This window comes from Anolis sagrei, chromosome Y (assembly GCF_037176765.1).
Source record: "Anolis sagrei isolate rAnoSag1 chromosome Y, rAnoSag1.mat, whole genome shotgun sequence".
Taxonomy (NCBI): domain Eukaryota; kingdom Metazoa; phylum Chordata; class Lepidosauria; order Squamata; family Dactyloidae; genus Anolis; species Anolis sagrei.
In genome coordinates this window covers 72,268,730-72,339,104 of record NC_090035.1, presented here as the reverse complement: position 1 = coordinate 72,339,104, position 70,375 = coordinate 72,268,730, and the positions used below count along the sequence as shown (strand labels likewise).

The 70,375-nt window shown below is 41.4% G+C and overlaps 5 protein-coding genes across 7 annotated transcripts; all 5 read left to right on the top strand.

Moving 5' to 3' along the window:
• Window positions 1–286: 286 nt before the first annotated feature.
• Window positions 287–7,615, top strand: LOC132780561 (cytochrome P450 2G1-like). Its single transcript, XM_067461925.1, has 9 exons — window positions 287–480; window positions 1,333–1,495; window positions 1,573–1,722; window positions 1,904–2,064; window positions 2,334–2,510; window positions 2,599–2,740; window positions 4,062–4,249; window positions 5,760–5,901; window positions 7,260–7,615. The coding sequence occupies exons 1-9, from the start codon at window positions 301–303 to the stop codon at window positions 7,439–7,441; spliced, it is 1,485 nt and encodes a 494-aa protein (XP_067318026.1). The 5' UTR covers window positions 287–300; the 3' UTR covers window positions 7,442–7,615.
• Window positions 7,616–14,036: 6,421 nt separating this feature from the next.
• Window positions 14,037–25,318, top strand: LOC132780076 (cytochrome P450 2G1-like). 3 transcript variants are annotated; one of them, XM_067462199.1, is made up of 9 exons: window positions 14,037–14,216; window positions 15,365–15,527; window positions 15,611–15,760; window positions 15,942–16,102; window positions 17,189–17,365; window positions 17,487–17,628; window positions 18,684–18,871; window positions 21,136–21,277; window positions 24,948–25,318. In XM_067462199.1, exons 1-9 carry the CDS (start codon window positions 14,037–14,039, stop codon window positions 25,127–25,129), a joined length of 1,485 nt encoding a protein of 494 aa, XP_067318300.1. In that variant the 3' UTR covers window positions 25,130–25,318. The 3 variants fall into 3 exon arrangements, with proteins under 3 accessions (XP_067318300.1, XP_067318299.1, XP_067318301.1); XM_067462198.1 differs by having other exon boundaries at window positions 14,037–14,218; window positions 15,298–15,527; XM_067462200.1 differs by lacking the exon at window positions 15,365–15,527 and having other exon boundaries at window positions 14,037–14,220; window positions 15,605–15,760.
• A 2,857-nt stretch (window positions 25,319–28,175) lies between these two features.
• LOC132780072 (cytochrome P450 2G1-like) lies at window positions 28,176–40,054 on the top strand. Its single transcript, XM_060783603.2, has 9 exons — window positions 28,176–28,461; window positions 30,367–30,529; window positions 30,610–30,759; window positions 30,950–31,110; window positions 32,458–32,631; window positions 34,689–34,830; window positions 36,780–36,967; window positions 37,188–37,329; window positions 38,453–40,054. The coding sequence occupies exons 1-9, from the start codon at window positions 28,282–28,284 to the stop codon at window positions 38,632–38,634; spliced, it is 1,482 nt and encodes a 493-aa protein (XP_060639586.2). The 5' UTR covers window positions 28,176–28,281; the 3' UTR covers window positions 38,635–40,054.
• Window positions 40,055–43,679: 3,625 nt separating this feature from the next.
• LOC132780562 (cytochrome P450 2G1-like) lies at window positions 43,680–49,454 on the top strand. The gene is made up of 9 exons (XM_060784287.2): window positions 43,680–43,859; window positions 44,816–44,978; window positions 45,062–45,211; window positions 45,397–45,557; window positions 45,842–46,018; window positions 46,131–46,272; window positions 47,094–47,281; window positions 47,999–48,140; window positions 49,222–49,454. Exons 1-9 carry the CDS (start codon window positions 43,680–43,682, stop codon window positions 49,401–49,403), a joined length of 1,485 nt encoding a protein of 494 aa, XP_060640270.2. The 3' UTR covers window positions 49,404–49,454.
• Window positions 49,455–52,112: 2,658 nt separating this feature from the next.
• Window positions 52,113–69,934, top strand: LOC132780078 (cytochrome P450 2G1-like). The gene is made up of 9 exons (XM_067461221.1): window positions 52,113–52,295; window positions 55,829–55,991; window positions 56,073–56,222; window positions 56,413–56,573; window positions 58,358–58,531; window positions 58,689–58,830; window positions 66,017–66,204; window positions 68,657–68,798; window positions 69,683–69,934. The coding sequence occupies exons 1-9, from the start codon at window positions 52,113–52,115 to the stop codon at window positions 69,862–69,864; spliced, it is 1,485 nt and encodes a 494-aa protein (XP_067317322.1). The 3' UTR covers window positions 69,865–69,934.
• The last annotated feature ends 441 nt before the right edge of the window (window positions 69,935–70,375 follow it).

The following is a 70,375-nucleotide window of genomic DNA, read 5'->3' as shown; positions in this document are numbered from 1 at the left end:
GTTAAGACATATAAGATCTCTTAGACTGTCTGTAGGAACATATCCACAGCACACATTCTTCCAGAAAGAAACTATTATAGAAGCATAGAATTGGAAAACAGCACATGAGCCATGCATCTAATCTGGTTATACAATATCGTTTCCCAGTGTCATGAACTAAGATGCAACAATTTTCTCTGTGCAGTTATGCAGCCCAGAAGGCAGTGTCCAACCAGTCCCTATAAAAGGCCATGGAGCCCCAGCCAGAAGAGACTAGTTCTACACTCTGCCGAAAGAGAAGGACAGTTGACAATCTGCACCATGGAATGGGCTGGTGTGGTCACCCTCCTCCTTGTTATCTGTGTTTCTTGCCATTTACTTATATCTTCTAAGAGGAAACGACTGCAGAAGGGAAAGCTTCCTCCAGGACCCACTCCCCTGCCCCTGATCGGGAATTTCCTGCAGATCAAGTCAGGAGAAACCTTAAAATATCTTCTAAAGGTATAGACACTTTTGACGATTGAGAACTATGCTTTTTCTTTTTTTTAATTGTTTACTTTTTTTTTTGCCTTTTTTGTTCTTTGCATTATTATTATTTTTTGTAAAGAAATCTCTTCCCAAGGTAGGTGATTTTTCCCTGGAATTCAATTTGGGGATTTTGGATGTAGTAGAAAAACTAAGAAAATGAATAAGATTCACTGAGACATTTATCTATCTATCTATCTATCTATCTATCTATCTATCTATATCTATCGTGTTAGAAGCAAATTGAGAATACAGTTATAATGTATAGAAAAACTGCAAACAAAACTAAAAACTTGGCGTTATACTAAATGCCCTTTGACCAGAAGCTGTCCACTAGGAGTGACTCTGGTGTTGCTGTGAGAAGGTCCTACATTGTGCATGTGGCAGGGCTCAGGGTGCATTTTAGTAAGTTCAATGGTTTGCTCTTCACACTCGCATGTCGTGAACACAACTTTATAGTCCCATTACTTAAGGTTAGATGTGCATTGTGTGGTGCCAGAGTACAGTCTGTTGAGCACTTTCCAAGTCACCCAGACTTCTGTGTGCCCAGGGTGAAGTTTCTCATCTGGCATTCATCACTGATTGAGGCTCCAGGTTTTAAGCTGCCTTTTTTGGACTCTCGCTTGCTGAAGTGTTCCTGCAAGTGTCTCTGTAGATGTCAGGAAACTGTTTCTTGATTTAATTCATTGGCATGCTGGCTGATATCCAAACAGAAGATGGGTCGGAGATGTGAGTACATGAAATGTACTAATTGACCCCAAATTCATCCACTTCAAATGGCTAAACACAAAGATAGTGCCAGAGGTGAAACATTTATTTCTCCTACAGCTTTACGAAAAATATGGCCCTGTTTTCACGGTCTATTTGGGAACACGTCCAGTGCTGGTCTTGTGTGGACACCAAGCTGTGAAGGAGGCTCTAATAGACAAGGCAGAAGAGTTCAGTGGAAGGAGTACCAAGCCTACATTTGAGATGGCTGTTGAAGGATATGGTGAGGCACGAATGCAAGAATGGTTAAATCTCTTTCTTCTGCTTGTCCTATGATTTCTTTATTCTTTCTTTTCTCAGGGGTGGGTTTTTCCAATGGAGAACGCTGGAAGCAACTACGCCGATTTTCCATCACCGTTTTGAAGAATTTTGGAATGGGGAAAAAGTCTATTGAGAAACGAATCCAAGAGGAGGCCCAATTCCTGCTGGAGGAATTTCGTAAAATGAAGGGTAAGTGAGTTGCCAGGCAGGTTGACTCCATTCTCTTGAGTGAAAGTAGCTAAATCCTGAAAGGAGGAATACTGCTCCCTACATCTGACATTTAATGGATGTAGTGTACATCTTGGAACCAAAAGTACCTTCTGTAGACTGGATCTCTGTTATTTGTTTTTCTTTTGCTGCTGTGTTGCAGGAAAACCTTTAGACCCCACCGACCCTCTCAGGAATGCCGTCTCTAATATCATTTCCTCTATTGTATTTGGGGACCGTTTTGACTACGAGGATGAGGAATTCCAGGCCCTTATGAGGCTAATAAACGATTTCTACTGGGAAGCGAGCTCAACCTGGTCCCAGGTACCTGAATGTTACTCACTTCGTGATAATGTTCAGCTGGTTAAAAATCTTTTGGTCTTGAATCCTATCCTGATGTTCTTCACTTTTCATCTACTAGGCATTCATATCCAGTCCTGGAACCAGGTGCTCCTTTGATTTTTTTCTGATGTTTGATGCCCTCTTTGTTTCTAACTCCAGAATTTCTTCCAAAGGAAACTAAAGAAATACAACTGGTACTAGGATGAAATTTGGCAGGAAACCCACTAAACATGATTTCTCTTCTCATGCAGCTCTATGACATGTTTCCCACTTTTCTGAAGTACTTCCCAGGGCCCCACAACAGGGTCAATGACATTATGTCACATTTGTCTTGCTTCATTGCCAAGAGAGTGAAGAAGAACCAAGAGACCCTTGACTCTAACTTCCCACGTGACTTTATTGATTGCTACCTCATCCAGATGGAAAAGGTACCTTGCTGGTGCGTGAAGGTGGTGTGGACCTGCCAGTATTTTATCTTGGAATCATCACATGATTTCTTCATCTTCCTCCTTTCAGGAAAAAGGCAATCCACTTAGTGAATTTACTAATAAGAATTTGGAGGTGAGCATCTTTACTCTGTTTTTTGCTGGAACAGAGACCGTCAGTTCAACCCTGAGATATGGCTTCCTGTTTTTGATGAAATATCCCGAAGTGCAAGGTATTGTTGTTATTGTTGTACACAGGCCCGTAGCCACGATTTTGTTTCGGGGGGAGCTGAGTTTGATTCGGGGGGGGGAGGGGGCTGAGTCTGAGTGAAAGAGGGTCTGCCCTAGCAAACCTTTTGTATCGTTACCCCAATACCCCCATGCATATGTGATATCTTGAGCATGGTGATCAGATCATATGAATAAACATAACAGTTTAAATAATGTACCAGTAAGACCTTCTCGTGGACTACCATGAGAATTTCGGGGGGGGAGGGGGGCTGAAGCCCCACGAGCCCCCCCCCCCCCCCAGCTACATGCCTGGTTGTACAGTATCACCTCATTTGGCCTACACTGGCAGGTTTAATCTTTTATGGACTTGATTATCGTCCATAAATAATGGTTTATGGACCATTATTGGTTCTCTCTATGAATCTTTAGTTTCTCCAGGGCAACCTCAGATTTAAATTCTTCTGGAAATCTAATGCAGAATCATACTAGAAGACATTGAGATTCTTACAGAGAATGATTATTTGGGATTTTCTACATCCTCCAGAATAATTTGATGGTCAACTTCATGGTTAAATTTCACCCTATCTTCCACTTCTTCACACACATTTGAGTACAGTCAGCCCTCTGTCTCCACGTGTTGTGCATCTGGGAAGGGGGAAGCAAATTTTGGTTTGGCCACCTATGGAGTACTATAAGGATATATGAGCAAACAATGCTATAGCCTCCCCTCTCCTCAACATTTATTTGCCCACTTATAGTTGAGACACTATTTCATTACGTCATTGTCTATAGCAGTGATTCTCAACCTGAGGGTCCCCAGATGTTTTGGCCTTCAACTCTCAGAAATCCTAACAGCTGGTAAACTGGCTAGGATTCCTGGGAGTTTGAACCCAAAACACCTGGGGACCCACAGGTTGAGAACCACTGGTCTATAGTGAAACTTCAGTATCCACAGATGTTGATATCCATGCGGTATCTTGGAAATAAACCCCACAAGATACAGAGGGCCTACTAGACTTGAAAATGTTTAGCAGCCACAAGGAGGCATGCCAATAGTATGCTTGATCATTTCAGAAATAACAGGAAAATTTTAAAATGATGGAAGAGTGTATGAGGAATGAGGAAAACTAGCTCATGGTGTCTTCTCAAGCAGAAGAAACCACAATCAGGCCTTCCAGGCTGTTGCTTGTGATGTGGTGTTGGTCTTCCTACAATGAATATGCAGAGATTTCATGCCTCTCTTTAGCCTTGTTCATAGTAAAATCTCATTTCCCTTTGAGAGTCAGAAACCCAAGGAGTTAATGTTATTCATATACTTAACAGCAAAAGTGCACGAGGAAATAGATCGAGTGATTGGCCATAATCGCATCCCAAACAATGAAGACCAGAGGCAGATGCCATATACAGATGCTGTCATCCATGAAATACAGAGATTCTGCGATCTCGTACCTATGAATGTGGCCCACATGGTTACTTGTGACACTGAATTCAGAGGATACTTCATTCCTAAGGTACAGTAGTGGAGTACCCAGGAAAGATAAAGGGAGATTGGTTAACTTGAAACTGAGAGCGATAGTCAACTTCACACCTTCCAATGTTTTACGGGAGAAAAATGGGATACATGCAGCCCAAGCAACATCAGAGTGTGGCCAAGATGGCCAAATATGATTTGAGTTTGCAGCAATTGAAGTAAGCTGAGTGGGAGGACAATAGTGGAACTGGGGGATTTCAAAAGGAGAAAATGTGTAGATGACAGTGCCTTTGAAAAAAAGGGGGGAGATGTATAGCTCAGGTGCAGCAAGCCGTTTATCTGGTACACAGCTGGAGGAGATATCATTTATCATCCAGTCAAATATCAACTTGACTTGTCCATGGGCGAAACTTATAGATTAGCATATGGGTTAGCACAGGATGAGTACTTGTTTTTGAACCTGATCATCTGAAACTCAACTGTCACTAGGAAGAGCAATTGGGTTACTGGAAGTCAGAAACAGGAAATCCAACTGTCCAGTACATCTTGCAAAAAGGGGCATGACCGGCCATTGAGTATCTTACACAGTTTGTGGTTAATGTGTTTTGCTGAACCTTGAAGTAAGAGAGAGAAGGCAAGAATCCTTGCTCTCAGTGGAATATCCATTCCACTTTGGTTTAAGCCACCTTCAGGAATACCTGCTAATATTGTTTATTGTCCTATAGATTATTTAGGATGTTATATTAATGGTGTGCAATTTGCCAAAACCCTGTCCGGTTTTTGGCTGGCCCATTTATTGGGAAATTCCCGAAACTGGGAAGGGGGGGGGGGATACATCCGGCCCATTGGCAGCAATGGGGTAACTGGCAGGGCTCTTCTTTCCATTATCTTAATACTATCATAAAAATGTTGTTTATAAAATTTTTGAAAATTCCACAGAAATCCGTGGATAAGTAAAATGTTCTGAAATTTGGTGGTCTGAGAGTGGAAAATGTAGTGAGTTTCACCCCAATAGCTGTAAAAATGAGGGAGAGAGGAGCCCTTGAAGTTTCCTCAATTATAGTAATTATGTGCATGCACAATTACTACAACAAAATAGTAACAAAATTTCGTCACTCATGTTATAGTAATGAATTTTTCACTAACCAGACTTTAAATGCACTTTAGAAATGAAACACCATCACCCCCCAGTTTTGTAATGACTTTTGAACCGTTTTTTAATGGATCGCACATCCCTACAAGGTAGTCTGAAATGTTCCGTCATTTTCTCGTGGGCTACCTGAATAAGAGCATGCAGAGGTTGCCACGACCACAGTTGAAGCTTCTGCTGCGACTATCTTTGAATCTTTGTAGTTCAGATGCTCATGCTTTTTTTTGTAGGACTTAGGTTGTTTCCTTATCTATTCTAGTCATTTTAAAGTCTTTACATAGAACAACTAAATTGATCTTGTGGACTATGAGTGGATGAAAACATGCAATTTACGATGCGCTCTTCTAGGACTGAATTTTTGCTATTCCGAGCTCATAAATCTTTCTTTTCCCTTTCTCAGGGAATGGAAGTTTGCCCCGTGCTCAGCACTGTTTTACATGATCCCACAATGTTTAAAAACCCCAATTCTTTCAACCCAGAGAACTTCTTGGATGAGAACGGATGCTTCAAGAAGAATGATGCCTTTGTGCCTTTCTCCTCAGGTAGAGCTTTCTTAAACACACTAATGAGGAGAAGGATTGTATTCTTGCTTGTTAGCTGGTTTGTTCAATATATGTATAAGGGTTAGAGTTCTTATATTAGCATTTCAAGATTTTAAAGCATTAGTTACCCATTTCATCTGCCTCCTTGGGCAATCTCTACCTGAGCAATCCACACTGATTGCAGTAGGCCCATGCAATATTTTATTTATTTATTTATTTACTGTATTTGTATACTACCTTTCTCAGCCCATAGGCAACTCAAGGCGGTTAACAGGGTAAAATTCAATGTTTACAATATTATAAATAAAAGTAAACCATAACATTTAATAAAAACTAAACAAATCAATAAATATAAATTCATAGTGTCTCTGTGTTAAAAACGTTGTCCGGTCTCATTGTCGTCATTCCATTTTCCTATGTCTGTTACTCTGCATTTGGACACGGTTGTTCAAAAAGCCACGTCTTGACTTTTTTCCGGAATGTTAAAAGGGAGGTGGCTGATCTAATATCTATAGATATTATAGATACCGAGAAGGCTCTGTCTCTCGTCTCCACCAAACGTACTTGTGACGAAGGCGGCAATGAGAACTGGGCTTCCCCAGATGATCTTAGTGTCCTAGATGGTTCATAAGGGGAGATGCATTCGGATATGGAATTTGGGTGTTTAGGGTTTTATTGGCTAAAGCCAGCACTTTGAATTGTGCCCGGTAGCAAACCGGCAGCCAACGGAGCTGGTGCAACATAGGAGTTGTATGCTCCATGAGCGTCGCTCCTGTTAGCAATCTGGCTGCCGTTCATTGGACCATTTGAAGCTTCCGGATAATCTCCAAAGGCAATCCCACGTAGAGCATGTTGCAGTAGTCTATACGGGATGTAACCAGAGTGTGGATTACTGTTGTCAAGTCAGATTTCCCATAGTATGGGCGCAGCTGGCCCATACGTGTGATCCATTCCAGGATCTTCTTGTAATATGATTTTTTGAGGGTTTTATTTTGGAATTCTGATTGGCTTTCATGAAACGAATAATGTTCAGGACTTCTGGCTGAAGGGGTGGCTGGCAGCTTGGGGAACATTAGTGCTTTCCCTTTTTATGCAGAATGATCTCTCTATAAGTCATATAAAAATCCGTCATTCTGGCCTCCAAACTTGACATTGACTTATACATGAGGATGACTTGTACATGAGTGTATTTGATAGAAACAGGACAATGAGATGACTGGTTGGAAAGGAAAGTTCATAAAAAGCAGTAGACGCTAAGTACAAGGTAAAGGGAAGGGGTTGCATCTCATGAGTCATCTGATCAGAGAATTTGGGTGCATCTATCCTCACGTCCTGACAAATCCTTCCTTTTCTTTCAGGGAAACGGATTTGTCTGGGTGAATCAATGGCCCGCATGGAGCTTTTCCTCTTCTTCACCACCATCCTGCAGAATTTCCAGTTGAAGCCCCTTGTGCCCCCAGAAGACCTTGACCCAACCCCGCTGGAGACTGGCTTTATCAGTGTCCCACCCATTTATCAACTCTCCTTCATCCCACGCTGACTCCAAGATACCTTTTTTCTTCAGCTTGGGGCTGTTGTATCATCTGCATTCTCAAACTCTTTGGGAGATGGAAGGGCAATTAATCTGATCACTGACTCTACCACAGAGGGGAGCCAGCAAGAATGGTTTCCATATTTCAATCCAATATTAGCTCTTGTTGTATTGGGGTTCTACTGAAATTGCAGCTGGATAACAGGGATACTTTTACCCATTCCTACATTTTCTATCTCCTGAAAAATCCTAAGAGAGTGAGGTCTCTTGAATATGTATGTTGTTGTTCATTCGTTCAGTCGTCTCTGACTCTTCGTGACCTCATGGACCAGCCCACGCCAGAGCTCCCTGTCAGCCGTCACCACCCCCAGCTCCTTCAAGGTCAGTCCAGTCACTTCAAGGATGCCATCCATCCATCTTGCCCTTGGTCGGCCCCTCTTCCTTTTGCCTTCCACTTTCCCCAGCATAATTATCTTCTCTAGGCTTTGCTATCTCCTCATGATGTGGCCAAAGTACTTCAACTTTGTCTCTAGTATCCTTCCCTCCAATGAGCAGTCGGGCTTTATTTCCTGGAGGATGGACTGGTTGGATCTTCTCGCAGTCCAAGGCACTCTCAGCACTTTCCTCCAACACCACAGTTCGAAAGCATCTATCTTCCTTCTCTCAGCCTTCCCTAAGGTCCAGCTCTCACATCCGTAGGTTACTACAGGGAATACCATGGCTTTGACTAGGTGGATCTTTGTTGCCAGTGTGATGTCTCTACTCTTTACTATTTTATTGAGACTGGACATTGCTCTCCTCCCAAGAAGTAAGTGTCTTCTGATTTCCTGGCCACAGTCTGCATCTGCGGTAATCTTTGAACCTAGAAATACAAAGTCTGTCATGGCCTCCACATTTTCTCCCTCTATTTTCCAGTTGTCAATCATTCTTGTTGCCATAATCTTGGTTTTTTTTATGTTTAGCTGCAACCCAGCTTTTGCGCTTTCTTCTTTCACCTTGATTAGAAGGCTCCTCAGCTCCTCCTTGCTTTTGGCCATCAGAGTGGTGTCATCTGCATATCTGAGGTTGTTAATGTTTCTTCCAGCAATTTTCACCCCAGCTTTGCATTCATCAAGCCTCGCACATCGCATGATGTGTTCTACATACAAGTTAAAAAGGTTGGGTGAGAGTATGCAGCCTTGAATATGTATAGTTAAGTGATTATGAAGTACTGAGTATGCCTTGAAATTATCTAGTGGGGAACCATCTTAATTCCACATCTATGTAGCAGTTGGTCCTCCTTATCTAGGGTTTCAACTACCCATAGCTTGAAAATATTCAAAAATTTTAAAAATACCAAAAGTAAATATTGATCTTGTCATTTTACATATAAGGGACATCATTTTACTACCCCATTGAGTATACTGGCACTTGGGCACGTACCAATTTTATATGCACGGGAGATCTTGTAGCCAAATTCCAGCAGATACCAAGGGTCCAGTGGCTCAACTCCACATTTATGTGTCAGTAATTGATTAATAGTTTCACATTCATCTTTTTTCTGATCAATAGAGGAACAGATCTTTGTCAACCAGAATGAATGTTGCCTCATAAGTGGAGATTGGAATCAGGAACAGAGAGGGATTTTGAATATGAATCAGCAATAAATGCGTAATTCTAGATTAACTGTATTAGTGAATTCTGGCCAATGTGATCACCTTTTGGTCTGAGCTTTGACTTCATCATAAACCAGCAGGCTATTTGGTCTAAGGATCGCTGTGATACTAAAATGCAAATAAGCTTCTACGGTAATAGCATCAGGAGGATTCTAATTTGATCTAGCAATAAATCGTCATGTGACATATTCCAAAAGGATCATGTCATGGTATTTCAGGTCTCCAACTTCTCTCAACTTCATCTTGAATTATGCTTTGTAAGGTATGAACTGATGATATATTCATACAAGCACTTCGTGAGAGTGGCATTTGTTTTCCTATCAATCTGGAAGATAACTGTTTTCAAAGGATTTGGGTGCTCATTTGCATTAAGAGTGAGCCCTCAGCCTCAAATTGTCAGCACTAGGCATGGATAGAGTTGCTTGGATAACTTGTTGCTCATAATAATTTTGTTAAAATTACCTTGTTGAAGTGATTTCGAAGCTTTTTTATAAACTGGAAGTCCCTTTGCCCTTCCAAAGTTTTTTCCGCCATTTTTGTTACGACTGAAGAAGTGAGTCGGGAATGATTCAGCTTTCCCCTGCTTCTGGTCCCAGACCAAGGCTCAAGCCAGAGAAGCCAGTTTTAAACCAGAGAAGGAAGGAATTTCCTGGCCTCAGCTTAAGCCAGAGAACCAGTTTTAAAGCCAAAGAAGCCAGTTTTAAACCAAAGAAGGAAAGAATTTCCTAGCCTCAGCTCAAGCCAGAGAATTCTGTTTTAAAGCCAGAGAAGCCAGTTTTAAGGCTAGAGAAGCCAGTTTTAAATCCAAAGAAGCCAGTTTTAAACCAGAGAAGGAAGGAATTTCCTAGCCTCAGCTCAAGCCAGAGAATTATGTTTTAAAGCCAGAGAAGCCAGTTTTAAAGCTAGAGAAGCCAGTTTTAAACCAGAAAAGGAAGGAATTTCCTCCACTTGCTTTTCCCCGCTTCTAGAGTAAAACAATTATTTTCACAGTAAAGACCACCCAATGAAAGAGGAAATAACACTTTCAAACCATTAACGAAAGGATTCGGAAGTCTTGGAAGTTTAGAAAAGATTTGAAAAAAATGTTCTGTGAAAATCAGAATTAACTTTAGAATCAACACACCAGCGCCCCCACATCCGAAATGAGTTTTGAACCATTTTTTTGATTAACCAAGCCTAGCTAACACATTACAAATTGCCATTTGTTTGCAATACCATGCCACCATTATATAAGGTATCATCCTTATGCCTGGGATAAATTTGTTATGGGTGTGACAGCTAATGCAAGAAATTACTTGTTGCTGATATTCGTCTTTGGTTATTGACCTTGGAATCCATATTAGATCCTGCATATGAAATAAGTAAGTAAGTAAATAAGTAAGTAAACTTGTTCTACGTAGTTCTACCCTTGAAAAGCATGTGCCAACTGTGCCTGTTCCTGGAGACGTTGGACCTTACTACAGTGGTACATCCATTGGTTACATCCAGATTGGACCATTGCAAATCGCTGTGTGTAGGTCTGCCCTTAAAAAGTGTCCAGAAATTACAGTACATTTAAAGAGCTGTTGCCAGACTTCTAACGGGAGACAACTTCAAGGAGTGCAGCATGCCTATCCTGAAATGCATCATTGGTTGTGCGTTCGTTTCCGGGCGCCATTCAGGCAAAACAATACACTAAAACACCTATAAAGCCATTTACGGTTTTGGTTCAGAAGCCCTTCTTTCAACCCCACACCTTCCCGCCAGGAAGGTGTACAAGTCAAGCCCAAATACAAATCAAGGGGGGCTTTTTCAGCCTAAAAAAGGACTGAAAAACTAGGCTTACACTTGAATATATACAGTAAATTGGTGCCTGTTATATAAAATGGTGAAGAATATGGAACCTAGGAAAGAAAGAATATGGAACAGCTTGACAATGTCTTTGAAAAATGAGCTAATAGGAAGTTACAGGTGTTTAATGCTTTTAATGCTTTTTACAGGGTTTTTATAATGTGTGTTAATTGTTTTCAATTTTGTTTTAATTTTGTTTGTTTATTGTGGCATTGAATTGTGCCAGCATAAGCTGCCTTGAATAATCTTCGGGCTGAGAAAGGTGGCATAGAAATACAGTAAATAAATAAATAAATAAATAAATAAATGAACTCAATCAAATGCCAATATTGCCAAAATAAAGGTTTGCTTTTTGAAACTCCAGTGGTTGGTTGAATCCATGGACACAGATCCTGCGGCTATGGGTGGCACTACTCAGAGGTGAGAAAAGTGGTATATAACTACTGTAAATCTATATAAATAAAAATGTAATGTTCATTTGTAGGATTAACATAACTAAAAAAACCACTGGATGAATTGACAACAAATTTGGACACAAGACTAACCCAAGGAGTGACCATCACTCAAAGAAAATTGATTTTGTCATTTGGGAGTTGTTGTTGTTGTTCATTCGTTCAGTCGTCTCCGACTCTTCGTGACCTCATGGACCAGCCCACGCCAGAGCTCCCTGTCGGCCGTTACCACCCCCAGCTCCCTCAAGGTCAGTCCAGTCACTTCAAGGATGCCATCCATCCATCTTGCCCTTGGTCGGCCCCTCTTCCTTTTGCCTTCCACTTTCCCCAGCATAATTGTCTTCTCTAGGCTTTCCTGTCTCCTCATGATGTGGCCAAAGTACTTCAACTTTGTCTCTAGTATCTTTCCCTCCAGTGAGCAGTCAGGCTTTATTTCCTGGAGGATGGACTGGTTGGATCTTCTCGCAGTCCAAGGCACTCTCAGCACTTTCCTCCAACACCACAGCTCAAAAGCATCGATCTTCCTTCGCTCAGCCTTCCCTAAGGTCCAGCTCTCACATCCGTAGGTGACTACAGGGAATACCATGGCTTTGACTAGGCGGATCTTTGTTGCCAGTCTGATGTCTCTACTCTTCACTATTTTATCGAGACTGGACATTGCTCTCCTCCCAAGAAGTAAGCGTCTTCTGATTTCCTGGCCACAGTCTGCATCTGCAGTAATCTTTGCACCTAGAAATACAAAGTCTGTCACAGCCTCCACGGTTTCTCCCTCTATTTTCCAGTTGTCAATCATTCTTGTTGCCATAATCTTGGTTTTTTTGACGTTTAGCTGCAACCCGGCTTTTGCGCTTTCTTCTTTCACCTTGATTAGAAGGCTCCTCAGCTCCTCCTCGCTTTCGGCCATCAGGGTGGTGTCATCTGCATATCTGAGGTTGTTAATGTTTCTTCCAGCAATTTTCACCCCAGCTTTGCATTCATCAAGCCCCGCACATCGCATGATGTGTTCTGCATACAAGTTAAAAAGGTTGGGTGAGAGTATGCAGCCTTGCCGTACGCCTTTCCCAATCTTGAACCAGTCTGTTGTTCCGTGGTCAGTTCTGACTGTTGCTACTTGGTCCTTGTACAGATTCCTCAGGAGAGAGACAAGGTGGCTTGGTATGCCCATCCCACCAAGAACTTGCCACAGTTTATTATGATCCACACAGTCAAAGGCTTTAGAATAGTCAATGAAGCAGAAGTAGATGTTTCTCTGAAACTCCCTGCCTTTCTCCATTATCCAGCGGATATTGGCAATCTGGTCTCTCGTTCCTCTGCCTTTTCTAAACCCAGTTGCTGGGATTTATAATTCACCTACAATCAAAGAGCATTCTGAACTCCACCAATGATGGAATTGAACCAAACGTGGCATACAGGCCTCCCATGACCAACAGAAAACACCAAAAGGGTTTGGTGGGCATTGACCTTGAGTTTGGGAGTTGTAGTTCACCTACATCCAGAGAGCACTGTGGACCAAACTGGGCACAAATATTCCATATGCCCAAATATGAACACAGATGGAGTTTGGGGGAAATAGACCTTGACATTTGGGAGTTGTAATAACCGGGATTTATTGTTCACCTACAATAAAAAGAGCATTCTAAATCCCATGAACGACAGAATTGGGGCAAACTTCCCACACAGAACCTTGATGACCAACAGAAAATACTTAAGGCTATATAGTCTAACTCCCTTTACCAGGGCAAGAAAACATAATAAAAGCCCTCCTGACAAAGAGCCATCCAGCCATAGATATAGATAGATATATATGATTCACACACACAGATGTAGTATCATAGATTTGAAGGGGACCCCTAAAGAAGGACAATTATATGGTGCATGTTCCAGAGTAGGCAAACCAGACAATCTCCACATCAACACTGGCAAAGAAACAGCAAGAAATACTGTTTACCCACAAGCAGAAAGAAATTACATATATTAGAAACCAACACTTTCTAATTACTTCATTTTCCAGATCACCAGACTGGGCCACAGCAACGTGTGGCAGGGGAAGGCTAGTAAATACATAAATAAATAATACCCAAATTGTATTGCAGCTGAAAAAAAGGTTAAGACAGGAAAATAACCTACAGTAGAGTAAATGGGCCGGCCGAAAGTTGGATAAGCAAAAATGTTGGATAATAATAAGAGATTAAGGAAAAGCCTTTTAAATGTCAAATTATGTTACGATTTTACAAATTAAGCACCAAAACATCATGTTTTACAACAAATTGACATAGAAAGCAGTTCAATACGTGGTTCCGATATCTAGTAATTACTGTATTTACGAATTTAGCACCAAAACATCACAATGTATTGAAACAGTTGTGCATCCAGGCAGGAGGCAGACTGGGTTCGATAATACAGAATGTTGGATGAGCGAAGGTTGGATAAGTGAGACTCTACTGTATTTCAGAATCATAGAGTTGGAAGACACCCCAGGAGCCTTGCATCTAACCTGAATAAACAGTATTGTTTCCCAATGTCATGGATTAAGATGCAACATTTTTGCTCTGTGCAGTTATGAAATCCAGAAGGCAGTGTCCAACCAGTCCCTATAAAAGTCCATGGAGCCAGATGGGACTGGTTCCACAATCTGCTGAAAGAGAAGGACAGCGGACTATCTGCACCATGGAATGGGCTGGTGTAGTCACCCTCCTCCTTGTTATTTGTGTTTCTTGCCATTTGCTCATATCATCTAAGAGGAAACGATTGCACAAGGGAAGGCTTCCTCCAGGACCAACTCCCCTGCCCCTGATTGGGAATTTCCTGCAGATCAAGTCAGGAGAAACCTTAAAATCTCTTCTCAAGGTATGGACACTTTTTTGAACTCTTATATTTTATGACAAAAAAGACCTTGTAACTTGTTTAATGGTCAGAAAGGACGGTTTGTAGAAAGAAGTAAAGTCATGAAAACTGTTAGAGAGAGAGAGGTAAGAACACATACACACACACATCTATGTACATGGGTCTGCTGAAAGGAAGATTGGAAGCCATCCCTTTTCTTTTAAAAATAATTTTCTTTACATTCTTTGCTTTATTTTCTTTATATTTATTTTTTATAAAGAAATCTCTTATCACGATTTGTGGTTGTCCCTTGAAATTCAACTTGGGCATTTTGTAATAGAAAAATTGAGGAGATTAAGATTCACTGTGGCATTGAGTCATCTCATTAGTTTCCTTCCATTGCCATATATCCCTTGCATTAGCCATAGATTTTTATCTTTGCAATTTCCCCCAATTATGCTTGCAAAAACAGAAAGGATTGCCATTTTGTTCTGTAGTCTGTCTGTGGTTTTGAGAATTTCTCTTGCCTTACCAGAGATTTCTTATTACAAAGGGAGAGATATGATCATCAGTGCAAAGTACCTTCCTTTTAGACATACTTGTGACAGAATGTAAAATAAACCATGTGTAGTTCACATTTGATCAGCCTACACACACTGCCTTGCCAGAGAAAGAAAATATGCCATGCAGATTATCAATAAAGAACAAGTAGTTTACTCTTCTTAATTCAGAACAACATATGTACAATATGATCAGTTGTATCAACCCACTAAATGTCCTTTTAAGAGAGATTTAAAATGGTCCTTTCTGTGTCCATACGAGAGAACTTCTTTCAGCTGTCAAGAAGCAAATCAATCTGTCTCTCTCTGCTTCTCTCTCTCTCTGACTGTCTGCACCTGCATAGCTCGAGCCTGAACAAAAATGCAACAATATCCAAAGGTTACAGGCTCAGCCATCACACCATGCATTGCCCAACCAATCAGCTTATTTTGCAGTTGACATACACATACTCACTGATTGCTTGCATTCTCCAACAATACTTCTAAGATCTGTTGTAATGCAATATGAAATGTGCTCCTTGACTTCAAATTCCAAGTCAAATGACAACATTCCAAAATGTCTGCCTAAACACAAAGATAGTGCCAGAAGTGAAACGTTTATTTCTCTTACAGCTGCATGAAAAATATGGCCCCGTTTTCACGGTCTATTTGGGAACACGTCCAGTTCTGGTCTTGTGTGGACACCAAGCTGTGAAGGAGGGTCTAATAGATAAAGCAGAGGAGTTCAGTGGAAGGACTACCAAGCCTACATTGGAGAGGGTTGTCGAAGGACATGGTGAGGCGTTCCAATTGTCTTTGCAAGATTGGTTAAAACTCTTTCTTCTGCTTGTCCTATGATTTCTTTCCTTTTCCCCTCAGGGGTGTGCTTTTCCAATGGAGAACGCTGGAAGCAACTGCGCCGATTCTCCGTCACCGTCTTGAAGAGTTTTGGGATGGGGAAAAAGTCTATTGAGGAGCGGATCCAAGAGGAGGCCCAATTCCTGCTGGAGGAATTTCGTAAAACGAAGGGTAAGTGAGTTGCCAGGCAGGTTGAATTCATTCTGTTGAGTTAAAGTAGCTTAATCCTGAAAGAGGGAATATTACTCCCTACATCTGATATTTAATGGATATACTGTGCATCTTGGAACCAAAAGTACTTTCTGTTGACTGGTTCTCTGTTATTTGTTTTCATTTTGCTGTTTTGTTGCAGGAAAACCTTTAGAGCCCACCTACGTTCTCGGCCGTGCAGTCTCCAATATCATTTGCTCCATTGTGTTTGGGGAGCGCTTTGACTATGAGAATGAGGAATTCCAGGCCCTTATGAGGCTAGTACACAATTTCTTCTGGGAGATGAGCACAACCTGGTCCCAGGTACCTGTTGTGGGCTGCTTTTCTGATTCTGAGGGAGAAGAAGGACAGGTGGTGGAAGAAGCAGCACTTTGGGGATTTGGGGGTTGAGTGGTGAGGAGGAAGAAGAAGGAGGAGAAGCGGCAGATATATCAGAAATCCCTACGTTTCTGGAGGGTTGAAGGGAAAAAGAGGGCAGAAGAAGATCAGTTAGGTTAGCAGAGAAAAGACTGAGCAGTCAGACCATTCCCTAGGGATAGCCGTGCTGGGAAGTTCAGGGTTTGAAATTAGCAACAAAGTCAGGGGCTTGGTGCTTGCCGCAACAAGCGGCGGCTCAACCCATTACGCAAAGTAAGCATTTGCAGTACAGTGGATTTTGCCCAGGGGCGCTCTTGAGGTGCTCTTGGGGGAAAATAGACCTTGACATATGTGAGTTGTAGTTACTGGGATGTATAGTTCACCTAAAATCAAAGAGCATTCTGAGCTCCACCAATGATGGAATTGAACCAAATATGGCACACAGAACTCCCATGATGAACAGAAAATATATATCAATGACTGGTTGGGGGGGGGGGGGGGCAAAATACTGTTTGCTTACCATTGAAAATTACCTAGGGCCACCTCTGGCTGCAACTGACCTTTTTTCGAGGGAGTTCCTGTTACCAGCACTGTATTGTTGTTCCAGCATCGTATCTCTGAAGGCTCTTGTCATTTGCAACTTGTAAGGCTGTTTACCAAAAACTTTATTTTGCTGTCTGATATGAAGACTTCTGTCTTATGCTACTTGAAGAGCATGTATTATCTTTATTTTGGCTAAGTAAAGCCTTTTTTATTTGCTTTCACTTATGTCTACGGCTATTTCTGGCATAAAACCGAACAGTACCCAAATATTACTCACTTTGTGACAATGTTCAGCTGCTAAGGAAACGACTGGACTTCAATACTATCCTGTTTTTCACTTTTCCTTTACTAGATGTTCATATCCAGTCCTGAAACCCAGTGCTCTTTTGATTTATCCTAATCAGAACAAAACCGAGAACTTGGATGCAACTGTTACTAGAGTGAAATTTGGCAGGAACCCCACTAAACATTGTTTCTCTCCTCATGCAGCTCTATGACATGTTTCCCACTTTTCTGAAGTACTTCCCAGGGCCCCACACCAGGGTCTATGACATTGTGTCAGATGCATTGCGCTTCATTGCCAAGAGAGTGCAGAAGAACCAAGAGACCCTTGACTCTAACTTCCCACGTGACTTCATTGATTGCTTCCTCATCCAGATGGAAAAGGTAACTTGTTGGTGTGTGAAGGCGGCGGTGGTGCTGGTGGTGCTGGTGGGGTGGGGTGGGGGGTCAGCCAGTAGTTCACCTTGGAATCATCATGTGATTACTTCATCTTTCCTACTTCCAGGAAAAAGGCAATCCACTTAGTGAATTTAATTTTAAGAATTTGGAGATGACCATCTTTACTCTGTTCTTTGCTGGAACAGAGACGGTTAGTTCGACCCTGAGATTTGGCTTCCTGTTTTTGATGAAATATCCCGAAGTGCAAGGTATTTTTGTTATTGTTGTTATCATTTGGCTCACATTGGAAGGTTTAACCTTTATGGACTGAACTATTGGTTCTCTCTATGAAACTTAATTTGTCCTGGGCAACTTCATGATTTGCCAAAAATTGAACATAGAATCATACTGGAGATTCCTACAGAGAATGCTTCCATGGGAATGTCTAGGTCAGGGGTCCTCAAACTAAGGCCCAGGGGCCGGATGCGGCCCTCCAAGGTCATTTACCCAGCCCTCTCTCAGGGTCAACCTAAGTCTGAAATGACTTGAAAGCACAATCCTATCTCATCAGCCAAAAGTAGACCCACATTCCCATTGAAATACTAATCATTTTATATCTGTTGAAATTGTTCTTCATTTTAAGTGTCTTTTGCACTACAAATAAGATATGTGCAGTGTGCATAGGAATTAATTCATTTTTTTTCCAAATTATAATCCGGCCCTCCAACAGTTTGAGGGACTGTGACCTGGCCCTCTGTTTAAAAGGTTTGTGGACCCCTGGTCTAGGTCCTCAAGGATATTTTGAAGGTCAACTTCCAGCAACTTCATGGTTAAATTTCATCTTACCTTCCACTTCTTCACACACATTTAAGTACAGTCAACTCTCTGTTCCCATGTATTCTGCATCTGTGAATTTAGCCAACCATAGCTTTGAAGTATTGGCAGGGGGAGCAAACTTTGATTTGGCCACCTATGGACTACTGTGAGGATGTATAAACAAACAATGACCTCACAGATAACTCACTCTCCTCAACATTTGCTTGCCCACTTATATTTGAAAATGTTTAGTGACCACAAGGAGGCATGCCAATAGCATGCTTCGTCATTTCAGAAATAACTGGAAAGTTCGAAAATGATTGAAAAGGTGCAAGGTATGAGGAAAACTAGATCATGGTGCCTTCTCAACCAGAGGATGTTGTGTTGGTCTTCCTACAATGAATGTCCAGAGATTTCATGCCTCTCTTTAGTCATCTTTGTAGTAAAATGTCACTTCCCTTTGAGAGTCAGAAACCCAAGGAATTAATTCTATGCATATACTTAACAGCAAGAGTGCATGAGGAAATTGATCGAGTGATTGGCCATAATCGCATCCCAAACAGTGAAGACCGGAGGCAGATGCCATATACGGATGCTGTCATCCATGAAATACAGAGATTTGGCGATCTCGCACCTATGGGTTTGGCCCACATGGTTACTTCTGACACTGAATTCAGGGGATACTTCATCCCTAAGGTACAGTCGTGGATTAACCAGGAAAGATAAAAAGAGACCAGTTAACTTGAAACTGAGAGCAATAGTCAACATCACACCTTCCAATGTTTTATGGGAGGAAAATGGGATACGTGCAGCCCAAGCATTTGAGTTTGCAGCAACTGAAGTAAGCTGAGTGGGAGGATAATAGTGGAACTTGGGGGTTTCAAAAGCAGAAAATGTGTAGATGACAGACTTGTCCACGAGCGAAACTTATAGTTTAGCACAGGATTAGTACTTGTTTTTGAACCTGATTACCTGAAACTCAACTGTCACCAGGAAGAGCAAGATTTGAAATTGGGTTACTGGAATGCAGAAAGAGGAAGTCCAACTGTCCAGTACATCTTGCAAAATGCCACGTGGCTAGCCATTGAGTATCTTACAGAGTTTGTGGTTAATGTGTTTTGCTGAGCCATGAAATTAGAGAGAGAAGTCAAGAATCATGGCTCTCAGTGGGATATCCATTCCACTTTGGTTTAAACCACCTACAGGAATACCTAATATTGGTTATTGTCCTATAGATGATTTAGGACAGTATATTAGAGGTATGAGATTTGTCAAAAACCCATCCTGTTTTTGGTCCCATTTTCAGTTGGCTCTCCATTTTGTTTACTGGGAAATTCCTGAAATCTAGAGAGGGGGCGGGGGGGATAAAATTCCATGATCAGTATCTGGTAACTCTGTTTTTGCACCAAAATGATTTGACCCATTGGCAGCAATGGAGGAACTATTGAGGGTCCTCTTTCCATCATTTCAATACTATAACAAAGAAAATGGCAGCACTTGGAGGACACATGCATGACTACAAGTCCTCCAAGTTTCAGAATGTTGATGTCATCCACTGCAGGATGCAGCTGCCATGTGCCCCATTATTGCCAGGGCTCCCTCCCCACTCTGACCTGGGATGTTGCTTGGGCTGCACGTATCCCATCCCCCCCCCCCCCCCCCCGTAAAACATTGAAAATTGTATTGTGCACACCCTTATAGTATATACTGGTCTAGAACACTACTATCCACTTCCAAAGGTGGGAATTCTGTTCCATGACGGTAATGGTGGTGTCAAACTGCAGTGATTATATATTGCAGATGCACTCATTATGGGAACATGAATGTTAGTGAAGTTAGCCTAGGTCTTGATATAATGCTGTTAGCCTTAAATCCAAAAATAAGTGAAGAGGCAATCAAACCAAGATAGTCTGAAATGTTTTGTCATTTTCTCATGGGCTACTTGAATGAGACTTTTGAGCATGCAGAGGTTGCCACAGAGTTTAAGGTTCTGCTGCTCCCATTGTTGAATCTTTGTAGTTCTGACCCTCATCCTTTTTTCTGTAGGACAGTTAGGTTGCTCACTTATCTATTCCTGTTTTTTTAATGGCTCCTGTTCTGGTACAGCTGTACCAGGAGCTCCAACTTTATTTGCTTTGTATTAAATGTTTGATTGCAGTCCTAGGTTTCAGGGACTCTGCAGATAGGTGGCTTCTTTTGGTTGCAGTCATAGGGCAAGTCACCTGTCCATCATCGTTAAGTTTTTGTCCCGCCCCTTGCTCAGGGAAATTGGGAAGGGAAGGGAGCCATTTTTAGTTAGTCTCAGCAAGGAAAGCTAATGTATAGGACGTGTGCAAGCTTCCCCTGTACAAAAGCTTCAACTTTTAAGAATTTCCAGGAAAACAGCCCTAAAGACCAAAGCACTCCAGCTGGAGAACATCTAAGCCTTTACTGGTAGGTCCACTCGGCGTTCGAGAACCAGTTTGACCCAGTAGCGGACCCCACATCAGTAAGGGTTAGATTACAGTCAGCCTGGGAGAAGTTAGAAAGGGGATTTTCCTTTAAAGAAGAAGTTATTGAAGACAGTTGCCTGTCCTTTGTGGGCAAGATTAGGAATTCATCAGTTGCCTAAAAGCTTGGAATCATTTGCTTAACTTTATTGAAGACAAGAGAAGTTTCTATTTGATTGTTAATTAATAAAATACTTTGTTGTACTTCACAAGCCATCTAAAGATCATTTGTGGTGGAAAACCTCTGAGAACTTCTCTTTAGACCTCCTGGCTTCCCGCTGGGCAAAGGTTGCATGTACTATTCCAAAGGAAATTCTTTACAGGCCCAGCGAGCGACAGAACAGAGTGAACAGAGATAAACCCAAATGTTTTAAAGTGTTTACATAGTACAACTAAATGGCTCTCATGCTCTCTTCTGGGACTGCATTTTTGCCATTCTGAGCTCATAAATCTTTTCCCTCCCTTTCTCAGGGAATGGAGGTTTGCCCTGTGCTCAGCTCTGTTTTGCATGATCCCACAATGTTTAAAAACCCCAATGCTTTCAACCCAGAGAACTTCCTGGATGAGAACGGATGCTTCAAGAAGAATGATGCCTTTGTGCCTTTCTCCTCAGGTAGAACTTTCTTAAGCACACTAATGAGGAGAAGGATTGTATTCTTGCTTGTTAGCTGGTTTGTTCAATATATGTATAAGGGTTAGAGTTCTTATATTAGCATTTCAAGATTTTAAAGCATTAGTTACCCATTTCATCTGCCTCCTTGGGCAATCTCTACCTGAGCAATTCACACTGATTGCAGTAGGCCCATGTAATATTTATTTTATTTATTTATTTACTGTATTTATATACTACCTTTCTCAGCCCGTAGGTGACTCAAGGCGGTTAACAGGGTAAAGTCAATATTTACAATATCATAAATATAATTAAAAACATAACATATAATAAAAACTAAACAAATCATAAATATAAATTCATAGTGTCTCTGTGTTAAAAACGTTGTCCGGTCTCATTGTCGTCATTCCATTTTCCTATGTCTGTTACTCTGCATTTGAACACGGTTGTTCAAAAAGCCACGTCTTGACTTTTTTCCAGAATGTTAAAAGGGAGGTGGCTGATATTTTCATTGTTACAAATTGAACATAATTAAAGCATAGTGATTAACCACCCAAACCATATGTTTTGGGGGTATGGACAACGGATGATGGGATTTGCAGTACCTTCAACTGATTCAGCTTTGACTTCCACAGACCACTGGGACCCCTACAAATAACCGATGTGGACCAAACTTGGCACACAGAACCTCCATAACCAACAGAAAATACTGGAGAGGTTTGGGAGGAATTGACACTGTTTTAATCATAATAGGATCCTAGAGTTGGAAGAGACCTCCGAGGGCCATCCAGTCCAACCCCCTTCTTCTGCCTTAGTGCATAAATAAAGCAAATAAATAAAGAGGGCTTTATTTATTTATTTATTGAAAACATTTATTTATTGAAAACACCCCACCTCTCTACGTGGGGTTTGCCTTTGAAGACTGCTCGGAAGCTTCAAATGGTCCAGCGCTTGGCAGCCGGGTTGCTAACAGGAGCGGCACTCAAGGAGCAACAACTCCTCTGTTGCGCCAGCTCCACTGGCTGCCAGTTTGCTACCAGGCACAATTCAAAGTGCTGGCGTTAGCCTATAAAGCCCTAAATGGTTCTGGCTCTACTTACCTCTCCAAACGCATCTCCTCCTATGAACTGACTAGGACAGGGGTCGGGAACCTTCGGCCCTCCAGGTGTGGTGGACTTCAACTCCCACAATTCCTTGAGGCTCGGCATTCGCCCCAAAGGCTTACCTTGGCCCAACGAGGTTTGTTTGGCTCTTTTTCATGGAGGACGGGCAGCAAAGGGGGAGAGACGAGCGTAACGTAGCTGTGCAGATGGCGAGGAAGGATGCGGAGCCCACAGACTGGCCTCGGAGGGAGAGAGCGGGCGGAAACCCCTGCGGGCAACGCGCCTCCTCCTCGTCACTCAGCTGGCGTCGTTGCTAGGGAGGGGGTCCATGCGGGGCGGTTGCTAAGGGCCGAAGCGGCGAGGAGGCGCATTGCCCGCAGGGGTTTCCGCCCGCTCTCTCCCTCCGAGGCCAGTCTGTGGGCTCCGCATCCTTCCTCGCCATCTGCACAGCTATGTTACGCTCGTCTCTCCCCCTTTGCTGCCCGTCCTCCATGAAAAAGAGCCAAACAAACCTCGTTGGGCCAAGGTAAGCCTTTGGGGCGAATGCCGAGCCTCAAGGAATTGTGGGAGCTGAAGTCCACCACACCTGGAGGGCCGAAGGTTCCCCATGCCTGGACTAGGACACTAAGATCATCTGGGGAGGCCCTGCTCTCTGTCCCGCCTGCATCACAGGCGCGCTTGGCGGGGACAAGAGACAGGGCCTTCTCAGTGGTGGCCCCTCGGCTGTGGAATGCCCTGCCTGCAGATATCAGATTGGCCCCCTCCCTGCTGGCGTTTTGGAGGAAAGTGAAGACCTGGCTGTTCGAACAAGCATTTGATTAAACAGTGTAATTGAACATAGGAATACGGAATAATGGATGACGAGACTGGATTCTGATTTTACTGTTGAGGTGCTAATGATTGTTATACTGATGTTAATGAGTTATGTGATAATTGTTTTTAATTGCCCTATACTGGTTTTGTGATGTTTTGTATTGATGTTGTTCACCACTTTGAGTCGCCTGAGGGCTGAGAAAAGCGGTATAGAAATAAAGTAAGTAAATAAATAAATAAATTTATATTCTGTCCTTCTTACCCCAAAGGGGACTCAAATGTCCAAGAAGGGTGGAAGGAAGGAAGGGCTCTACTCTGGCAGCACCTCCTATCCTACTTTCCTTGAATTTCAGTTGGAAGGAGGAGGTTGGCAGTTTGCGGGGCTTTGTTTCTCCAGTGAAGTGGTGAGGGCAAAGGGCAAGGGTGGCTTCAGGACATGAGGACATAGGCAGCCCCATGAGCCGGTTTGCAGACAGCCTCCTCAGCCCCAGGCCCCAGGCCAGAAGCTGCAGTGGAAGCAGGAGCAACGCTTCATGGAGACTGGTCTGGAGGCACAGGCTGCTTCGTTCCCATAAGGGAGCTCTTAGTGAGGGAAGTGCCAGTCAGCTTTCTCTCTCTCTCTTCTTCCCTCAACCCACCAGCCTCCAGCATGAGGAGGAGGGGAGACACCCACTTCATCCACTGGCCAATCTACTCCAATGGCTTCCTCTCCACAGCTGGCAGCCATGCTGTGGAGGTGGAGTAAGCGGGGCCAAAGGAGGTGGTGCTGCAACCCCTCCCAAATTACTCATTGATCCCTCAAGGCGTCACAACCCCCAGGTTGAGAACTGCTGCAGTAAACACATGAATGAGAAGGATTATAATTTTGCTTAATATTAGCTGGTTTGTTTAGTATGTGTGTAAGGGTTATGGTCCTTCTCATGTATTCTGTGGATTGCATTCCAAGATTTTAAAGCATTAGTTGCCCATTTCATCTGCCTTCCTGGGCAATGTCTAATCTCTGTTCTGTGTATTTTAATATGTATTTATAATACATTTTAATATGTATCTTTGATTAAAATACATTTTAATATGTGTATCTATAGAAATTTTACTATGTTTATGTTTTTAATTATGCTGTAATCCCACCTCGACTCACAAGAAAAGGAGGCTAAAAATCTTCATCTTCCTCCTCCTCCTCCTCCTCCTCGTCCTCCTCCTCCTCCTCCTCCTCCTCCTCCTCCTCCTCCTGCTCCTCCTTACTTGAGCAATCCACATTGTTTGCAATAGGCCCATGTATCATGCGGGTTCCATTCCAGGATCTTCATGTAATGTAATTTTTTTTGGTGTAATATGGTTTTCTTACATGAAATGAATAATGTCTCAGACTTCTGGCTGAAGCACATAATGACTTCTGGACTTCTTGATGCCTGGGTAGGGAAAAGGTTATGGTCGCCAGGGCTGGCTGGCCTCCTGGGAAACATTAGTATATTCCCTCGCTATACAGAATGACTGTTGACTAATGCAGGGGTCATATAAAAATCCATAATTTGTGCCTCCAAACTTCACATTGACTTATACAAGAGGTTGACTTGTACATTAGTGTGTATGGTAGATATGATGACAATGAGGTGATTGGTTGGAGAGTACATAAAAGACCAAAGACACTATGAACAAGGTAAGGGGACATGGAAGAGGTTGCATCTCATGAGTCATCTGATCAGAAAAGTTGGGTGCATCTTTTCTCATGTCCTGACAAATTCTTCTTTTTCTTTCAGGGAAACGGATTTGTCTGGGTGAATCACTGGCCCGCGTGGAGCTTTTCCTCTTCTTCACCACCATCCTGCAGAGTTTCCAATTGAAGCCCCTTGTGCCCCCAGAAGACCTTGACCCAACTCCACTGGAGAATGGCTTTATCAACGTCCCACCTATTTATCATCTCTCTGTCATCCCACGTTGACCCCAAGATCTCTTTCTTCTTCATCTTGGGGCTGTTGTATAATCTGAATTCTCAAATTTCAAGGGGAGATAGAAGGGCAGTTATTCTGATCACTGACTCCGCCACACAGAGGAGATTTAAAATTAATGACAGAAACATTATCAACAACAATGGTTTCCATATTCCAATCCCAGATGAGGTCTTGTTGTACTGGGGTACTAGTGAAATCCCAGCTGGGTAACAGCGATACCTTTGACCCATTCCAACATTTTGTATCTCCTGAAAAATCCTAAGAGAGTGAAGTCTCTTGAATATGTATAGTTTAGTGATTATCAAGTACTGAGGATGCCTTGAAATTATCTAGTGTGGAACCATCTTAATTCCACAGCTACGTAGTAGTTGGTTCCCCTTATCTTGTGTTTCAACAACCCATAGCTTGAAAATATTCTAAAATTTTAAAAATCCCAAAAGTAAATCTTGGTCTTGTCATTTTACTTATAAGGGACATTATATTACTACCCAATTGAGTACAATGGCATTTGAGCGTCTATCACAGTGGTTCTCCACCTTCTTAATGCCGTGACCCCTTAATACAGTTCCTCCTATTGTGGTGACCCCCAACCATAACATTATTTTCGTTGCTGCTTCATAACTGTAATTTTGCTACTGCTATGAATCGTCATGTAAATATCTGATATGCAGGATGTATTTTCATTCACTGGACCAAATTTGGCACAAATACCTGATACTCCCAAATTGGAATACTGGTGGGGTTGGGGGTGGGGGGTGATTTTGTCATTTGGAAGTTGTAGTTGCTGGGATTTATAGTTCACCTACAATCAAAGAGCATTCTGAACTCCACCAACAATTGAACTCAACCAAAGTTGGCACACAGAACTCCCATGACCAGAAAATACTGGAAGGGTTTGGTGTTGACCTTGAGTTTGGGAGTTGTAGTTCACCTACATCCAGAGAGCACTGTGGATTCCAAAAATGATGGATCTGGACCAAACTTGGCAGGAATACTTAATATGCCCAAATGTGAACACTGGTGGAGTTTGGGGGAAAATAGACCTTGACATTTGGGAGTTGTAGTTGCTGGGATGTATAGTTCACCTACAATCAAAGAGCATTCTGAACCCCACCAACGATAGAATTGAACCAATCTTCCCACACAGAACCCTCATGACCAACAGAAAACACTGTATTTTCTGATGGTCTTTGGAGGCCCCTCTGACACCCCCTCATGACCCCCTCAGGGGTCCCGACCCCCAGACTGAGAAACACTGGTCTATCAAGTTTTATATTAACAGGAAATCTTTTAGCCAAATCCCAGCATATACTAAGGGTCTAGTGGCTCAACTCCACATTTTTTGGTCAGTACCTGATTAATAGTTCCAAATTCAGCTGTTTCCTGAACATCAGAACACAGAGAAGAGAAGACTGGAATAGGAAACAGATAGGGATCCTGAGTATGAACCAGCAATAAATGCATAATTCTAGATTAATTACATTAGTGATTTCATCTTGAATTGTGCTTTGTAAGGTATGAACTGATGATATACAAGCACTTTCCAAGAGTAACATATGTTTCCTTTTCAGTCTATAAGATTAATGTTTTCAAAGGAATTGGATGCTCATCTACTCCAAGAGTGGCACAGGATATATTCCTTAGCCCTCAGCCTCAAATTGCCAGCACTACTACAGTACAAATTGCCATTCGTTTTTGATACCATGCCATCATTATATAAGGCACCATCCTTGTGGCTTGGAGAAATTTGTTATGGACGTGACAGCTAATGTAAGAAATTGCTTGTTGCTGAAATTTGTCTTTGGTTATTGATCTTGGAAGCCATCTTAGATCTTTCTCCAGGAAAAGATGGCATAGTAAGTAACTAACTAACTAAGTAAGTAAGTAAGTAAGTAAATGTTATACCACATTGTCTTTTTGTATAAAAGTAGGATTGGATATTCCCTTTTCAGTCTCCAGACTGTCAGTAATTCAACTTACATGTTAAACATTTGGAGGCATTGTTACTTTACTAGTTAGATTTTTGATGATCTTTGACAACTGATACGTTTCACTAATAACTGATCTTTGTCTGCCATGAATTGGTTGTCCTGTATTCATTGGTTGTCTGCATAGCAGGATTCATAAGTTGCAGCGAGGAAAATCCAGAACAATCGGGTTATGTTACATATCTCAGATATAGCAGAATGCTGTATGACAACATATTTGCAGAAGACTGAAAATACCCTTGAGTTATGTGCCAAGTTTTAAGTTTATCAACAATTTTGAATGGGACTTGGATACTTTCTTATGTGAATGCTGATGTGTCTCCAAAACAATGCAATGCAGATTCAATAAAGGCTCTGAAAGAGTATAAATCTGGATGAGCAGAGTTTTAAAGTACTCTAGGGTTACATTGTGGTGTTGGATCTTCATTCCTAAGATCCATGAAATATAATCCTTTTATCTGCAGTAGCTATGAACTGTGACTCTATATGTCCTCTGGATCCAACAGCTACAGTATTGGGTAACCAAGGAAGAGCTGAGTGAATTTGACTTACATCTCATAAGCAGAGCATTCAACACATTTGCTTCTGGACCACTACATCCTACCAAAGGAACCAACTATTGATAAAATACATGGAAGTGAATTAGAGTGGATATGTAACCACAAGACCCATACCTTGAAGTTGGCTGGTGCAGTTATCTTCTTTTTTGTCATCTACCTTAGATATTTTGTACACATTCCTTCAATTCAAATATCTGAGTCTTCTTGTTGTTTAGACTTCCAACATTTATTATAGTGTTTAAGCACTTCAGCCAATTTAGATGGGGTCAATTGTACTTCCATACATTCTCACGGTTTTTCCAGAACCAACATGACATCATCTACATATGTTTTCAATTCATACATTGATACATCCGTCCACTCCATTCCCCTGCTATGAAGGAATAAACAATGTTTTCCTGAGTTCCAAGGATTAGTAGTCAGTATGATTGGTTCCTGCTTGCTCTTACTGTTGACTTGTGCTTCAGGTCTGTTCAGTTATGAAACACAGAAGGCGGTGCCTAACCAACCCCAATAAAAGACCACAAAGCTTCAGCTGGATGGGGCCGGTATTTGCATTCTTCCACAAGAAAAAGACAGTTGACAACAAGTAACATGGAATGGGGTGGTGCAGTCATCCTTTTCCTTGTTTTCTTTTTTTCTTGCCATTTGCTCATATTTTCAAAGAGGAAACGATTGCACAAGGGGAAACCCCCTCCAGGACCCACTCCCCTGCCCCTGATTGGGAATTTCCTGCAGATGAAGTCATCTGAAATCTTAAAATCTCTTCTCAAGGTATGGATTCTTTTTCGGACTCTTTCAGGGGTGCTTTGAATGCGATTTTTCCTGCTTCTTGGCAGGAGTTTGGACTGGATGGCCTACGAGGTCTCTTCCAACTCTATGATTCTATGATTCTGATGGGAAAGAAGATCTGCTAACTGTTGGGTTGAACGATTAGAAAGGATTGCTGATGGTACTTCTTGTGTGTATGTATAACTGCTGAAAGGAACACTGGAAGCCATCCTTTTCTTCTTTGTCCATTTCTTTACTTTCTTTGCTTTCTTCTTTCTTTTCATCTTTTATTGCATGGATATAATCTGTAATGAAGAAAATTGACAAAAATGTCTTCTCAAAGTGAACCCTAATTGATATTCTTTCACAAACACAAAAATATTATCTTCCATTTGTTCTGTAGTCCTCCAAAGGAGAGGATAACTATCATTTTATTTTGACTCTGTTAATTTGGAAAGTTTGCTCCAGTTAACCATCCAATTCCTGCCTGCATTCTCTCTGTGTGTCAGTTGATGATGGGACTTACATACACCCTAAAGGACACCAGGCAGCCAAAATGCTATTCTTGTCTGGATTAGTTTCTAGGATTTATAGTTTGATATTCTATTAATTGCTATGGCTTCAAGAAAAACAAGAGTGAAATAAATATATGATAAATAAATTGATAAAGGATAATAAAAGCATAAGGGAGATATTTGCAGATTTCTATCAGAAATTATATAAAGGAGAAAAAATATACCATGTGAAGATTGGATGAGGAAAAAATAGGAGAGGAGGAAAAAACAAACAAATACAGAGCGAAATATCATATCAAGAGATTGAGAAAGTAATAGACAATCTTAAAAAAGGAAAATCACCAGGAAATGATGGATTTACTGCAGAATTTTTATAAACAAATGAAAGAGGTTCTTATTCCAGAATTAGCTATAATTTTTAATAATAAAATAAAAGAGGGAGAAGTACCGGAGTCCTGGAGAGAAGCAGAAATAATAACAATACTCAAACCAGGGAAGAATCCAAGAGAAGTGAATTCATATAGACCAATTAGCTTAATAAATCAAGATTACAAAATATTTGCAAAAAATTTAGCAAATAGATTAAAGGATATATTACCAAAAGTGATAGGGGATGATCAATACGGATTTATTAAGGGAAGAAATATAAGCCACCCATTGAGGAATTTGATCAACGTTATTGCCCAGAAAAGTAAAAAAAAAGTTATCAAATTAGATGTATATAAAACATTTGATACAGTTAACCACAATTTCTTATTTAAAAGAATGGATAATTTTGGAATAGGCAAGGAATTTATTGAAGCCATAAATGAAATATATAAAAAGGGGAAGGCAAACATGAAGGTAAATAGGGGATATACTAGAGAAATAGTTATAGAAAGAGGGGTCAAGCAGGGATGCCCACTATCCCCTAACTAAAAAACCACTGTGTGAATTGACACCAAATTTGGACACAATACACCTATCGGGCCAACAAGTGACCATCACTCATAAAAACACTGAAAAACACAACAGAAGACACTTAAAAAGCCAAAAATTACAAAATATATTACAACGCATGTGCAACCCCCCTCCCCCACATATATATGCAAACACACATAAATACACACATACACAAATATATACACACAGAAAACACATATACAGAGTCTGGACCACAGCAATGTGTGACAGGGGATGGCTAGTAATGTATAAATATTAAAATTAATATGGCGTCCCTATCTGGTCGATTTTCACTTATTGCAGGTGGTCCTGGAACGGAACCCCCTCAATAAGTGAGGGAACACTGTACACTGAAATGTACTCTTGTTTCCAAATGTGTAAGATTAGCCCATTTCAAAGGTTGGCCTAAACCAAAGGAGTGTGTAGACATACAGGTTGATTTCCTCTACAGCTACATGAAAAATATGGCCCTGTTTTCACCGTCTATTTTGGATCACGCCCGGTTCTGGTCTTATGTGGACACCAAGCTGTGAAGGAGGCCCTGATAGACAAGGCAGAAGAGTTCAGTGGAAGAGTTTGCATGCCTTCAATGGTGCCTACTTTCCAAGGATATGGTGAGGTATCCCAGTTACATTTACAACAATGGTTCCACTCTTGTTTCTGCTTGCCATGTCGTTTCTCTCGTTTCCTTCAGGAGTGGGCTTTGCCAATGGAGAACGCTGGAAGGAACTGCGACGATTCTCCCTTGCCGTCTTGAGAAGTTTTGGAATGGGGAAAAAGTCTATTGAACAGCGAATTCAAGAGGAAGCTCAATTCCTGCTGGAGGAATTTCGGAAGACAAACGGTAAGAGAGGTGTCAAAGACAGGTTGAACTCATGTTGTTCAGTGAAAGTACTGTGACCACTAAAGCAAGAGGGATAACAGGTCCCTTTGCCCAACAGTTAGTCTGCACTGTGTGCATTGGGTCGTATTCTTGGCACCAGAAGGACTATCTGTGGACTGCTTCTTCATCCATTCTCTTTGCTGTGCTCTAGAAAAGCCGTTTGAGCCTACCACCCTCCTCAGCCATGCGTTCACCAACATCATTTGCTCCATTGTTTTTGGGAACCGATTTGACTATGAAGACAAGGAATTTCATGCCCTCTTGGTGATGCTAAATGAATTCTTCTTGGAAATGAGCTCCTCCTGGGCCCAGGTACTCTTTTTGCAATAATGATCAGTTTTAATTATTCTACAACCATCTGTCATAATCTCTCCCCTGATTTTTCCTCCATTCTTCATTTCTCGCCTACTTAGATATTCATTTCACATGTTCAGTCCCAAATCCCATCTCCAATCCAGATAGTTTCTCTTCTTTTGTTATCCACAAAGACAATCTTTATACATAACTGTTCCTTCTCTTTTCCCCACTTCCCTGCATCCAGTTGGAAATTGCCTGATTTTGCTGCCTACAGGGATATTTTTGCATTTGCTGTGGGAACATTAAGAGGAGTGGTGATTCTCATGAAACTTTTCCTTGATTTAAGTCTAATGGGAGGAGGCTGATAGCCATACAGTGAGTGGCTTTCACAGTGTTCAACCTTATTTCTCTCTCTAATGTTAACCTATTATATGAACACCACAGTTCAAGAAGGATATGGGCAAGCTAGAATGTGTGCAGAGAAGGACCACCAAAAAGATCAAAGGTCTGGAAGTCAAGCCCTATGAGGTGCAGCTTATGGAGCTGAATATGTTTAGTTTTGAGAAAAGGAGGGTGACTGGCAATATGACAACAACACTTTATTTGAAAGGATGAAACATTGAGGAGGGGGCAAGCTTGTTTCCTGCTGGTATAGACACTAGAACTCAATAAAGCAATGTCTTCAAATGGCAAGGAAAGGATATTCCACCTAAACATTAGGAAGAATTTTCTGATGGTAAGAGCTGTTTGTCAGTGGAATACACTGCCTTAGAGTCTGGTGGAGTCTCTTTCTCTCGAGGTTTTTAATTAGAGTCTTGATGGTCAACTGTCAGGGTTTTTTTGATTTGTGTTCCAACATAGCAGGAGGTTGGACTGGGTGACCCTTGGAGTTTCTCCCACCTCCACTATTCTGCATCACGCCCTTGCTACTATTAGATCTATACTATGTTGTACAATAAAAATCCAAACATTTAAAATTCATGGCATCCAAAACCTTTTTCATATGTTTTGAACTTCTGCTTTCCTATCCTTGGTTCCTTGCTCCCCAACTTTTGCATCTCCACATCTAGGTCTCTTCACTGCTTCACTCTACACCTACACCTCTTGTACCAGCAATAGTTGACTGTTTGCAAATGATGTTTAAGTCACAATGTCCCAGTCATTAAACTTGGGTGGTTCACATATGTTGGGGGATGATTGGGGTATCTTTGGTTCATCCTACTTAAAACAAAACAGAGGCCTTAGATGTTCCCTTTGTTACTAGCACCAGAAATCCCTTCAAGCCAAACTAAGGGATTGCGGTGGATGCTTTGGCAGAAAATGGCAGCTAACCCATTTAGCATGGTCTCTCTCTTTATGTAGTTCTATGACATCTATGCCAACTACCTCAAGTACATTCCGGGACTCTACAGTAAGTTCTATGATTCCAAGGATTTGAAGCTCTTCGTTGCCAAGAGAATCAAGAAAAATCAAGAGACTCTTGACCCTAACTTCCCACGTGACTTTATTGATTGCTTCCTCATCCAGATGGAAAAGGTACTTTGTTGGTGCATTAAGGTGCATGAAGTGTCCTGAACTGAGGGGATTATTCCTTGTCACTTACAGAAATGAAATAAGAAACCTTTAATCTATCATACTTTCTTCTAATTGGATGCAGAGTAGAATAGAAAATGAGAATTGATACCACAAAGTAGAAAGCATGCATGGAGTCCAAGGAGAGTTTTTGCAAGATGTAGTAACATGTTTGGTGGGGAAAAATGCCTTCTCAGTAGCTACTCCCAAACTTGGAAACTTCCTTCATAGGGAGCAAAGGTGGCTCTTTGATTATTTTAATTGCATACATTGCTTTTTTTTAAAAAAACTGTCACATCATAAAGGACTGTATGATAAAATGGGCGGCCAACATTGACCATACAATAAGATTGGACGATTAGGAAAAAATGTGGACAAGGAAAATAAAACTTACTTATTCGTACGATATCCAGGAAAACTGGTATAAAATATTTTTCCAGTGGTATATAACACTGGTTAAACTTTCAAAATGTTATAAAAATACCAATGAAAAGTGCTGGAAATGTGAAAAAGAAAAGAGAACATTTCACCACATGTGGTGGAGCTGTGAAACAGCTAATAAATATTGGAGGGAGATACACAAAGCGATCCAAGCAATCCTTGAAACAAAATTTCAATTTAAATCAGAATATTTCCTTCTGGGTATTTTAGATCTAGACTGGGACAGAAACAAAGAGGCATTATTTAGCTATTTAATATCAGCAGCTAGAATAGTATATGTGCGTTATTGGAGGGGAAAAGAAACCCCTAGTCTAAAGGAATGGTTAATCAAAATGATAGAAATGAGAAATATAGACAGCTTGACACAACAACTTAGATACAAACAAAATAAAACTGTAGTAGATTGGAGTTTATTAACAAAATTTATGGAAAAAGAAAAAAAATGGAAATTTTGATATAAATGTTGTAGGGAGAAGAGCATCTTTCCCTATAACCTTTGATGAAGAAGAGGATACAGAACACAAGAAGTGTGGAAAGGAGAAGACGTAACTCAGATTTGAGAAGACGGGAAGCCAAAAAGCCCCTACCCTCCCTTCTTTCTCTGGACTCCCCCCTTTCACTTCCACTATTATCCACCCCCCCTTTTTCCAGATTCCCTTTCTGACACCCCCTTATCCTCCCCTTTACTTTACCAATGTATTTATTTATTTATTTATTTCCTATATTTATACCCTGCCCTTCTCTCCCCAAAGGGGACTCAGGGCGGCCTAACAAAAGCATCATACAATGCTAGCATCATAAAAACAACCAAAGTACAATCAAAATATTAAAAATTAAAACAACAATTAAAACAATTAATTAAGACACATCCATAAAAATCGAAATTCATTGCCATAAGTTGTGTGGTTTTCTTCCACTTGCTGCTCGCTGATCAAATGATCGGTCCCATAACCAGGTCTTGCTTTTCCTTCTAAAAGACAAGAAGGAGGTGGCCAATCTGATATCTCTAGGGAGGGTGTTCCATAGGTGGGGGGGGGGGGGGGGGGGACAATCTCCAACTCTTCCATCTTCCCTTGATACCCCCTTTTTTATGTAAATGAAAAACTTTTCAATAAAAAGATTTTTAAAAACTGTCACATAGACGGGGAGCTGTTTGGCTGATGATCTGAGCCCTTTGGATGACATGGCATCGGAACAGGAGTCCTCTTTCAGCTTGTTACAACTTCTCTTTCAGAAGGGACCGGGCAGAAATGTCATTCTGAGCCCCAATTAAATTCAGAATAGACCTCAATTTCTTGGAGTATCTTCTGCTTAGTATAGTAGAGGGAGAGGGGCATTGTGAGTATGGAGCCATTATGGACCCAGAACCCTCAGTTAAGAATCTATAACTGGAGCACAGAATACCAGCCTATATTTTCCATTCTTTGCATCTGAAACACAGATGAGAAACCAGGCTCTAATGCAGCAGGATTATATGACTTGTCTAGTTTCAGTCTAGGACAGAATGTCTTTTCCTATTCAACCTGCCAGTGGTTTTTATTCAAATTGTCTCATGATGTGTTGTTCTTCCCTACTTTCAGGAAAAAGACAATCCAGGCAGTGAATATAATATCAAGAACTTGCAGCTCAGCATTCTTAATCTGGTTCTTGGTGGATCAGAGACAGGCAGTTGCACTCTGAAATATGGCTTCTTGTTTCTGATGAAATATCCTGAAGTGCAAGGTATTGTTGTTGCTGCTACTGCTGCTGCATTGACAGTTAGCCCAAATTGGCAGGTTGAATTTTTGCCAGATGTAGATCATAGGGTCATCCCGGAAGACTTAGAGATCCCTAGAGATCATACATCTATTGGACTCTATAGATCAGCATTTCTCAACCTGGCTGTCAGAAGGGTCGCCAATAGTCATTAGAAAATACAGTATTTTCTGTTGATTATGGGGATTCTGTGTGAAAAGTCTGGCCCAATTCTATCGTTGTTGGGGTTCAGAATGCTCTTGGATTGTTGGTGAAATTTAAATCCCAGCAACTACAACTCCTAAATGTCAAGGTCTATTTTACCCAAATTCTACCAGTGTTCACATTTGGGCATATTGAGTTTGGTCCAGATCCATCATTGTTTGAGTCCACAGTGCTTTCTGGATGTTGGTGAACTTAAGGTAGATGCCCACCAAACCCTTCCAGTATTTTCTCTTGGTCACGGGGGTTCTGTGTGTCAAGTTTGGTTCAATTCCATCATTGGTGGAGTTCATAATACTCTTTGCTTGTAGGTGAACTATAAATTCCAGCAACTACAACTCCCAAAATGACAAAATCAATCTCCCCAACTCATCAGTTTTCAAATTTGGGCATATCAGATTCCCCCCCCCCCCAAAAAAAAATTTGGTCCAGTAGAATAATAAAATCATGGAATCATAGAGTTGGAAGAGACCTCATGGGCCATCCAGTCCAACCCCCTGCCAAGAAGCAGGAATATTGCATTCAAAGCACCTCTGACAGCCTCCAGCCTCTGTTTAAAAGCTTCCAAAGAAGGAGCCTCCACCACACTCCAGGGCAGAGAGTTCCACTGCTGAATGGCTCTCACAGTCAGGAAGTTCTTCCTCATGTTCAGATGGAATCTCCATTGTTCCGTGTCCTAGTCTCCAGGGAATAAGAAAACAAGCTTGCTCCCTCCTCCCTGTGACTTCCTCTCACATGGCTATCATGTCTCCTCTCAGCCTTCTCTTCTTCAGGCTAAACATGCCCGGCTCCTTAAGCCGCTCTTCATAGGGCTTGTTCTCCAGATCCTTGATCATTTTAGTCCACCTCCTTTGGACACATTCCAGCTTGTCAATATCTCTCTTCAATTGTGGTGCCCAGAATTGGACACAATATTCTAGGTGTGGTCTAACCAAGGCAGAATAGAGCATGGATAGCATTACTTCCCTAGATCTAGATACTAAGCTGCATATCAGATATTTACAATACGATTCATAACAGTAGCAAAATTACTCTTATGAAATAGCAACGAAAATAATTTTATGATTGGGGATCACCACAATATGAGGAACTGCGTTAAGGGGTTGTGGCATTAGGAAGGTTGCTCTAGATCCTCCAGGGGAAATTTATGGTGAGCTTCTGGTCAATTCTATGTTCAGATTTCACCCTGTATTCCTCTTTTCCACACTAATTTGAAGATAGTCAGCCCTCTATAACCATGGGTTCTGCATCTAGGGGGTTTAGCCAATCATGGCTTATTATGTTCTGATTTCACCCTGTATTCCTCTTTTCCACACTCATTTGAGGATAGTCAGCCCTCTATAACCATGGGTTCTGCATCTAGGGGGTTTAGCCAATCATGGCTTTAAAATACTTAAGGGAAAGGAAATCTTGATGCCAAGTCTCCCACGATTTCACAGATCCCCATTCTCTCTCCATTTTGTATTGTTTGCCATTTTGTATATGGGATGCCATTTTCCTATGTCACTATCGATCGTGGGACCTCAGCATCTAAGTATCCTGGGGGGGGGGGGGGCTTGAACACTAAGGGCCCACAGAACTAAAAATATTTGGCATCAGCATTTTTCATTTTTTGACTATGTGACATGAAGCAGGTACTCAGAAAAATGGGAGGAATATTATCATGCAACAGGAGAAAAAAAGTCAGATGGTTAATTATATGCATTCTTCAACAGTAAACGTGCATGAAGAAATTGATCAAGTGATTGGCCATGATCGTGTCCCAAATACTGAAGACCGGAGGCAGATGCCTTATACAGATGCTGTTATCCATGAAGTGCAGAGATGCAGTGATGTCCTTCCTATGAGTGTGGCCCATATGGTTACTTGTGACACTGAATTCCGAGGATACCTAATCCCTAAGGTATAAGAGGGTTTTTTTTAAAAGAAGTTCAACCATAAATCATAGAAAAAGTTATCTAAGTGCAGAGCCAAGCTCAGATAAACCCAAATGTCCCACCACCTTTACATAGAACACCAAAATGGAGCTGATGGATCCGGGGTGTATAGAAGAATGCTATGCAAGATACTTATTCTGAAACAACATTTTGCTATTCTGAACTCATAACTCTTTCCCTTCCCAGGGGATGACGGTCTACCCAATACTCAGCACTGTCTTGCATGACCCCACAATGTTTAAAAGCCCCAATGCTTTCAACCCAGAGAACTTCTTGGATGAGAATGGGAGCTTCAAGAAGAATGATGCCTTTGTGCCTTTCTCCGCAGGTAGAACTCTCCTAAAAACTCCAATGAGGAGAGGGATCACATCCATATTTTGCTTGATACCCCATACTTGCTTTTAAAGCTTGTGACCTTTTGTGTTTTTGAGCCTCCTTATTCTCCCACAACAAACATGAAAAATTATGTAAGGGTTAAGAGTCTCCTCATATACTCTATGGACTGCATTTCATGATTTTATAGTATTAGTTGTACATTTCTTTTGTTTCTTTGGGCAACCTCTCTTTTTATAGTGCCTGGAATAGACCAGTGGAGATTCCTTCCAGGAATTTCATGTAATGTGATTTTTGTGCCTAATCAGAAAATTTGTTGTGTTTTTGAAAGTAGTCTTCATAAACTGTATTTGGATTTAGAGATATAAGTGTGTAAAAAGGTAAGGTAAAGGTTTTCCCCGGACATTAAGTCCAGTCGTGTCCGACTCTGGGGTGTAGTGCTCACCTCCATTTCTAAGCCGAAGAGCCGGCGTTGTCCATAGACAACTCCAAGGTCATGTGGCCAGCATCACTGCATGGAGTGCCCTTACCTTCCCGCCAGAGCGGTACCTATTGATCTACTCACATTTGCATGTTTCTGAACTGCTAGGTTGGCAGAAGCTGGGGCTGACAGCGGGAGCTCACGCCGCTCCCTGGATTAGAACCTGCGACCTTTTGATCAACAAGCTCAGCAGTTCAGCGCTTTAACCCACTCTGCCACCAGGGTCTCCCCGGTGTGTAAGATTCCCCAAATGAACAACGAGACCATCCACAAATTCATAGCAAGGTGGAGATGAGGGACATCTTTTATAAGTAGATATAAGACAATGAGATGGCTGGTTGGAAGGGAAAGACCACAAAAAGTCCAAATACCTTCTACACTGCCATATAAAATCCAGATTATCTGCTTTAAATTGGATTATATGACAGTTAATCCAGTTCAAAGCAGATAATGTGGAATAACTGCTTTGATAATCTAGATTATATGGCAGTGTAGAATGGGCCAAAGAATGCTATGGAAAAGAAAAGGGGACTTGAGGTGAAAAGACTCTTTGGTTGCATCTCAGGAGGTATCTGATCAGGAATCTGGATGTGTCTCTTCTTGCCTGCAGACAAATTCTGGTATTTTTCTTTTCCAGGGAAACGGAACTGCTTGGGCGAAGGCTTGGCCCGCATGGAGCTTTTCCTCTTCTTCACCACCATCCTGCAGAGTTTTCAATTGAAGTCCCTTGTGCCTTCCGCAGATATTGATCTCACTCCTCAGGAAAGTGGCTTTGCCAACATCCCACCCTTTTGCCAGGTCTCTATCGTCCCACGCTGACCCTGAGGTCCCTTTTTCCAGGAGCATCCAAACAGCACCTAAAATGTGTGCCCTCTCGTGTTTTCTCCTGGGCTGGACAGATGATATCTCCGGGAAAAATGAATAGTTTCGGCATATAGCAGGAAAACCCTGCTTTGTGCTGAATTAATTTGATACTGGGAAGACCCAGGTCTTCCCAAAAGACCCTGGTCAAATCCAGCATGAAGGCTGTCTGGATGGCCCCCTTGGAAGTTCTGCAACTTCTGAGGGGGCCATCCACACAGCCTTCTCACGAGAGGGCTCTATTCCCCTCCCCCGAACCCTTTAAAAACAGGGCGGGGGGGAAAGTAAAATAACTTACCTGGTCACCAAGTCCTGTTGGCCCTCTCCTGGCATGTAGGAATGACACACCAGGAGAAAGGGGGGAGGAGGAAAATCACTCCTGCCACCCCTCCTGTCTTTCCTATGCACCAGGAAAGGGCCGGCAGCAATTTAATGGTAGCTGGGTAAATTATTTTACTCCTCCCCTGTTTTTAAGGGGTTTTGGAAAAGGGGTGTGAGTATCTCCCTGTCCTCCTGGAAGCATGCACTTTTGGGGGCATGTGCAGACTAGAACCCGGGCAGAATTGTGTTTTTAAAATGTGATTTCTCCTGGATTAAAGGGCTGTGTGGTACCACCCTTCCTCAGCTTGGGACTCTTGCAGAAGCTGCATTGGCAGGTTCCACAAGGAGAAGGAAGTGGATTTTACTTTATTTTCTGGCTCTCATAAAGAGGGCTGGGTTTTTTTTAATAAAGGAAAGTATGGTTTCTGGATTCTACCCCTTTGTTAAGACATGTTGTCCAGAGGTACTATTTTATTCCCAGGTGGGTAACAGGCAGGGGCGGCTCAACCCATTACGCAAAGTAAGCAGTCGCAGTATAGTTGATTTTGCCCAGGGGCGCTCTTGAGGCGCTCTTGGGGGAAAATAGACCTTGACATATGCGAATTGTAGTTACTGGGATGTATAGTTCACCTACAATCAAAGAGCATTCTGAACTCCACCAATGATGGAATTGAACCAAATATGGCACACAGAACTCCCACGACGAACAGAAAATATATATCAGTGATTGCTTTTGGGGGTGGGGTGTGCCAAAATACTGTTTGCTTACCATTGAAAATTACCTAGGGCTGCCTCTGGTAACAGGGATGCTTTTCTAGCATTCCTCTTATTTCCTGAAGAATCGCAAGATGGTGAATGCCCCTTAATTTAGTTATCTCTCTCTATCCATTGCTTATGAAGTACTGAAGTTGCCTTGAAATGATCTGATTTGAAATTTGGAATTTGTGAGAACAGTTATAAGTACATAACCACTTTGATTCTGGAGTTAGAAGTCCAGTTGGCCCTCTCTATCCACGGATTCAACCATCCACCATTTGAAAATTTTCAAAAAAATAAAGAAATTCCAAAAAATGAAATCTAGATTTGGTTGTTTTATGTAAGAGAAACTTACTTTCTTTCTTTCTTTCTTTCTTTCTTTCTTTCTTTCTTTCTTCTTTGTTTCTTTGCTGTGAGTTGCCGAAGAAGACACTAGAAATCCTATATTTTCTTTCCTGCCTAGTGCCTATACTTCCTTAACTGGGGAAATCTGCTGAAAAGCCCCATAAACCTCTCAGGACTGGTTCTTTTTTTCTTTGTGTCTTTGCTGTGAGTTGCCTAAGAAGACACTAGAAATCCCATACTTTCATGTCTATACTTCCCTAACTTGTGAAATCAGCTCAAAAGGCCCCAAAAGCTCTCAGGGTTGTTTGTTATTTTCTTTGTTTGCTGTGAGTTGCCTAAGAAGACACTAGAAATCCCATAACTATATTCCCTAACTTTTGAAATAAGGGAGAGAGAATCCCTTGAATTCCTAAGATCCACGAAAGCTAATCCTTTTATCTGCAGAAACCATGAAGTGCAAATCTTCTCCAGAGCCAACAGCCACAGTTTGCTCAGTACCATTTGGTGTTTTTCGCCTATTGCGCAATTGTGACCGCCATTAACAAAGCAATTAGGAAATTTCAGAAAGTTCAGAAAGTTCAAAAAAAATTGGAATTTTTTAAAATTTAATTCCAAATTGAACCACCAGCACCCCCTACATCCGAAACGAGTTTTGAACCATTTTTCCTGATCAATCAAGCCTACTAAATACACCACAAAAATACTATACAAACCGTTGAAAGGCTACAATAAATCAATGGTGAGATGCACCCTTAAAATACTGCATATGATACCATATAGTTAAAAACCAAGTAAAATTCAGTATTATTCAAACTTAAGCAAGAAACACTTTGGATATAGACAACTACACTATAATTATGTAAAAGTATACAAATTCACTGTTTGAAATTACTACTGACAGAAATAAGCACCAACCAGAATTCCAATTCCAAGTCCAATGTTCCAAAATCAACAAAGCCGGTAGTCTGAAAACAGCAGTCAGAAGTCCAAGTCAGAAACCAAAACACAGCAGTCCAGGGTACAGTCCAGAATCAACAAAGCAAATAATAAAAAGAGTCCAGATTCACATCACAATGCTGTCTTTTTTTGACAAGGCCAAACCTTGAGAACCTTTGTTCTACCCTATGTTCTCAGGTGTTTTGATCATGTAGAAACCCGTTTCTTTGCTAATAGGGTAAACTTTCGGGCAGCAGCATGCTCTCATTGGTATTCTAAAAGGGATGGAACATGCAACCCTTCATTGGCTTGCCCTGATGTACTGGCTTATACTTGATCTCCTATCAGCTTTAGTTTTTGAAATATAGAACATATGTCATCTACCAGTCATCATCTGCTCATTCATGGAAAAACAATGTCAGTCATATATTAAAAAGTCGAGCTGATGCAATCTTCTGAATCAGCGCCCCAAATAACCCCAGAAACCAAGACACCAAAGATAGACTGTGTTATTGATTGTAAAAGTGAAGAAATTTGATTTCATGTGATAGAACACCCTACTCCTAAAGAATATCAGAATTATATTGACATCTTAGAATGGGATTTGTATTAATTTGAACAACAACAACGCCAAATCACATAACGCTAATAGGAATGTTGATCACTGTCTTATAAATTACACAAAATAAAATTCCTTAGCTCAGAATTCACAGTTGTAATGAAGTCTATAGTTACATTGTGGATGTGGATCTTCATTCTTAAGATCCATGAAAGCTAATCCTTTTATCTGCAGAAACCTTGAAGTGGACCCAACAGCTTTTTTGTTGTTGTTGTATCAGGAGAGACTTGAGAAACTGCAAGTCGCTTCTGGTGTGAGAGAATTGGCTGTCTGCAAGAACGTTGCCAGGGGACGCCTGGATGTTTTGATGTTTTAACCATCCTTTTGGGAGGCTTCCCTCAGGAGCTGAGGTGATAGAGGGAACTCATCCATACTCTCCCCAGATTAGAACCTGTGACCTGTCGGTCTTCAGTCCTGCCAGCACAAGGATTTACAGTACTAGCTAGCCAAGGAAGAGCTGAGCAAATTTGACTTTCATCTCTATTTGCTTCTGTATCATTACAACCTACCAAAGAAACCCACAGTTGATAAAATACATTGAGTAAAGGTAAAGGTTTCCCTTGGCATTAACCCTCACCCCGCTCCCCAGATTTGAACCATCAACCTTTTGGTCAGCAAGTTCAGCAGCTCAGTGGTTTAACCTGCTGCACCACCAAGGATACGTGTGATACATGGATATAGAGTAGATGAGTGTCTACAAAACCAACATCTTGGAGTTGGCTGATGCAATTACCTCCTGACAAGATCTACCTATCTTGTCAGTCCATCAGCTGTGAGGAAATAATCATCAAAGAAGATGCTCCTAGTGAGACTCACTCCTCTGCCTCTCTTTGGGAATTTCTGCAGATCAAGTAATCAGAAATCTTAAATTCTCTTCTCAAGGTGAGTGATTGTTCCTTGGAAATGTTATCTGGTCATTTGGAGATAGTGTTACATCTAAGGAGATCATCAGTATTCACAGAGGCATTGTGCTATCTTCTCATTCCTCCTTGATCTGCACTACTCTTGCACAGACTTTGATGGAGTCACCCTTGGAATGACCCAACTAAACATTAGATATTTTTGCACATGTTCCTACAACTTAAAAATCTGTCCCTTCTTGATGTTTAGACTTCCAACATTTATCATTACGGCCTTTGTGTGTTTTAGCCAATCTAAATGGCGTTAATAGTGTCTTCTCATTATTTTTTAATTCCACACAGTCAGACTTTGCCATTACATGTCTTCTTGGTTGTGTCTGAGATTTATCAATTGGAAAAGCAGACATTATTGGAGAGGTCGATAATCAGCCAACATTTCTTCTGCTTTCAGTGATGTGTTAAATATATACATCGGACCCTCGGTGTCCACCAGGGTTTGGTTCAAAACCATAGATACCAAAATCATAGATGCTTTGTGCTATTATTATTAATGATGGAGTAGATAGGCATCCTATATATGAAATGCCAAACATTTCACATAAATATCAGGAAGAACTTTAGGATCTTTCAAATAGCAGGAGGCTATACATCAGTAAGTTTTACTTTTTGGAGTTTTTGTCCCCAAATATTTTTAAGCCATGGTTAGTTGAATGCAGAACCTATGACAACTGAGGATTGACTGTATATAGTAAATGATTCCTTAGGTGTAATAAAATGGATACCTTATCTAAGTCATCTTAGTATGTTTGTGATGCAAACATTGAAACACATATGCCTTCTAGACAAAATATCTACAGCACTGATTTACCAGGAAAGAAACTATTACAAAATCCTAAAGTTGGAAGACACCACAAGGGCTATTCATGTCATGCCCAATCTCTTGCCATGAAGGAATAAACAATATTTTTTCCCTAGTTCCACAGATTAATGGCCAATATGGTTGGTTTCTGTCTGCTCTTACTGTTGACATGTGCACCAAGTTTGAGCAGTTATAAAACAAAGAAGGCGGTGCCCAACCAACCCCAATAAAAGACCACAAAGTCCCATCTAGATGAGGCCGGTGTCCACACTCTGCCAAAAGAGAAGGACAGTTGACAACCTGCATCATGGAATGGGCTGGTACACTCATCCTCCTCCTTGCTGTCTTTATTTCTTGCTGTCTGCTCATCTCATCTAAGGTGCAACAATTGCACAAGGGGAGACTTCCTCCGGGACCCACTCCCCTGCCCCTGATTGGGAATTTCCTGCAGATCAAGTCAGGAGAAACCTTAAAATCTCTTCTAAAGGTAATTTGAACTCTTATATTTTATGGCAAAAAGACCTGGTAACTTGTTTAATGGTCAGGAAGCAGTGTTTCTCAAATGACGTCATGAACACTGTTAGAGAGAGAGGTAAGAACACACACATCTGCATCTCCTGAAAGGAAGTTTGGAAGCTATCCTTTTTCTTTGCTTTTTTTTTCTTTCTTTATATATTTTTTTTATAAAGAAATCTCTTATCATGGTTTGTGGTTGTCCCCTAAAATTCAACTTGGGCATTTTGGATGTAATCGAAAAATTATGAAGATTAAGATTCACCAAGGCATTGAGTTGTCTCATTAGTTTCCTTCCTCTGCCGTTCTTTCTCTTGCATTGGCTTTAGATTTTTATCTATATGATTTTCCACAACTACAGTTGTAAATATTCCTGCATGTCAAGCTGCACGGTTTCTATAATGTAGATACACCCTTAGTCCCTTACATCTTCATACATTACAGATTCCAGTGTTAAATGTGATGGAGTCATTGACGTATAGAAAGTGCTGCTTTCTCAAACATGTCCATGAGGAGTTTTAAAAAACCTGAATGCTTGCTTTTTTTCTATACAGACTTCTGTTGTTCAGATGCAATTCTTCTTTTATGTCTCCCCTGAATAAATATTATGCAATGATGTGTTTGTATAATGGTAGTCTTCCTCACTCAAGTAGCACAGAAAAGATTGCCATTTTGTTCTGTAGTCTGTCTGTGGTTTTGACAATTTCCCCTGCCTTACCAGAGATTTCCCATTATATAGGGAGAGATATGGTTTTCAATGCAAAGTACCCTCCATTTCTAACATTTCTACTTGTAAGATCTATTGCAATGCAATGTGAAATGAAATGTGCTCCTTGATCCCAAATTCATTCACTTCAAATGACACCATTCCAAAATGTCTGCCTAAGCACAATGATAGTTCCAGAAGTGAAACGTTTATTTCTCCTACAGCTGCACAAAAAATATGGCCCCGTTTTCACAGTCTATTTGGGATCACGTCCAGTTCTGGTCTTGTGCGGACACCAAGCTGTGAAGGAGGCTCTAATAGACAAGGCAGAAGAGTTCAGTGGAAGGAGTACCAAGCCTACATTGGAGAGGGCTGTTGAAGGATATGGTGAGGCACTCCAATTGTCTTTGCAAGAATGGTTAAAACTCTTTCTTCTGCATGTCTTATGATTTCTTTCCACTTTCCCTCAGGGGTGAGCTTTTCCAATGGAGAACGTTGGAAGCAACTGCGCCGATATTCCATCACTGTCTTGAAGAGTTTTGGGATGGGGAAAAAGTCTATTGAGGAGCGAATTCAAGAGGAGGTACAATTCCTGCTGGAGGAATTTTGGAAGACAGAGAGTAAGAGAGTTGCCAAGCAGGTTAAATTTATTCTGTTGAGTCAAAATAGCTTAATTCTGAAAGAGGGAATACTGCTCTCTAATTCCGACATTTAATGGATGCACGTAGTGTGCATCTCGGAACCAAAAGTGCTTTCTGTAGACTGGATCTCTGTTATTTGTTTTTGTTTTGCTGTTTTGTTGCAGGAAAACCTATAGAGCCCACCTACGTTCTCAGCCGTGCAGTCTCCAATATCATTTGCTCCATTGTGTTTGGGGAGCGCTTTGACTATGAGGATGAGGAATTCCAGGCCCTTATGAGGATAATATACAATTTCTTCTTTGAGATGAGCTCAACCTGGTCCCAGGTACCTGAATGTTACTCACTTTGTGATAATATTTAGTTGCTTAGAAAACTATTGGTCTTGGATACTATCCTGATGTTTTTTATTTCTCAACTACTAGAAGTTCATATACAGCCCTGAAAAAAGTGCTCTTTTGATTCATTCTCATCAGAACAAAACTGAGATATTGAATGCTCCCTTTGTTTATAGTTCCAGACTACCTTCCAAAGCAAACTAAAGAAATGCAACTGATACTAGAGTTGGGTTTGGCAAGAAACCCACTAAACATGATTTCTTTTCTCGTGCAGCTCTATGACATGTTTCCCACTTTTCTGAAGTACTTCCCAGGGCCCCACACCAGGGTCTATGACATTGTGTCAGATGCGTTGCGCTTCATTGCCAAGAGAGTGAAGAAGAACCAAGAGACCCTTGACTCTAACTTCCCACGTGACTTCATTGATTGCTTCCTCATCCAGATGGAAAAGGTACCTTGTTGGTGTGTGAGGGGGGCGGGGGGGGGGGGGGGGGCGGGCGGTGTGCCAGCCAATGGTTCACCTTGGAATCATTATTTGATTTTTTCACCTTTTCTCCTTTCAGGAAAAAGGCAATCCACTTAGTGAATTTAATGATAAGAATTTGGAGCACACCATCTTTAATCTGTTCTTTGCTGGAACAGAGATGGTCAGTTCGACCCTGAGATATGGCTTCCTGTTTTTGATGAAATATCCTGAAGTGCAAGGTATTGTTTGTTGTTATTGTTGTATCACCTCATTTAGCCCACATTGGCAGGTTTAACCTTCATGGACTTGATATCAATTATTATCAATAATAATCAATTATCAATAATTATTGGTTCTCTCTATGAATCTTTAGTTTCTCCAGGGCAACTTCAAGATTAAACTCTGCCTGAAATTGAACACAGAATAATACTGGAAGACATGGAGATATAGATAGGCTTGCAAATACCATAGGGGAAATGCACACAGAAATAAATAAATAAATAAATAAATAAATAAATAAATATATATATATATATATATATATATATAGACATCTCTAGGTAGGTATGAATAGAAATATTTAAGGCTGGCAAATATTGCAGCGCAAATACACACAAACACAAATATATAGAGAGATGTCTATGTAGATATAAACAGAAATATATAGGGCTTGCAAATATTGCAGGAGGGAAATGCACATATATATAGAGGTATGGTTAAGTTTTCCCAGTTTTTTTGTGGTAAAATTAGGTGCGTCGGCTTATATTTGGGTTGGCTTATACTCAAGTATATACAGTATTTGGGGGGGGGGGGGGGAGCAAGCAAACTTTGGCTTGTCCACCTATGGAGTACTATGAGGATGTATAAGCAAACAATGCTATAGCCTCCAATGACCTCACAGATAACCCACTTTCCTCAACATTTGTATGCCTACTTATATTGGGGATGCCATTTCATTACATCGTTGTCTATAGTGAAACTTAAGCATCCACAGAGGTTGATATCCATGGGGTATCTTCAAAACAAACCCAAGGAGTTAATGTTATGTATATGTTAACAGCAAAAGTTCATGAGGAAATAGATCGAGTGATTGGCCATAATCGCATCCCAAACAGTGAAGACCGGAGGCAGATGCCCTATACATATGCTGTCATCCATGAAGTACAGAGAGTTGGAGATCTTGCACCTATGAGTGCGGCCCACATGGTTACTCGTGACATTGAATTCAGAGGATACTTCATCCCTAAGGTACAGTAGTGGAGTAACCAGGAAAGATAAAGGGAGACCGGTTAACTTGAAACTGAGAGCCATAGTCAACACCACACCTTCCAACGTTTTAAGGGAGAAAAATGGGATACGTGCAGCCCAAGCAACATCAGAGTGTGGTCAAGATGGCCAAAGATTTTCAGTCCTGTTTTTGGATGCCCCCCACCCCCCATTCCATTTATCGAGAAATTCCCAAAACTTGGAAGTCGGAAATAAAGTTCCATAATCTGACAGCTCGAAGCTCTGTTTTTGCTCGGAAAAAATCCAACCAATTGGCAGCAATGGGGGAGCTCCTTCTTCCATCATTTTAACACAATCAGGATGAAAGCAGCAGCACTTGGAGGACACATATATGACCACAAGCCCTCCAAGTTTCAGAATGCTGGTGTCATCCACTGACTTTTAGGAAATGTTTAAAGGCTGCTGGGCTGGTGCAGGAGTACATGCACACAAGCCAGAAGATGGGTCTGGGGAGGGTTTAGGTTCTGCTACTTACTTACTTATCTATTCCTGTTTTTTTTAAATTGCTTCAACCTTTGACTGCACACAGATACACCCAATTTTATGGTGTTTACATAGAACAACTAAATGGCTCTTGTGCATTATGAGTGGATAGAAACATTAAATTTCAGATGCTCTCTTCTGGGACTGCATTTTTGCCATTCTGAGCTCATAAATCTTTTTTTCTCCCTTTCTCAGGGAATGGAGGTTTGCCCCATGCTCAGCACTGTTTTGCATGATCCCACAATGTTTAAAAGCCCCAATGCTTTCAACCCAGAGAATTTCTTGGATGAGAATGGATGCTTCAAGAAGAATGATGCCTTTGTGCCCTTCTCCTCAGGTAGAAAGATTATATTCTTGCTCGATGGCTGGTTTGTATAATATATGTGTAAAGGTTAGGGTCCTTCTCATGTACTCTGTGGGTTGCATTCCAAGATTTTAAAACATAAGTTGCCCAGGGTTTTTTCGGGCAATATGGCCATGTTCTAGAGGCATTCTCTCCTGACGTTTCACCTGCATCTATGGCAAGCATCCTCAGAGGTAGTGAGGTCTGTTGGAACTAGGAAAATGGGTTTATATATCTGTGGAAAGACCAGGGTGGGGCAAAGAACTCTTGTCTGCTGGAGCTAGGTGTGAATGTTTCAACTGACCACCTCGATTAGCATTGCCTGGAGCAATCTTTTGTTGAGAGGTGATTAGATGTCCCTGATTGTTTCCCCTCTGCTGTTTTGCTGTTTTAATTTTAGAGTTTTTTTAATACTGGTAGCCAGATTGTGTTCATTTTCATGGTTTCCTCCTTTCTGTTGAAATTGTCCACATGCCTGTGGATTTCAATGGCTTCTCTGTGTAGTCTGACATGGTGGTTGTTGGAGTGGCCCAGCATTTCTGTGTTCTCAAATAATATGCTATGTCCAGGTTGGTTCAAGCGAAAGTCCAAAAGTGGCAGGCTCAAACCCAGAACCTCAATCAATGGCTGATACCAAATGAGAAACTCACTCCTGGGCATACAGAAAACTGGGCAACTTAGAAGGCGCTGAACAGACTGCATTCTGGCACCACGAGATGCAGAGCCAACCTCAAGAAATGGGGCCACAAAGTGGAATCCACGACATGCGAGTGTGGAGAAGAGCAAACCACAGACCACCTGCTGCAATGCAACCTGAGCCCTGCCACATGCACAATGGAGGACCTCCTTGCGGCAACACCAGAAGCACTCCAAGTGGCCAGCTACTGGTCAAAGGACATTTAATCAACTACCTAGCTTGCAAACCCTGTTTTGTCTGTTTGTTAAAAATTTGTTAAATAATGTAATACAATCGTCTGGTTGCTAATGGCACGATAAATAAATTTCAGGAGTCATTTGATCAGAAAAGCTGGATGTGTCTCTCTCTGCCTCCTGACAAATTCTTCTTTTCTTTCAGGGAAACGGAATTGTCTGGGTGAATCAATGGCCCGCATGGAGCTTTTCCTCTTCTTCACCACCATCCTGCAGAGTTTCCAATTGAAGCCCCTTGTGCCCCCAGAAGACCTTGACCCAACCCCGCTGGAGAATGGCTTTCTCAATGTCCCACCCTTTTATCATCTCTCCTTCATCCCACGCTAACTCCAAGATCCCTTTCTTCTTCAGCTTGCGGCTGTTGTATAATCTGGATTCTCAAACTCTACAGGGAGATGGAAGGGCAATTAATTTGATCACTGACTCTGCTACACAGAGGAAAGTCAAAATTAATGATGGCAACATCAACAGCAACCACTTATGGTTTCTATATTTCAATCCCAGATTAGGTCTTGTTGTACTGGGGAACTACTGAAATCCCAGCTGTGTAACAGGAATACTTTTGACCCATTCCAGCATTTTCTATCTCCTGAAAAATCCTAAGAGTAGAGATATGCACACGTGCACACACACATATACAGAGAGAGAGAGATGTCTAGATAGATACAAACATAGATATATAGGGCTTGCAATTATTGCAGGAGGGAAATGCACATATATAGACAGAGGGTTTTCAAATATTTCAGGGGGAAATTCATATGTGAAATTAGTACGTATAATTATAGATCTGTATCTAGTTCTGCATTGTTTATATAGGCATTGAATATTTAGAAATTTTCATGTACCTGTATATCTGTATCTATATGTCTACATTATTTTATATATTATTTTTTCCCTCACATGTTAGCAAATCTTTGCAAATCCTATATATAGATCTGATTATCTATATGGAGAGAGATATCTATCTATATATATCAATATAGCTATATAGGGTTTGGAAATATTATGCACACACAAATATATATATATATATAGGCATGTCTAGACAGATATAAAATATAGATATGTAAGGCTTGCAAATATAGCAGGAGAGAAATGCATGTATATAGAGAGAGGATTTGCAAGTGTTTCAGGGGGAAAGGCATATGTGTATATATAATTATAGATCGATATCTAGCTCTGCATTGTTTATATAGGCATTGCCTGTTATTATGTTGTAAGTTGGCCTGAGTCCCAATGATGAAGTTTTATTAGTATTACTATATTATTACTATAAAGTTATTGTTGATACCATATTGTTTTTGTTGTCCCTACTTTTCCACTTACAGAGCTAGTTTACTGTTTTTATTTGAAATGTGGTAAATATTCAAATGCATTTAACCTACTGATGCCTAAATTGATGTAATTTTATTGGTACCCATTTTTTATTTTAAAATGTACCGGTAGCTGCTGCATTCCCCCCCCCCCCCCCCCCGCTTACACTCGTGTCAATACGTTTTCCTAGGTTTTTTGGGTAAAATTAGGTGTCTTGGCTTATATTCAGGTCGGTTTATATTCAGTTTATATTGACGGGGGGGGGGGGGGGGGGGAGCAAACCTTGGTTTGGCCACCTATGGAGTACTATGATGTATAAGCAAACAACGCTATAGCCCCTCATGACTTCACAGATAACTTCACTCTCTTCAACATTCAACATTTATTTGCCCACATATTTGGGATGTCACTTTACTACATCATTGTCTCTACTGAAACCTCAGCATCCACAGATTTTGATATCCACGGAGTATCTTGGAAACAAACCTCAAATCATGAGGGCCCACTAGACTTGAAAATGTTTAGTGATCACAAGAAGGCATGTCAATAGCATGATTGATTGTTTCAGAAATAACCGGAAATTTCAAAAATGATAGAAAAGGTGCAAGGTATGAGGAATGAGGAAAACTAGTTCATGGTGCCTTCTCCACCATTGGGAACCACAATCAGGCCATGTAGGCTGTTGCTTGGGATGTGGTGTTGGTCTTCCTACAATGAATGCGCAGGGATTTCATGCCTCTTTTTAGTCATGCGCGTAATAAAATGTCATTTACCTTTGAGAGTCAGGAACCCAAAGGAGTTAATTCTATGCATATACTTAACAACAAAAGTGCATGAGGAAAGAGAGAGCTAATCACCTCTCAACAAAAGATTCCCCCCAGGTACTAACAAGCCACACCAAAAAACTTTCAGGCCATCAAATCAAGGTGGTCAGTTGAAACATTCACACCTAGCTCCAACAGACAAGAGTTCTTTCTCCCACCCTGGACATTCCACAGATATATAAACCCAATTTTCCTAGTTCCAACAGACCTCACAACCTCCGAGGATGCTTGCCATAGATGCAGGCGAAACTTCAGGAGAGAATGCCTCTAGAACATGGCCATATAGCCCAAAAAACCTACAACAACCCAATTCACATTAATGTCAGAGAGAGCTTGAGAATCTTTGAAATTGCAGGAGGCTATGCATCAGAAAAAAATATGTTCTGGAGTTTTTGCCAGCAAAAAAAATTATGAGGCATGGTTGGTTGAATCCATGGATGCAGAACCTACGGCTACGGAGGACTCACTGTATATAGTAAATGATACCTTAGGTTTTACAGCTTACAAAAATGGATAACTTATGTAAGTCACCTTAGAATGTTTACTGTGGTGCAAACATTAAAATACATAGGCCTTTTGAACATAATATCCACAACACTGATTTACCAGGAAAGAAACTATTACAGAATCCTTGAGTTGGAAGAGAACCAAAGGCCATTCATGTCATGTCCAACTCCTTGCCGTGAAGGGATAAACAATATTTTCCCCTAGTTCCACAGATCAATGGTCAATATGGTTGGTTTCTGTCTGCTCTTGCTGTTGACTTGCACTCAAGGTCTGAGCAGTTATGAAACACAGAAGGCGGTGCCCAACCAATCTCAACAAAAGACCATAAAGCTCCATCTAGGTGAGGTGTCCACACTCTACCAAAAGAGAAGGACAGTTGACAGCCTACAACATGGAATGGACTGGTACACTCATTCTCCTCCTCCTTGCGGTCTTTATTTTTTGCCATCTGCTCATATCACCTAAGAGGAAACAATGGCACAAGGGGAGACTTCCTCCGGGACCCACTCCCCTGCCCCTGATTGGGAATTTCCTGCAAATCAAGCCAACTGAAACATTTAAATCTCTTCTCAAGGTATGGATTTTTTAAAATCCTTCAGACCTTTTATAGGCAAAAAGAAGTTGATATTTAATGATCTTAAAGGATTGGTTATGGAAAGAAGTATGCGTGGAACATCGGAAGCTATCTTTATCCTCTTTACCTTTTTCTTTCTTTGTCTTTCCTCATCCTTTGTGTCTTGTATTGCATGGTTATAATCTGTAACAGAAGCCCCAGTGTTGCAATGGGTTAAACCAGTGTTTCTCAACCTTCCTAATGCCGTGACCCCTTAATGCAGTTCCTCATGTGTTGGTGACCGCCAACCATAACATTATTTCCATTGGTACTTTGTAACTGTAATTTTGCTCCAGTTATAAATCGTAATGTAAATATCTGATATGCAGGATGTATTCTCATTCACTGGACCAAATTTGACACAGATAGCCAATATGCCCAAATTTGAAAGCTGGTGGGGTTGGGGGGGGGGGATTCATTTTGTCATTTGGGAGTTGTAGTTGCTGGGATTTGTAGTTAACCTATAATCAAAGAGCCTGACCTTGAAGGAGCTGGGGGTGGTGACGGCCGACAGGGAGCTATGGCGTGGGCTGGTCCATGAGGTCATGAAGAGTCGGAGATGACTGAACGAATGAACAACAAATAATCAAAAGAGCATTCTGAACTCCACCAACAAAAGAATCAAGCCAAATTTGGCACACAGAACTCCCAAGACCAAGAGAAAGTACTGGAAGGGTTTGTTGGGCATTGACCTTGAGTTTGGGAGCTATAGTTCACCTACATCCAGAGAGCACTGTGGACTCAAACAGTGATGGATCTGGACCAAACTTGGCATGAATACTCAATCTGCCCAAATATGAACACTGGTGGAGTTTGGGGGAAAATAGACATTGATATTTGGGAGTTGAAATTGCTGTGATTTATAGTTAACCTATAATCAAATAGCACTCTGAATCCAGCCCAAAATGGATCTGCACCAAACTTGGCACACTACCGACATGGCCAACATTAACTACTGGTGGGGTTGGGGGGGTGGGGCTGTTTTTGAATTCTGGGAGCTGTCATCTACCAACAAGGATGAGGACAGGCAGAGAGATCTTCAGACTTCTCTGCCAAAAGGGTTCCTAAGACCATCAGAAATATGTGTTTTCTGATCGTCTTTGGTGACCCCTCTGAAACCCCCTCACGACCCTCCCAGGGGTCCCGACCCCCAGGTTGAAAAACACTGGGTTAAACCCTTGTGCTGGCAGGACTGAAGACCAACAGGTCAGCGGATCGAATCCAGGGAGAGCGGGTTGAGCTCCCTCTGTCAGCTCCAGCTCCCCATACAGGGACATGAGAGAAGCCTCCCACAAGGATGGGAAAACATCAAACATCCGAGCGTCCTCTGGGAAACGTCCTTGCCAATTCTCTTACACCCAGTTTCACAAGATAATAATAATAATAATAATAATAATAATAATAACTTTGTTTATACCCTGCCACCATCTCCCAAGGGACTCGGGACGGCTTAAATGAGGCCGAGCCCAACAAATACATCAATAAAACAACAAAGCAATTAAGCAACTAAAACACAAAACAATATAATAAATAACCTATAAGCAATAACACACAAAATTTGAAACACTGTAGGCAGGGCCAGCTGTAATCAATTAAAACATTTTAAAACACTGGCGTGAACAGAAATAAAGTATGTCTAAACGGGAATGTTAGAGGATAATGTGGGGACATTAATCCATCAGGTAGATAAAGTGCTTCAGAGGACATATGGCAGAGAATTCTTCAGATCAGGGCACTGATTCCTTTATTCAGGAAAGGCACACTGGAACAGCCATGTTTTCAAGCTCCTCCTAAAGACTACCAATGTGGGGACTTGTCTGATATCCTGACATGAAAAAAAACAAACAAAACCAAACTGTAACATAGAAGAAGTAAGAAAAATGTCTTCCCAAGTTGAACCCTAAACTTTTCTAGATATACAGTACTTGCATATATATCTCTGGACAAAATATTACCTTCCCTCTCCTCTGTCTTGTTGTGTGTCAGTTGATCGTAGGACTCAATTTACACTAAAGAACACCAGACCACACAAAAGCAATTCTTTGTCTGGATTAGTTTCTGGAATTTGGAGTGTAATTCATTGCTATGGCTCCACTCTGTGGTAACCTGGAATTTGTAGTTTGGTGAGGGACTTGGAATTCTTTGCTAGAGTTCTCTAGTGATCACAATTTAATTGACATGGCACAATGCTATGGAATCCTGGGGGCCAGGGCCATAGCCAGAAAAAATATTTGGGGGGTGCTGGTTTAAACGTTTTTTGGTGAATCAGAAAGAGTGTCTCCAAAACACAAGATAATTTAAATTTAAATTCTATGGTCCATTCTACATTTCTATATAGATTTAATTAAATCAAATTTCTATTTTAGTTACAAAGTATCAAGTCTTAAAATAACTAAAAATAACTGCTAATTGGTAATTTATAGTTTCAAAAGAATACCACAACATCTGTTGGAAACACTTGAAAACTGTGCCAATACACTTTGACAGAAGTCAGGCTCCATCGACAAACTTTGGTGGGCACTCAAGAATACAAAGCATATTTCATTGTCCAGTTAATTCCATTAGATAAGAAGTTTGAACCTCAAATGCAAGAGACTAAATTTACTTGACACTTTTAAAATTCCAATGAGACTAAACTTAGTTATTTAACATCTCTTTTCAAGTTGCAATGGTACCTTATTCAGACAATGACAAATATGGATAAATATGCAAGGAAGTAGTATGTTGGGCCTAACCCTCTGGATGCTCTGAGAGAAATAATATGAGTCCTTCTCACACTATATCTCCCTGGTTCCTGAAATTGCGCAACAGAGCTCTCAGTGTAAGAAATAATTCTGGTTGACCACATCACAACTTCTAAAGCAATTGGATCTTTCTTTCATCTATTTCATGGCTGACCCTTTCTCAGCACAACAGCTTTGTTTCTTATTCCCTCTTCTTTGCTTTTCTCTTTAAAACCTCATTTCCAAACAACTTACCCTGCTCCTCACCTTTAGAGCCACATGGCCTCTTCCAGAACAGTCACAGCTGAGGCGACAACAGTCCAAAGGCATGAAGCCTGACATGTGGTCTGAACAAAATGGAGACAGACCTCCAAATGAAAGCTTACTAATATATTCTCAAAGACTATGGGCTGGAAAAAAAAACTTACCTGGCCTCCAGTAAACTCTCCAAGCAGCTCTCCTGGTGCATACAAATGACATGCCGGGGGGGGGGGTGATTTTCCTCCCCCCCTCTCCTGGCATGTCATTTCTATTCGCCGGGAGAGCTGTTCGGAGAGTTTATTGGAGGCCGGGTAAGTTTTTTTAACTTTTCAAAGGGGTCTGGGGGCTTCAGGGAGGGGGGTGGTTATTCCTGATTGGGAGGCAGGATAATACAGAACGTTGGATGAGTGAAGGTTGGATAAGTGAGACTCTACTGTACTTTGAAAGGTGCTAGTTGACCACAAATGATGCAGAGATTGTGCTAGATGTAAAAGGCTGATTTCCCTACAGCTACGTGAAAAATATGGCCCTGTTTTCACCGTCTATTTTGGGACACGTCCAGTTCTGGTCTTATGTGGACATCAAGCTGTGAAGGAGGCCCTGGTAGACCAGGCAGAAGAGTTTAGTGGAAGAACTACTATGCCTTCATGGGAGCCTTCGTTCAAAGGATATGGTGAGGCATTCCATTTATGTTTATACTTATGGTCCCACTGTTTTTGTTACTTACCATGTCATTTCTCTCTGTTTCCTTCAGGGATGGGCTTTTCCAACGGACAACGGTGGAAGGAACTGCGCCGGTTCACTTACACCGCCTTGAGGAATGTTGGAGTGGGGAAAAAATCTATTGAAGAGCGAATTCAAGAGGAGGCCCAATTCCTGCTGGAGGAATTTCGAAATACGAAGGGTAAGAGAGGTGCCAAAGACAGGTTCAACTCATTCTGATCAATGAAAGTACTGTAATAACTAAAGCAAGAGGGACTACAGCTCCCTTTGCCCCACAATTAGTGGATGCATTGTGCATTGGGGCCAATTTTTGGGACTAAAATAGCCTTCTGTGGACTGATTCTTCATTCATTCTTTTTGCTGTGTTTCAGAAAAGCCTTTTGATCCTACCTTCATCTTCAGTTGGGCATTTGCTAACATCATTTGTTCTATTACTTTTGGAAACCGCTTTGACTATGAGGACAAGGAATTCCAGGCACTCATGGTGATGACAAACCAGTTCTTCCGGGCAATGAGCACCTCCTGGGCCCAGGTACTCCTTTTGCAGTAATGCTCAGGTGAAATGATTACAAAGGAGTCAGGCTAATTCCATCTTCCACTTTCCTGGTTAGAGACACTTCCCACCTATTGAATGAAGCCCTTACTACCCTGCCATATAAACTCCAGATTATTAGATTTGCACTGGATTGTATGGCAACATGGGCTCCCTGCTGAACTTGCTGACCAAAACATTGGCAGTTTGAAGCCAGGAAGCAGAGTAAGTTCCCACTGTTAGGCCCAGCTTGTGCCAACGTATCAGTTTGAAAACATGCAAATGTAAGTAGATCAGAAGGTACTGCTTCTGTGGGAAGGTAACAACGCTCCATGCAATCATGCTGGCCACATAGGAGGTGTCTATGGACAACGCTGGCTCTTCAGCTTAGAAATGGAGATGAGCCCCACCCCCTAAAGTCAGACACGAGTAGATTTAACCTACATCGCAGTATAGACTCATATAATACAGTTCAAAGCAGTAATGTGGATTATCTGCTTTGATAATCTGCATTATATGATAGTTTAGAAGAGCCCTGAGGATGATACTGTAGCCTACAGAGAGTTTTTAAATAATTATAATTTAAAATACAACAACAACAATTCTTTATTGATTAGTCAATTTTGACCATATGAAAACATGCAAAACATACAAAACATACACACTTGGCCATACAGTAAAATCATATATGAATACAACCCTAAATTAAAATATGAAACATCTGGTTTTCTTTGTTCATGTGTATCATGTTTAGGTTTCTAATTTCTTTGGTCTTGAAGTAACATTTGTTTTATACTCATAGACACAGTGATACTTTTTTTCACTTTCTATTTGGGTCTCAGGAGCTGAGCTGGACAAAAAGAGGGAAAGTGGGAAAGCGGGGGAAAGGTTGGAATATCGTGGGGTTCTGTCTTTAATAATGTATTTATGTATTTATTTATTATATTTGTAACCTGCCCTTCTCACCCTGAAGGGGAATCAAAGCGGCTTTACATATAGGCAACAATTCAATGCCATAAAAACAATGAACAATTAAAATAGACATTTAAATTAAAACTGCAAATTTAAATATTTAAACATTACATCAACTGTTAAACTCACACCATCCACAATCGTAATCTGAGTCATTCTGGTATATATTGCACATATTCCGTATCCATTTATTGCACTACTATTATGTTCATATGAAGGGCACAGTGAGTTGCCACTTCTTAAATGTGTAGAAACACTGATTTTATTTATTTATTTACAGTATTTATATTCCGCCCTTCTCACCCCGCAGGGGAGTCAGGGCGGATTACAGTGAACACATATATGGCAAACATTCAATGCCAATTTAACATACAATGTATACACAGACATACACAGAGGCTATTTAACTTTTTCTGGCCGCCAGGGGAGCTGTCGCTTTCATTGTCCATCTGCGACACTGATGAAGTACTTCCGCATTCCCCGCATGCTTTTGCTGGAGTGCTTTGCTGGAGTCTTTTTTTTATGGCCTCATAAATTAGTTAATTTAGCCTCCCCACACAAGATGGTACCTAATTTTCCTACTTGACAGATCCAACTGTCTTTCGGGTTGCAAAGGTCGACAACAGGCTACACAATTGGTTGGAAGACCACTCCAACCTGTGCTGGCTTTGAACTCATGACCTTTAGGTCAGAGTGATCTTAATGCAGCTGACACTCAGCCAGTTGCGCCACTATCCCGGTGCTTTTATTGTGTGTGGGCCCTTCCATACAGTCCTATATCCCAGAATATAAAGGTTTTTCTCTTTGTGCAGATCTATAACATCTATGCCAACTACCTGAATTACATTCCGGGAATCTACAATAATATCTATGATTGCAAGGACATGAAGGTCTTTGTTGCCAAGAGGATCAAGAAGAACCAAGAGACCTTGGACCCTAATTTCCCACGTGACTATATTGATTACTTCCTCATCCAGATGGAAAAGGTACCTTGTTGGTGCATGAAGGAAGCAGGGCTCTGCATTAACAGTCCAATAATCTTTCTTACTTAGGGAAACGAGATAAGAAAACTTTAATCTATCCTACTTGCTTCCAATCAGAGTTGTAATTCTCTCATGATGTCTTATTCTTTCGTGCTTCCAGGAAAAAGACAATCCAAGCAGTGAATTTATTATAAAGAACTTAGAGGCCAATGTTCTTAATCTGATCATTGGAGGAGCAGAGCCAGGCAGTTCCACCTCCAGATATGGTTTCCTGCTTCTGATTAAATATCCAGAAGTGCAAGGTATTGTTGTTGTTAATATCATTTACAATTAGCACAAATTGGCAGGTTGTACCTTTACAGATTTGATTAGCATCTTCTCTCTGGAAATGTTTAGTTTTTTCCAGGGGAATTCTATAGTCAACTTCTGTTCAAATTTTATGGTCAAATTCCACTCTAATTTCCACTTCCCCATACTCATTTGAGAATGGTAAGCCCTTATATCTATGGGTTCTGCACCTATAGATTTAGCCAATCATGGCTTGAAAATATGTAGGAAGAAGCAATCTTGATTTGACTTCATACCAAGTCTTCCATGGATGTAAACCTTTCTATAATCGATTCCCATCATTTCTCTGATCCTCAGGTTCACTGCAGCATTTGTTTGCATTGGGTTTTTTTGGAATATATTGTAGCAGATCTGCAGTCCCATTTGGGACTCCAAACCAAGGTCAAAATGCGAGCGCGATAGAATCAATGGGACAGACAACGTGTTCTCTTCCAGGAAAGCATTTTACTGAAATAAGCAGCTGCTTAGGTCCCCTCCCAGCGCAACACGGCGCATTTCTTGGGAAGACCCCCATCTAGTGGGCTGAACTCTTTATATATGTTTGGAAAAACAAAAGTATTTCATTTCCTTTAAATCACCTGATTTCCAGGAAATCAGGTGGTCCCTTCAGGGGCTGCACCCCGCACTCAACTTTTTGCACAAAGCCCTGCAATCAACTTTTGCACACGAGACCCCCTCCCCTCACCTTTCTTATTTGGCAGCATATCCCTTATTCCCATTTCCACAACAATAAAGCTGCCTCATTTCTCCATTTTCTTTTTTTGCTAAGCGTTTTACAAAAGCGAAAGCAAATCAGCAAAGGTTATTATGGGTCTCTCTAACTTTTCCTCTGGATGAGGCCTATCTTTCTTATTGGCGTTATTTGTATTATACACTTTTGGCAGGCTTGGAGCATAATTGGAAAACAACATATTAGCAATAGAAAAATGAAACAATCTAATATAAGAGACACATCTTCACCATGCTGGGCAAACATAAGTCTTGCATGTTCTTTTAGCCAATTTCCCTGTATCATAGTGATCATATTTACAAGCATTAGGAACCCAAAAACTGTCCGAACTCCTGTTGGTTCTCTGGTGTCTCTTCCTCCCCTTCCCATCACACTGTCTTTCCACCACTTCCAGGATAGTGCTTTTGTTGGGCCACACTGCGACATACTTGACCTTCGACGTTCTGTTGTACCCGATGGGGTCAGCTTCATGGCCTTGTTGACCCCGTAGGGGGTTGCCGGACGATCCTGAGTCTCAGGTCACTCTGATCCGCTTTTTCCACTTTCCACACGGGGGCGCCAACTTGGCACGGGTGTAGTGTATCCAAGGTTTGACTTCCTTCACTTTGATGGCGGTAGGGGTTGATAACAGCACAGTATAAGGTCTTCTCCACTTTGGTCCAAGCGGGTCAATCTTCCACTCCTTAATGAGCACTTAGTCACATGTTGAACTCCTGGGGGCTTTAAGGGTCCTTCTCGAGGGTTATTCTTGGCACAGGTCCAGCACCTGCGTGCAGCCGCTGCCGTTAAGATATGGAGCCCATCGATGTACATCTGTCGTCCCAACAACGTTGCCAGGGCCGTCTTATCCAGGTGTGTAGTGTAATGCGTGTGTCGGACTATGTGCCACGCCATGTCCTTAGGGACGTGGACGCGGTTATCTGGCATCACTATGACCTCTCCCTTCCATTTTTCTCTTTTCCCCAAGGCCCAATTCTCCTCCTCTTGTGTACATGTAAACTTTTCTAATGGGGAGTCCTCTAATGCAGTTGCAGTCAGCAAGCACTGCTTATTGCGGGGGTGTTTTGCTGCTTCCCTTGCAGCCAAATCAGCTAACCTATTTCCTTGCGTAACTGGATCTTCTCCCCTCTGGTGTCTCTTACAATGCATTACAGCAACCTGATCCGGTTCCCAAACCGCCTCCAGAAGGGCCACAATCTCAGCTGCATTCTTAACGCCCTTTCCAGCCGACGTAAGGAGTCCCCGCTCCTTGTATAAAGCTCCATGGACATGAAGCGTAGTAAAAGCGTACTTTGAATCCGTGTAGACATTGACCCGCTTTCCTTTTGCCAACTGCAGTGCCCTGGTGAGGGCTATCAACTCGGCCCGCTGAGCGGAGGTTTTCCGGAGGGAGCGACTCTGCTTCCAAAATCTCTCCCTCCCCCTGCACCACTGCATATCCTGCACGCCTCTCACCATTTTTCCACGAAGCTGCTGCCATCTGTGAATAGGGTCATGTCTATGTTGGACATTGGTACGTCTTTTAAATCGGGTCGGCTGGAGTATACCTGTTCCATCACCTGAATGCACTGGTGGACCATTTCCTCCCCCGGGGCAGGCAACAAGGTAGCCGGATTCAGGGTGGCGCAAGTTTCTAGGGTTATCATCGGGTTGTCACATAACACCCCCTCATACTTAGTCAGTCTCTCGTTTGTGAGCCAGCGTGGTCTCTTGGTGTCTAACAATGCCTTAACATGGTGTGGTACCTTTACGACCAGTGGCTGCTCTAAAGTCAATTTGTTTGCTTCTTTTATTTAAATCTACTGCTGCTGCCACAGCCCGCAGGCATGGTGGCATTCCCTGCGCTACTGTGTCTAGTTGTCTTGACAAGTATGCCACTGGTTTTTTTTTTCCATGACCCTAAAGCCTGGGTAAGTCCGCCCACTGCTATTCCTTTTCGCTCCGATACGAACAGAATGAAGGGTTTCTCCATATCAGGTAGGCCCAAGGCTGGTGATGACATCATCTCTGTCTCTTTTTAAAACACAGTTGTAAACACTTGTGCCTTTTGCTTGTCCTATCTAGCAGGTGGTGCTTTGGATAGGCTCTTGTATTTTGGACTCCCATTATCAGGAGCTCAAGAGCTGGAAAAGATAAATAGAAAGACAGTGAGAGAAAAGGGAGGGGGATACTGATTACCCATCTGTCGTCGGTTTCCGTCGATAGCTTTCACTCCATCCATTGGCGGGCCTCCACAATCTCTCACTTCGAAGTCTTTTCAACCAATCTCCATCCTTTCAAACAATTCTCTATGGTTTTCTTTCCATGATTTATCTCACGTTCCTCTGTCCATCTACTGCAAGCAACAGCTCATTCCATCTTTGACTTGCTTTTCCAACTTCAACCTGCTTTTTCAACTAAATAAACAGTTTAACCTTTTTGCTGGCAATGTCTCTCAAATCAGGCAAAACCCTTTTTGGCCCTTTGCAAGGCATTGTCTTTTAAATCTGGCACTCCAGGGCAAACTGCCCTGTCTTTCTGGTTAAATGTCCCATTTTAAAATTAATTCTTTCAGTAACTTTGTAGAGGGATTGGGTCTAAATAACAAAATCTGTAGAGGTATTTTGTCCTATGTTTGAAGAAAGCTGTGAAATATAGCCACCTCGGGCTAAGGACTATAAAGAAGAGGCTGGACGGTCATCTGTCAGGGGTGATTTGAATATAATATTCCTGCTTCTTAGCAGGGGGTTGGACTGGATGGCCCATGAGGTCTCCCCCAACTCCTTGATTCTCTGATTCTATGATTTATGTCCAGAGTTATTGTACCCACATAAAAGTAAATTCTGTTGTAAAAATCAATTGCTGGTTTCCTTTTGAATAAAATACCAAACCAAACAAACAAACAAAAAAACAATGTAAAGAACTCTGTTTAACAATCAATGTCTCGCGACTTGACTTTTAAAAAAAGCAGTTTTGTTTTGTTTTAACTTAAAACATATTTTATCTGTTGACATCTTGAGGGAGTTTTTATGTATTTTTAACATAAAACCACAGCGGTCACCCACCGTCATATGTAGAAGAAAAACCATCTAGTTATCTTGTATCTCCAACAAAACAACAGAGAGAAGGAGCGAAGAAGGAGGGGTTGAAGCCTCCCTCAAAAGAAAATGCATTTGAAATTCCACAACTCCTAGCAAGTTGTTGTCTTGAGACAAAATCAGACTCTCCGGAAACACCTTTTGTCCCAAACAAATTTTAGACATGGATCCTGTGCCTCTTCTTTATCGTAAAAGAAGTTGCTGGAAAATCCCTATTTTCTGTAAATTATTAGCCCTCACACAGTTCCTAGTGAGTGCATCTCTAAATAGCCAAAAGAAAAAGTTTAAACTTTCAACATCTGAGGATGCCTGTCATTGGCGCAGGCAAATTGTCAGGAGAGAATGCTTCAGGAACATGGCCATTCAGCCTGTAAAAGTTATGACAACCTGAATCCTTTAAAACCTTTTTGTCCACACACACAGATGTAACTTTCCTCTTCTTGACACAAGCCTTAAAAATGTCCCAACCTGTAAAGAGTTAACATCTAATAACAGTCCTTGAAAGAAAGGAGGGGGTGGGGGTAGTAAAATAAAGCATCTTTGAAAACAACGTCTCGGCAGGCTGCCATATATCTTTCTGTTATCTCTCTTCTGGCTCTGTAAAGCGAGAACCCTCCACATCCTGGCACCCTCTTGGGCGGATTCTCCATGTTATCTCAAATACATATTTATAGTACAAGATTCATTTTTTTGTAGACACAAAACACATTAGGATTTTTTTTTAACCATTTCAGAAAATGTCATATAGCATATTATTCACTTTCCAATCTCACTCACACATACAATGTTTGTTAATTGTTAGGCTTCTTGCACGTTCACACACACACAAAGAAACCTCATTTATACACACACGCACACACATGCATACACACACAAATTTCTCAAGGTCAGCTTTTACATTGGCACACTCACATAATTTGAACACAGCACACAGAACAGAACATCAGAAAACTCAAAACAATTATTAAAAGGATCAATTATTTAAGATAACTCATTTGGTCATTACCCACACATTCTTTTACATTTTAAAAACACAGTTTTTCAAATGGCGGCATTTTGAACATAAATCAATTCCCATTGAATCAGCATTTTTGTTTCCTTCTTTCTTGAATCCTTCAAACACAATTAACATTCCATATACCTTTCAGTTCAACATGTCTAAGTGTCTCTCTCTCCCAACCTTCCCTGGCATTCCATCAATGAACTCAGTCCTGTATCATTTAGACATACCTTATACCAAGTGATCTGCCAACTTACACAAAGCTCTCTTTTTAGCACATAATTCCATCAACCACATTCCTTTCCTTTCTTGAGTGCTGAAACAACAGGTTTCCATTTGAAAATAACAAGAATCCAACTCCTCTTTCTCACTTTCCTTTTCACAAAACAGCGCTTCAGACATGCACAAATCTCAATCCAGTGTTGCAACACACAGACACACACAATTTATCTCGACAGTTCTCTGACACGGCAAACTGTTTAAACTTTCAAGGGGGTCAGTTCCTCCCCCTTCTCTGTCTGTTTCTCTTCTTTTCCTTTTTTTTTTCAGGGAGCAATGCTGACTTGGTCTCGGGCCACCCTCACGAGTCAGCTATCTGGGGGATTTCTGTTCCTCCCCCCCCCCTTGCCTCCCTCCAGCTAGCTTTTTCACTTAAACACTATAATCGCCAGATTGCAATAGACATCGGGACACCCTTCGCCTCTGGACTTTTACCTCCTCCTTAGGATCCCTCTTTTTCCTCCTGTCTGGTTTCTCTGGTGAGTCAAAGTCGTTGCGATTGCCTGGTCCGGTGACGTGGACAGAAGAGGGAAGCACTGCAGCCGGTCTGCAGTTGGGGGCCCCCCTTACTCGGCTCACAGTGGTTGCCTCCAGCCCCCGGCACCGACCAGGAATCGTCCTGCCAACAGGATCTGTCCTTGACTCTTGGCTCGTCTTAGGCAATCCGAGTCACGGCACCAAAAATGTAGCAGATCTGCAGTCCCATTTGGGACTCCAAACCAAGGTCAAAATGCGAGCGCGATAGAATCAATGGGACAGACAACGTGTTCTCTTCCAGGAAAGCATTTTACTGAAATAAGCAGCTGCTTAGGTCCTCTCCCAGCGCAACACGGCGCATTTCTTGGGAAGACCCCCATCTAGTGGGCTGAACTCTTTATATATGTTTGGAAAAACGAAAGTATTTCATTTCCTTTAAATCACCTGATTTCCAGGAAATCAGGTGGTCCCTTCAGGGGCTGCACCCCGCACTCAACTTTTTGCACAAAGCCCTGCAATCAACTTTTGCACACGAGACCCCCTCCCCTCACCTTCCTTATTTGGCAGCATATCCCTTATTCCCATTTCCACAACAATAAAGCTGCCTCAATATGGCCATATGCTAGAAGCATTCTCTCCTTACGTTTCACTGGATCTATGGCAGGCATCCTCAGAGGTTGCCTGTCAATGCAATGTTTTGTTTTGTGTTTTTTTAAAATTCATTTTTATTGACAAGTAACATAAACAACCTTAACACCTAAACAACAAAGAAGGAAAAAGAAAAACCAGCAAAAAACAATCTATAGGTTAAAAAATCATTGTCATGACTGTGATTTAGTTCATCTTACAGTGAAAGTGGGTGAACATGATTATGAGAAAGTAGGAGTGGGAAGGGAGAAGAGAAGAGGAGGAGGCAGAGATCAAGAGGAAGAAAAAAAATGATATTTTTTTTTAAAAAAACACCAGTATCTATACAACACACACATATATAGAATCATAGAATCAATGACATATATACCTTTCCCCTGTTTGTAATGTTTGCATTGTTTGGCTTTTTATATGTGAGATGCCGTTTTACTACACCACTGTCTAAAGTACACACTGTCTAAAGTAGGACTTCTGTTCAAATTCTATGGTCAAATTCCACCCTAATTTCCACTTCCCCATAATCATTTGAGAATGGTAAGGCCCTGTATCTATGGTTTCTGCACCTATACATTTAGCCAATCATGGCTTGAAAATATGAAGCATTCAAGTGTCAGAAGAGAATGCTTCTGGAAACATAAAATGTACAGCAATCCAGGACTTTAAAACGTTTGGCTACTACACAGACCTGCCAATAGTTGGTGATTTCAGAAATAACTGGAAAGGAGAGGAACTGGAAAAGTGCAGGATAGGGAGGAAACTAGTATTCTCTCTACAAGAGGAAGCCACAATCAGGCCATGCAGGTTGTTTCTAGGGATGAGATGTCAGTCTTCTTGTAATAAATAGTAAGGGATTTCATGTTCCCATTTAGCCTCTCAGTTCCCTTTGAGACTCAGAAACCCAGGGAGTTAATTATCCTCATCTTTAACAGCAAAAGTGCATGAGGAAATTGATCGAGTGATTGGCCGTAATCGTGTCCCAAACATTGAAGATCGGCGGCAAATGCCGTATACAGAGGCCGTTATCCACGAAGTGCAGAGATGCAGTGATGTCCTTCCTATGGATTTGATCCACATGGTTATTTGTGACACTGAATTCAGAGGATATCATATCCCTAAGGTATAGTAGTGGGGCAATAAGGATATGAGTAATTGAAGGTATTCATGGGACATTCTACTGTGATGCAATCCCACCTACATTTACCAGACTGCAGATGAGTCTTGATGGTGTAAGTCCAGTCCCTGACACCATATCCACTTTTTTAAGTATTGAAAAGGTGGGAATTCTGCTACAATGGGGCAACATCAACCCACCTATTTTGTGTTCCAGTGCTCCCTGATACCTATTTCTGTGCTGGGAGGGAACACAAGGAAAGTATTCTGCTCTTAGCTGGATGCACTTTAGTCCTACCTTGACACATTTAGTTCTCAAAGCCACAATCCACTTTAAAAGCATTTACACATTCAGGAGGTTAAGGTCACAGGTTCTATGAGATACAACTAAGAAGAGACACTTTGGTAAATTTTAGAAGAAAGATTAATAGATCCCATAATTTTATAATGGGTGCATTTATTTATTTATTTATTTACTTTACTTTACTTTACTTATATACCGCAATTCTCAGCCCCAGGGGCGACTCATTGCGGTGTACAACATAGAAAAAACAGGTGCAAAATACAAGACACAGTATAAAATCCACGATTCATCATTATCAAAAAACTTCATCAAAACATCATCATTACTACAAAAGCCATTCCGTGTCGTCTCATTGTCAAAGCCACAGTCCAGTCTCATTTTCCGTTGTTCCATTCCTATGGTCAATTACCAGTCATTGCACTTGTTCAAACGCCTTCTTATACAGCAGAACCGATGCAGTTTGACATCAACCAATGCAATGGAATCATGCAAGTTGAAGTTTTACAACTGGTGTCAAACTCCATTGTTTCTGTATTGTAGATACACTGATTATGGAATTATGAATCTAAGGTTGAATCTACACTGCCATATAATCCAGATTATCAAATTAGATAATCCAGACAATCTGATTTGAACTCAATTATATGAGTCTACACTTGTGGCATGATTTTAATAGTTATTTTAATAATTTATGTTTTAATTGTTTGGTTTTAATTGTAATTGTTTATTTTTAACATATGTGTGTATGGCATCAAATTGCTGCCTGTTGAAAGTCTGCCTGAGTTCACTCCGGGGTGAGAAGTACAAATATGGTAAATAAATACACATATAATCAAGTTGAAAGTAGATAATCCGGATTTCATATAGCGGTGTAGATGGAGTCTAAGAAACAAGCGAAGAAGGCAATCAAATACAGGCATTAAAAGTGTTCTCCATTCATCTCATGGACTACCTAGATGAGTCTCATGAGCTACCAGGGGTTGCCACAACTACAGTTTAGAGCAGGCATGGGGAACCTTCGGCCCTCCAGGTGTGGTGGACTTCAACTCCCACAATTCCTTGAGGCTCGGCATTCGCCCCAAAGGCTTACCTTGGCCCAACGAGGTTTGTTTGGCTCTTTTTCATGGAGGACGGGCAGCAAAGGGGGAGAGATGAGCGTAACGTAGCTGTGCAGATGGCGAGGAAGGATGCGGAGCCCACAGACTGGCCTCGGAGGGAAAGAGCGGGCGGAAACCCCTGCGGGCAACGCGCCTCCTCGCCGCTTCGGCCCTTAGCAACCGCCCCGCATGGACCCCCTCCCTAGCTATAGCCACTTTGAACTGCAGGTCACATGTTACTAGCAAGGCTATTTCTAGTGCCACAGAACTTTCTTGTGCCCCTCTCCCCCAAAATGCATGGCAGGACACTACAGGGCCTGGCCATGCCCCTCTGTATAAGTGTGACATCCCCCCCCCCCATTTTGTCCAAGAGGACAACAACATTCCCTGTCTCTGTAAACAGCGCAGAGCCCTTTCCCTCCAGCCTTCGCCTTCCCTTTTCCCCGACAAGCTCTGCACGACGTCACTCAGCCGGCGTCGTTGCTAGGGAGGGGGTCCATGCGGGGCGGTTGCTAAGGGCCGAAGCGGCGAGGAGGCGCGTTGCCCGCAGGGGTTTCCGCCCGCTCTCTCCCTCCGAGGCCAGTCTGTGGGCTCCACATCCTTCCTCGCCATCTGCACAGCTACGTTACGCTCGTCTCTCCCCCTTTGCTGCCCGTCCTCCATGAAAAAGAGCCAAACAAACCTCGTTGGGCCAAGGTAAGCCTTTGGGGCGAATGCCGAGCCTCAAGGAATTGTGGGAGTTGAAGTCCACCACACCTGGAGGGCCGAAGGTTCCCGACCCCTGGTTTAGAGTCTTGTGGATGCTCATCTTGAATCACTGCAGTTCCCATTTTATCTCATTTTTGGTAGAACATTTAGCTTGCTTGCTTGCTCATCTGTTACTTTCTCTCTCTCTCAAAATAAGATTATACATTGAACCATCTAGCAAGTTAAGTGTAAAGCCTAGTTTCAATAAATCCAACTGTTCTGCAATATTTACATCAAAAGAATGCTGTGCAAGATACTTGTTCTGGAACTGCATTTTGCCATTCTGAGCTCATAACTCTTTTATTTCCCAGGGGACGACAGTCTATCCACTACTCAGCACTGTCTTGCATGACCCCACAATGTTTAAAAGCCCCAATGCTTTCAACCCAGAGAACTTCTTGGATGAGAATGGACGCTTCAAGAAGAATGATGCCTTTGTGCCTTTCTCTGCAGGTAAAACTCTCCTAAAAAACCAATGAGGAGATGGATCACATTTAGATTGATGCTTGTTTTTAGAGCTTGCTGCTGTGGTCTCCTTATTCTCCCACAGCAAACATGCAAAATTATCTTAACAATGTCCAATGCAATGTGCACTTGATTTAATTTTTAAATGTAATCTACAATTTATACTTGTTTTTATGTGGGTTTTGTGAATAGCAATTAAGTCAGCCTCTGTTGCTCAGTCAGGTGTTGAAATATCTTTTTCCTTTTGTTTGATGACTTGAGACCATTGACATCAATGAGTATTTTTAGCATGGAGATTTTAATGTGCAGGTATCCAATCCATATCAGATTCTTCCTTCGATTGTTCCATTTCATCTTCTTTGCCTAGTTGTTCAGCTGCTGTTGTGTATATAACAAAAAAACACAACAGTTTTTCTTAAACTGCACAGTTTGGGGAGAATATTTTGCAGTCAGAAGAAAATGGCTAAAATTACTAATTGCTTCCTTCAAACCCAGAATGATTGAAGAATTACATTCCTACTTACAAGTAACGCTAGAGATCAAAATCCATAACATCAAGATCAACAAATTTAGAAATGATCTTGGCTGCCTTTGGATTTAGAAACACCCAACTCAGGTTTCCCCAAATGAACAATGGGGCCACCCAAAATCCCATTGCAAGGTGGCTGATATGGTTATTCCAAATGGTTGAGATCAACTGCAAACCCATACCAAGTTGGATACAAAGAAAACCCTTTAAGAGTAGATATAAGACAATGAGATTGATGGTTTGATGTGAAATATCATAGGTTGCATCTCAGGAAGCATCTGATTAGAAATAGCGGGATGTGTCTATCCTTACCTCCTGAGAAATTCACATATTTTTCTTTCAGGGAAACGGATCTGTTTGGGTGAAGGCTTGACTCGCATGGAACTTTTCCTCTTCTTCACCACCATCCTGCAGAATTTCCAATTGAAGTCCCTTATTTCCCTTGAAGATATTGACCTCACTCCTCAGATGAGTGGCTTTTACAACATCCCACCCTTTTACCAGCTCTGCGCCATCCCACGCTGACCCTGAGGTTGCTTTCCCTCACACATGGAATATGATTGTTCCCAAAGGAACTGGGTTGTCACCTACTATTGGGATGTACTTTACCCAGACCTCAGACTCAAATCACCAGTATTTCTACATTACTAATTGCAATTGGTTTTGGGTAACATTTCATCAATGTATATGTTACCAATCCCTAAGCCTTGGAGTAATTTCTTATTTGCGTGGCTGCAACCTTACTTTTGCCAGAGAATATTGTCTTTGGATTCTGTCCTTGAAAGCCACCTTAGGTCTTGCTGCAGGAAAAGATGACATATAAAATAAGTAGGTATGGCAGTAAGCCCATAAACAAATAAATAGATAAATAAATATTGTGCCACATTGTCAGCTTTGTATAAAATGCAGGATATTCCTTTTTAAAGTCTTCTGATCCTCTGATCCAGTTCACATCATGTTACTCATTTAAGGTGAAGGTGGTGAAGTTTCTTTATGAGTTGGGTTTTGATCGTCATTGATAAAGTGTTTACAATTT

What these genes read in the sequence shown, in the direction of transcription:
- LOC132780076 (XM_067462198.1), top strand. Translation starts at nt 14,037, where the DNA reads ATGGAATGGGCTGGTGTAGTCACCCTCCTCCTTGTTATTTGTGTTTCT. An exon ending in TTAAAATCTCTTCTCAAGGT is followed by an intron (nt 14,219 to 15,297) that starts ATGGACACTTTT and finishes AAGTCAAATGAC; the next exon opens with AACATTCCAAAATGTCTGCC. An exon ending in GAAATATCCCGAAGTGCAAG is followed by an intron (nt 17,629 to 18,683) that starts GTATTTTTGTTA and finishes TATACTTAACAG; the next exon opens with CAAGAGTGCATGAGGAAATT.
- LOC132780072 (XM_060783603.2), top strand. Translation starts at nt 28,282, where the DNA reads ATGGAATGGGGTGGTGCAGTCATCCTTTTCCTTGTTTTCTTTTTTTCT. An exon ending in TGAGCTCCTCCTGGGCCCAG is followed by an intron (nt 31,111 to 32,457) that starts GTACTCTTTTTG and finishes CTCTTTATGTAG; the next exon opens with TTCTATGACATCTATGCCAA. An exon ending in GAGGATACCTAATCCCTAAG is followed by an intron (nt 36,968 to 37,187) that starts GTATAAGAGGGT and finishes TTCCCTTCCCAG; the next exon opens with GGGATGACGGTCTACCCAAT.
- LOC132780078 (XM_067461221.1), top strand. Translation starts at nt 52,113, where the DNA reads ATGGAATGGACTGGTACACTCATTCTCCTCCTCCTTGCGGTCTTTATT. An exon ending in TAAATATCCAGAAGTGCAAG is followed by an intron (nt 58,831 to 66,016) that starts GTATTGTTGTTG and finishes CATCTTTAACAG; the next exon opens with CAAAAGTGCATGAGGAAATT. An exon ending in CTTTGTGCCTTTCTCTGCAG is followed by an intron (nt 68,799 to 69,682) that starts GTAAAACTCTCC and finishes TTTTTCTTTCAG; the next exon opens with GGAAACGGATCTGTTTGGGT.
- LOC132780562 (XM_060784287.2), top strand. Translation starts at nt 43,680, where the DNA reads ATGGAATGGGCTGGTACACTCATCCTCCTCCTTGCTGTCTTTATTTCT. An exon ending in CCTTAAAATCTCTTCTAAAG is followed by an intron (nt 43,860 to 44,815) that starts GTAATTTGAACT and finishes TTTCTCCTACAG; the next exon opens with CTGCACAAAAAATATGGCCC. An exon ending in GAGGATACTTCATCCCTAAG is followed by an intron (nt 47,282 to 47,998) that starts GTACAGTAGTGG and finishes TCCCTTTCTCAG; the next exon opens with GGAATGGAGGTTTGCCCCAT.
- LOC132780561 (XM_067461925.1), top strand. Translation starts at nt 301, where the DNA reads ATGGAATGGGCTGGTGTGGTCACCCTCCTCCTTGTTATCTGTGTTTCT. An exon ending in GAAATATCCCGAAGTGCAAG is followed by an intron (nt 2,741 to 4,061) that starts GTATTGTTGTTA and finishes TATACTTAACAG; the next exon opens with CAAAAGTGCACGAGGAAATA. An exon ending in CTTTGTGCCTTTCTCCTCAG is followed by an intron (nt 5,902 to 7,259) that starts GTAGAGCTTTCT and finishes CTTTTCTTTCAG; the next exon opens with GGAAACGGATTTGTCTGGGT.